Source organism: Peromyscus eremicus, chromosome 16_21 (assembly GCF_949786415.1).
Source record: "Peromyscus eremicus chromosome 16_21, PerEre_H2_v1, whole genome shotgun sequence".
NCBI lineage: Eukaryota > Metazoa > Chordata > Mammalia > Rodentia > Cricetidae > Peromyscus > Peromyscus eremicus.
The window spans coordinates 63,121,135-63,182,082 of NC_081432.1; the positions used below are offsets into that span (position 1 = coordinate 63,121,135).

The window sequence follows — 60,948 nt, forward strand, 5'->3', positions numbered from 1 at the left end:
TGGCTCAGCTGTTAAGATCACTCACTTCTCTTGCAGAGGGCCCGAGTTAAGTTCCCAGCACCGACAATGGGTGGGTGGCTCACAACTGCCTGTAACTCTAGGTCCAGGAGATTCAACACACTCTTCTTACACACATGTGCAGACCACACACATACACATAAATAAAACAAAATCTTTTTAAAGTGACAATTCATCACTTTTGTCTCAAGCTATTTATTGGTCACACAGTTCAAAGTGGGAGGGACCACACAAGAATATGATGGCATCACTGGGAGCCATCTTGGAAGATGGCAGCCACATCTCTGGATCACCTACATAGCTTTGGCCAAGAGTAAGTACTGGGAGGAGTTGTGTGGATTTGTATTTGGTTCCTATGTCTTCCACTCTGAGGAACTCTGTGAGTGGAGGGGTTGACTGACATGCCAGAGTCTCCTGGAAATTCCATCCGCTATTAGACTATAATCATGGTGAATCAAGTGAGGACATTCAGAGATTTGAGGAGTCAAGCACTGTATTTAAAGGTTGAGGTCTCAGTGTGGAGCCAGTCTAGGACCTTAAAATGAAATGAGTTTGGACCATTTCTCAGCTTGCATAGAACTGTCTTTCATAAAGTCAGAGACATGCACTCTTGAACACTCTTGTGAAAGAGGCTGTGCCTATAATGAGTCCTTGGAGGCTAACCCCATTGTGCATGGAGAGGGCAGGGCTCTCAGCTGAGTCAGTGTGCCAAGTGTAATTCAAAACTTCAATCTTTGATCTCTGGTATAATGTTTTTGGCTGTCACAATTCCTTCATCAAAACAAAAATCTTTCTCAGCCGCCACCCTGGAGTCTCCTGCTTCCCCAGCAGAATCATGTTTCTGACGCTGTTAGAAAACCAAGAAAGGAAACAGGCTGAGACTGGGCAGTAAAGTCATTTAGGATCTGGGAAGCCCAAAGACTGAGGTCAGGCAGCTACTGGACTCTGGAACTTCATGGACATTAAGAACCATATGTATTCATTCATATGTATTGTGGGAGTCTGCCAGAGTCCAGCTTCGACCTGTTGAAGGATTGTAGGGGGTGGGGGTGGGGGGAGAGAGGAATGAGGAAGTATTAGATAGAAATATAGATGGAGACGGTAAGACAGAGACACAGGATAGCTTCGGGAGGGCCCTGGATCAATACCCAGTCACCCCAAGGTTTATTCTGAAGAGCTTTTTGTACATGCCAAAGGGCGAGGCAAAAGACCTTCCCCTTTCAAGATCAAAGCACAGCACACAACCAAGTATAGATCCTTCAAAACACCTGGTCACCATGCCCCTGGCCAATTCATCCCATTATACATCCCTGCTGGGTAAAGCAAGCTCAGATTCTCTGACCTTGAGTAATTGGGGCCCCCAAATATGTACATTGGGAATGTGGCATGAACACCAAATATCTGTTCCACAGCATCACAGGCAGGGTCTGTAGTTCCCATGGAGCTTCTAAGAGACTTAGGGAAAAGCACGTGTGCAATTCAGTGATTTCATTGGGCTTCTACTGTCTTAAAAATATTTTACCAGCCATGATAGGCTAGGTTACACCAATGCCAACCTCTGAATCTTGGTGGTCCAATGGTTTATTTTTGTTCGTGTTTCATGCCCACAGTGAGCTGACTGAGGTAATCTTATTGCACGCACTCTAGGGAGCAGGCTGGTAAAACAGTTACTATTTTGAACCTGGAATGTGATGACCCCAGAAAGAACATTCTGGAAAAGTCTATACCAGAATTAAGTGCTCACTCCAAATAGAAACACATCATTTCTAGCCGTTTCCACTCATAATACATTGACTGAATTGGTTTTATGATCCAGTCCAACTACAAGGGACTAGGAAATATAATCTTCAATGCATCTGTAATATACGATTGACAGCCATATTAACAGTCATCGTTGGCATCCCAATGAAACAAACCCAGAATTCTTCTTCTCTCCTTTCTGTGCTTTCTGTGTACCTTAATTTCCCAGGTCACCACTTCATCTGCCTTAGTATCTGCAGCTGCCTCCAGCTCTCATTGGCTGATCCTGTGCCAAGCAAGCCAACAAGATCATTTCAGTGATAAGTTCTCAAGCACCAGCCTCCTGGGCAGCAAGGGGTGGGAGGTGTGAAGAGTGGGGACCCCAGGGGCGGGACTCAGGGAATGAACAGACTAGTCACATTGAGACTGTATTCAGGCAGGATTAAGGAAATCACAGTTACTCCTGGCTTTCAGTTTCCACTGCGAATTAGTATCTCCCAAGAGAAGGGAGACTTTTCTGTTTCTTCCCATCAACAGACAAAGGGGAGAGAGTGGACCGTAAGTATCATTGGAAGAGGATTTATGAGAAAGAGATTCTCATGCTTTCCATGTATATCATTCTATCTGTGGCCAGTGGCTGTGTTCTATTGTTCTAGAGAGCCGATGTTTTTGCATGGGTAAAGGTGGTTTCAGTTGAAAAATAAAATAGGGATCAGTGCTTGGTGACTGTGAATTTGGGTGTCTTTTCCATCCATTTCAGAAGTCCCCAAGGTCAGCAGCAGAACTGCTCATTGACAAATTTGGAAAACTCAGTGGTGAGTGCCAGTGGACAGCCTGGGGCTTTCTCTTAATGCCCTCTAGTCTCTCCCCTGCCCAGCGCTGCCTTCCTGTTTGACGGCAAACCTGAGCTCTTGGCTAGCAAGGTGCACATGGGCAGATGTAGTGTGAAAACTTCTACCACTGAGTCCACCCTTTCCTCACCCTCTCATCACCAAGAAGGACCTGCCATCTTGCTGGAATGCTTTGATTGGGGAGCAGACTGGCTCTCCTTCACTGTGGCCGTGCCAGGCCCATTAGGGACTCATGAGACATTGCGCAGATCCTGTCACTGGGGATCAAGAAACTTCACGTAGTTAGTGGTGTGGGCAGCTTCACCAAATCCACTCCTCCTGTAGCTGCAATTCTGCACTCCCTTTTTCTACATGGCGGTTCCTAGCCTGTGAACTCTGAATTTAGGGGGTCAAGCCCCTTCTGGATCTCCAACCTAAGCGTGGACTTAGTTTAGAGCCTTGGATTGGGAGTTGCCTGCCACTGAGGTGTCTAGTAAGAAAGACGCTTGGGTTTAATTCTGCTTTCCATTTTTTTATACATATGTCCATTAAGTACCTAAGTAGCAAGGACACACATAGACTGCTGCCTGTCCTGTATCCATTCCACAGCCCAACTATGATTGACTCTGGGTAAGACCATGTTTGTCTTGAAAAATTCTCTTTGTGGACTTCAGTCTTGCAGTTTGAATGGGGGACTGTCAATCACAGTCTATGGGGCGGGCACATGACTAGAGGTTGACGAATCAGAGCAGTAGTAATGACCAGCCCTTCAGTGGTCTCATGCCTTCCTTCTGCAAGTGGCCTTCCCTCTTGTTTAGCTGGCTCCTGGTGGAGAGAGCTTTTTATTTTTGGCAACTGGTCTATTAAGAGGTAAGTTTATAATTTGTTAGTCTCCGGCTGCCTTCTAAATACTGGTCCTTACACCCACTGATAAGCACAGCCCACACCCCTCATCAAAAAAGCCTCTTTTTGCAGCAAATGGAGGCTGTTACAAAGAACTATAACTGGTCAAAGTGCAGAGCATATGTGACTGTGGGGAGCCCATCCCCAGTGGGACATCTACAATACAACCCCTAGACCCAAGGCCCAGGGAACAGCGAGGAAGAGAGGGGCAGAAGGACCATACGAGCTGGAGGACCAGGGTGCTTGCTGCCAGACAGTGTCTTCTAGATACGGTGGGATGTTGCACCCATAAATCTGAACAATGTGGCTGCCTGCACAAGATTTGCTGAAGACTACACCAGCCAACATTCCAGTATGGGGGTGGAGAGGGGGTTTGCAAGGCCCCACCCCTCGATGAAGAGCTACAGGCAAGTCACAGCTGCTGAGGGAAGGAGAATACATTTTCTTCATGGACCAGCCCCCTGATAGCTTTCCATAGTCAACTGGTCAGCTCTATTCTCAGGCATATATGGGCAACACTAATCAGACTCAGCAGGGTGTGTGTGTGTGTGTGTGTGTGTGTGTGTGTGTGTGTGTGTGTGTATGAATTATAGAAGAGGAAATGAATTTGAGACGGGGTTTGGGGGTTACATGGGAGAAGTGGATACAATGAAAACACACTACCTATGTATGAAATTCTGAAAACAATTTTAAAAGTTAAATAAAGAGATGAACACGAAAGTACCCAGGATCCATGCCCCTTGCTAGAGAGAAATGCAGTCTTCCATTAGAGACAGAGGACTCAAAGCAATAGAGAGCTCTGCAAGAATGTTCCAGAAATACCCTGTGATCCTACTTATCCAAAGCCCCAGCTGTACTCACAGTCATCCTGAAGCCAGGAGCACTTCCTTTTTGTCTAGGATATACTTAATTGGATTTCTGTCACAAGCAAGAGAGTCCCGGCTGCTCTGGTAGGGGATTAGGGAGAATGTGTGTGCAGTTCTGGGTTCCTGGTCATCGTGCCACCTTCGACCCAAATCTCCGACTATTTGGATTAGGTGAAATGATGGCAGAAAGTCAATAGTGATCAACTCTCCCTAAATGGGTCAGGGAGTACATCCCAAAGAAGCCATGCCTGCTTCAGAACACAGAAAACGCCACGACAGAATGAGAAGCTTAACTTAAGTGGGGCTGTGTGGGTAATCTGCAGCAGGAGCCGTCCTTCCAAAACCACGCTTATGTGTTTGAACGCGATCTCGTGTGCTGTGTAGACCGCTGCCATGACTGCTGTCCCAGGCTCCACTGATCTGCCTCAGGCTGGTTTCTCTTATTTTTAGGTGGTAGATGGAAGAAATTAGACATTACAAACGGCTTCAGAGGTTCTGGAAACAGATTCTGTGCTTGCCTTACTGTCCATAAAGGGGTGAAGCCGAGAACGAATGGTGCAAGGTTTGTAATTGGCAACCTCAACCTAGGGCTCTCATCAGAGAATCTCATCAATGCTCGGCCCAAAGGGAGGGTGCCTGGACCACTTTGCTGGTTTGTGGACTAACCAACACCGCCACCTAGCGGGAAGCTTTGGAAATCACCCCCCAGCTTCCATACCCGACAGAACTGAGGCTCAGGGGCATCCTATCCTCTCCCCCTCAACTCAGTGAAGCTCTTTTTTACCTAGGTTCTTTGCGTCCAGTCTTTGTGCTGCTGTGTACATGAGCACCGTTCTCTACGTGGAAATGGGGCTCCCTATTCCACATAAAAAACAATAGATCTCATCCTTGATTCCTGAACTCCATTCACTCGCTTGAGATAAGGTAACATGTAAATACTGTTTCCCAAAGTAGCATTTTTTTCTGAATCTCCTACTGTCTACTTTCACTGGTCTTCAGCCTCCCCATGTTCTTACCCAGTAATTTTAGGAATTGTCACTCGTGCTAGATGACAGCCCAGTCCAGACTGTGATGTCTACTATTGATGTTGTAAGCATGTTAGTAACTTACTGAGCTGTGTCCTTTTGCAGTTAGTTCTTCAGGAAGATCCCAGCATCTCACCTCCCCTGTTTGATGAGGCAGCAAAATCCCCCAAATCCTAGGGCATTTTTACCTAGCCTGAAGGGCCACCATCCCTAGATAGCCTTTAATGTCCAAGCTATTGCTCAAAATCTGCCATTCGGAAGGTACCAAGCATACCTTACCACTGGCAGTTGTCATAGCTCAAACACTGATTCTGTGTCCAACGCTCGCATACTCTATACCCTACAAGGACACAAGAGGACCAAGGTCTCTGCTTTGCACTCAAGGACTGGGAAACTATTTCGTGGGGAAGCTCAGCTCTACTCCCAACTGACTCATTTATCTCTGAACCTCAGCTTCTGTTCACTGTATCTTTCCTCAAGCCTGGGGTGAGAAGAGCAATACCTCTACTAGGGTAGCCGGCATCTTCCTACAAAGCCAACTGTGATTCTTGTCTCCCTCAGTACTTCAGTGTGAAGTGTGGCCGGGATTGAAACCTGGTGGGGAAACTAGAGAGCTCCGCCTTATTAGTCTGTTTCTTGTCCTGTGTAGGAAGGGGAGATGATGATAAATTCTTGCATCTAGATTCCAGGCATCAACCCAGATGGGTTTATTTAAGGAGACACTTGAACTGTCATCTACTTGTGGTATGTTATATTCATCCTGGAACTCAATGTGCTGAGGAGGGTGGGAGCAGAGAAATGAATGAGCAGAAGATAGAAAGACAGCAAGAAGAGCACCCCAAGGTGCCATTAAAATAAGTAGAAAGTGACCACAATTCTAGTCAGTTGATGATCTTTCTCTTTCTAAAAGTACGTGTATGTGTGTCTCTATGTGGGTATGCTCACCTAAGTGCAGATGCCTGTGGAGACCAGAAGACAGCATCAGAGCCTTTGGAACTAGCATTACATACAGTTGTGAGCCACCTGATATGGGGGGGGGGGGGCGCTGAACTGGGATCGTTTGCAAGAGCAGCAGGCAAGTTTAACTCCTCCGGCCATTGGATGGTCTCTTAATGTGATTTCCTACCTACTTTCATGCAATGTAGAATGGAAGTTGTTTAAATGTAGTGATTTGGTGGCTCCATTTTATTCTTCCAGGATAATGAGTGAAGCCGAGTGTGGAGGTGTTCTTCTTCTGTGTCTACTGTTGAACTGTGGTTTTTGGTTTTTGGCTTTTTGTTTTTTTGTTTTTTTGTTTTGTTTTGTTTTGTTTTGTTTTGTTTTGTTGTTTTGTTTTTCAAGACAAGGTTTTTCTGTGTAGCTTTGGAGTCTGTCCTGGAACTCACTCTGTAGCCCAGGCTGGCCTCGAACTCACAGAGATCCACCAGCCTCTGCCTCCCAAGTGCTGGGATTAAAGGTGTGCGCCACCACCGGCCAGCAAACCTGTGTTTTTAACAGTTGCTATTGTCAGAATAAATCCCAATGATTATGGTGATTCTTTCATGTTGATGAAAGACTCCACCTTGAATTTCCCAGGATTAGGGCCTTTCTTCTCCACCCACCTCCTGGGAACAGCTATGAAGATAGAGTAGTTGGGGAGTGTCTACATGAGCAAGACTTTAGGTGGCCTGAAGGAAGGCAACAGTCTGGCTCATGCAGCAGGGGCTCGTTCTTGCTCTTTCTGTGTTGGAGAGTGTTCAGTTCTACGAAGAAAACTCTTTTAAAACATTATTATTTTTCTATGTAAAAGTAGTATGTGACTCTGTGTGCATATGCGTATGTGTGCAAGTACCTGTGGAGGCCAGAAGAGGTTATAAGACTTCCAGGGCTGGAGTTGCTGACAGTTGTGAGTTGTCTGGTGTGGGTGCTGAGAACTGAACTCCAATCCCCTGCAAGAGCAGCAAGCACTCTAACCACTGAGCAACCTCTCCAGCCCCATATTTACAAAGCTATTCTAGAATGTCAACTGCTTGCTGGAGGCAAGAAACCTACAATGGATCACAGTGCCATTTATGAATAAATACATGTGGTATTAATCTAGACACCATGCAGCATCCTATAAAGAGTGAAGAAATGAACCATTTGGGCCTCGAAAAGAAACAGGAGAAAATGGAAAAGAAGACCTCCTATTGAGGTATTTAGGACTGGTGTGAGTCTGAGGACAGTGTAGCCACTGAGAAATCACAGTAATTCTGTTTATTGCTAATTCCTTTCTTCAGAATATCTAAATCATTTCTCAGTACCTGGGCCTCCCAGATGCCAGAATCAGAATTCTGGGTGGATAAAACAGTAGCCCTGCCCTCAGTGGACTCCTCAGCCTTGAGCAGCAAATACACTTAATCACTCAGCCATTTCTCCTGGGTTCCAGGTTTCTAGGCCCAGCCCTTCCTGTCTGCTCCCTGCTTCCTGAGTGCTGACACAAAGGGACCAGGTGCCTCACTCTCCTGATGACATGTGTTTCTCATGAAGGACAGCATCCCTCCTCTTTCTCACCCTCCTCCTGCTTTTTGTATTTATTTATTTTTATTTTATGTGTATGGATGTTTTGCTTGTATGTATATCTGCACACCATGTGCCTGCATTGCCCTTGGAAGCCAGAATCCACTGGATATGGAGTCACACATGGTTGTGGGCCACTTTGTGGTTAGAAATCAAGCCTTAGTCCTTTGGAAGAGTATCCAGTGCTCCTAACCATTAAGCCAGCTCTCTAGCCACAACTGCATCTATTTTTTTTTTTTAAATTTGGTTTTTCGAGACAGGTTTTCTCTGTGTAGCCCTGGCTGTTCTAGATCTCACTCTGTAGCCTAGGCTGGCCTTGAACTCACAGAGATCCACCTGCCTCTGCCTCCCTCATGCTGGGATTAAAGGCGTGCGCCACCACCGCCTGGCCGCATCTATTTTTAAGCCCAAATAATCTCTATTATAAGTTGCTGCTTGTCAGTGTTTGGTCGCTGTGATGAGAAAAGTAACTACCAGTGTAACAGTAATGTCAACTGTAAACATGTATCCACATCATAGTCTCTCTGTGTGAGATCTTTACCTGGGTCTTCCCTAGCATTTACCCTGTGCCCTAACAGGCACCCCATAGGTCTCCAAACTTCAGGCCAGCTGGGTTCTAAGTGGAACGGGCATTATGGATTTCAAACACAGGCAGATTTTCTTTAGTAGCCAATTATATATTCTCAGCAAGTACACTCATAAAATAAAGGCAATTTGCGCTCAATCAAAACAGCCACAACACAGAAAGTTACCTAAGTACACAGCCTCGCCTGGTAAGACTGCAAAGCCACACACACCTGATGTGGGATCGTCTGTCTCAAGCCTCTCCCCTCCCCACCATGGGATCCTGTCCAGTTTCTTCAGGCTGCTCTGAGCATCTCCTATTCCTACCATCAGGACCACAACGAAGTCACTAAACCCACTTTCCAAATATTCTCAGGGGATGAAAATGGGGCCAGGTGTCTTCCTCAAACCCTCAGAAGAACAGAATGGACAAACACATGGTTCAGGAGGGAAGCAAAGTCATGGAGCAATAATAGCCAAGAATCTCAGTCTTTGGGTTTAAAGAGCCCATGAAATATTAAGCAGAGAGAATTTCTAAAATGACACACACTCAGATACATACCAGTGACATTTCTATATCTGTGGGATAAAGAAAATTTTCAAAAGCTTTCAGAGATGAAAAATGTGTTCTTTTTCTACAAAGGACCAAGAATCAAAAGGACAGAAGACCTCATCAGCGATTCCCAAGGCTAAATGCCAGCGGAGTGAGCCCTCAGAAATCTCAGCAAAGTGCCTGGGGTAGAAGTCTAGGTACAAAATGTCGGCTCAAGGGGCGGGGGAACAAACATCAAGGCATCATGCAAGTCTAGAGCTGTGTGAACATTTGAGTGGGATCGTATTAAGAGAAACTTATTGGTGTGAATGCAGGAGCTAGGACCAGGGAGGCTGGGCATGCTGTCCCGGGTGGTGACCCCTTGAGACCCTGTGAAGGATGGAGGGAAGGCAGACGAGCCAGGTGGGAGCCTCAACTGCTGGGCACTTTTAGAAGACTTGCAAGAGGTTTGCAGGGTGGTCTCGGGTCCATGTGGAATCCTGGTCTCTCCGCTCAGCCTCTGGAGGAGGAGCCTTAGCAAGAATTCACAGATGCATCGCAGAGGCAAAGGGTCAATAGTACAGGTGCAGGTGGAGATTTGAGGACCTCGTTCCTACCTGAGCCACAGGAGTGCACTGATGTGCAAGCACGCTGAGCTTGAGCCTGCTAACCCCAGGTATGAAGAGCAAAGGTTGTGTGTTGGAAAAAGAAACCCAAAAAGGATAAGGCTGGACCCATGAGAAAACAGAGGATCTCAGCACATCCCAGAACCAGCAAAGATAGCTAAAATAGTATGAAAGAGAAGCCCACGTGATTCAAGGCCTGGGCAGACAAGAAAGCTGACACTTTTTGTCATTAAAAGTTGTAGAGCTGACTCACTGCTTAAGAGCACATACTTCTCTTGCAGAGGACCAGAGTTCAATTCCCAGCACCTACTTTAGATAGCTCATGAGCCTGAGGAAACTCCAGCCAGGGGATTTGCCTCTTTCTTCGGGCCTCTAGCTCACTGCACTTACTGGGAGGGAGGGGTCAACCATACCATGTGGGATTGACTATGAGTAAAAGCCAAAAAAAATCAAGATCCTATGACTATACCAATTCGATTTCTGTTTGAGAAGCACACTCTGCCGAAACACACAGACGCAGTTTCAGTGTGTGCAACAAACAGAAGTGAGAGAAGCCTCGGCAGAGTGAAAGAGTAAACAGGATGGAGGGAGGAGGGAGCTTCAGAGAGGTGTAGACCATGATTGTCCCCAGCGTTCCAAGAGCGTCCAACGTGAGCCGACAGGGTTGCCATTTTTTTATTCAGTATGGCAGATAATCAACCAGCAGAAGGCTGGGGGATGGCTCTGAGGGTAAAGCATTTGCCATGCAAGTGTGAAAAACAGAGTTCACATACCCAGAACCCACAGAAGAGCTGGGGAGACGTGGAGCCTCCTGTAATACCAGCACTCAGCAGACAGAGACAGAAGACACACACCCCGCCCCCAGGTAAGCCAGAAGACACACCTAGTCAGCTCCAGACCTCCACATGCATGCACACCTGCATGACAGATAATACCTACATACATGTGAGCACAAATGCTGTGGGTGTTCTGTTGAGAAAACGGAAGAAGATGCCCTTAACTTGCTGAAACATGAAACAAGAACCTGCTCGTTACTCTTACAAAAAATGATTGACACCCCTCTCAACCTGGGTGGAGATGTTCCAGACTGGAACAGAGATGGCAGGTGCTCTGGATAGTGACGTCACCTGGGCTGAACATCAGCACGATGATGTCCCCAGAATAACAGACATCAGCATTTATGATGAAGTATCTGCTGTGTTTAGTTTGTTCTTGAGGGCTGCGTGTGTTTCTGGTGTCCTGGAGGTAGCGACTGGACCGTGCATAGGCACACTGGGATCAGAGGGTATATTTTCATCTTGTGCTGGCAGCAAAACCCTAGAGATAATTGCAAACAAAAAAAAAATTCGGGCCTCCTTGAGAACACAAGCTAGAAATATTTTTAAGCTTCTGCTTCCTCTGCACCTGTTGATTTTTGCCAGGTCAGTTTATTTTCTCTGACACGGAATGTTCCCTAATGTTCCATACAATATTGTCTTTGACCCCCCCTCCAAACTACTTAGGAATATTGTTTTTAAATTTCCAAATGTGTTTATGTTCTCTGTTGGCTCCGCTTTTTAACTTAATTGGCCTGCAGTCAGACACTCTGTGTAGTATTGACTACTTCTTTTTAAATAGCATTTATGGATTTTATTCCCCCGCTTAACATATGCCCCATTTCTACAAGTGTTCTGTGTGGCTGAAGAAAGCCTATATTTTAAATTTGGGAGTAGAAGGTTCAATATGTATTCGGTATATTATGGTTATAATAATGTTTTCCAAAGACATGGATTTTTATTTACTTGATCTATAAAAATTAAGATTAAAAAACCCCATGTGTTGCAAATTTGAGATTTTTCTTGTATTTAACCTTTTCTTCCTTCATGTATATGTATATGTGTAGCCCTGGCTGTCCTTGAACTCACTATGTATACCAGGCTGATCTTGAACTCACAGAGATCCATCTACCCCTGCCTCCTGAGTACTGGGATTAAAAGCGTGCACCATCACACCCAGCTCTCCTTGCTGTATTTTGAGGTTATTTTACTTCTGTAATCTTTAGGGAACATTACAGCCTTCTCGTGAGCTGAAATGTCACTCTTCTTCTGCAAAGCCGTTGGTGGAGGGAGCCTGTCTCACTCTGGCAGCAGCCGGAGCTTGGCTTCAGGTAGGATCCGTTAGTTCATCTCATTCTCTCTCTCTGCGACCTTCCTGTCATCGGTGTTTGAAGTAGACAGAACAGCACAGGGAATCCGCTGAGCACACTCCAGTTAGGCAATCTGATCCCCTAAATTATTTAGCTGCTTGATGTTATTAATTATGATTATTGAATATTTATATTTATTTCTGTAATCTTTCTTTGTGCCATTAAATTTCATCAATCATAAGACACACATTTTCATATCTTTGAAATTAGGATGCTTCTTATAATTCCTGTAATTACCAGCCTTTTTCTTTATTGGTTACATAAAAAAAATCAGGCATATTCTACAGTCAATGTCATCTTAGGGTCTGTGAAATATAATATTTGTTTTCCCTTTATGTTTATTTCTTCTATCCCATTCCTTTCTCATATTTATTAATCCAAGTTTTTTTAAAAAACTGTTTTCATTCTATACGTGTTTGGAAGCTACAAATTCTATCTGTGTCACTGTGGTAATGACTTTTTAACGGCAGCAAGCATGCCAACATTAAAATTTTAAAGTTAATTAGTATCTCATTTGAAGTCTTCAGAAAGTCACCCTAAAACAAGAGGGTGGGCACAGGCATTTTTGAAGGGACATCAAGAAACATGGAAGTGGGAGGCCAAGGAGAGACAGAGCCATAAGGAGCAGTGAGGAGCCAGGTATTGCAAGGACACCTGGGGCAGCTACTCTCCGAAGTGTTCTGAGCCTGACTCCCTCGTGGGTTGAAAGCTGCCCCTGGTGTTAACACATCCAAACCTCCAGACTGCACATGCTCAAGTTTTCAAGGAATGGGAATAAAACACAGGGGGTTATATAAGACGAATTGCTAAACGGTCTTGTTAAAAAAAAAAAAAAAAAAAAAAAAAAAAAAAAAACCCGGAGCCAGATACTGGAATGAAAACTGAGAGATCAGAGGAATAAGACAAGCCACAGCCAACCTCACCTCACTAACTCCTCAGCCTCCAGAGAGAGCTACTTCTTGTCCTCTCACGTCTATATACCTTTCTGTGCCCTGCCCTCTTACTTCCTCTCTCCACCCAGCTACATCACTTCCTTTTTCTGCCCAACTCAATCACTTCCTGTCTGTCTGTACAGACTTCTGGACCTCTATGGTTAACTAGTGCTGGGATTAAAGGCGTGTGCCACCATGCCTGGCTCTGCTCCCAGGGTGGCCTTGAACTCACAGAGATCTGGATGAATCTCTGCCTCCTGAATGCTAGGATTAAAGGCATGTACTACCACTGCCTGACCTCTATGTTTAATACAGTGGCTGGCTTATTCCTCTGATCCCCAGATAAGCTTTATTAGGGTGCACAAGTAAAATATCACCACGGGCTTAGAAGAGACATGTCTGAGAGAGGCAGGCCACTCAGTGACAGCTGCCTATCACAGCTGCAAGTGACCTTGCACACACAGAGAGGATGTAAGGGGACATCAACAGTGTTGGCTACAATCAGTATTCTTAATCTCCAGCTCATTACTGGAAACCTTGAACTTGTCATTCAAACCATGCATCCTGTATCCATTATACATTTACCAGTGCACACTTTATTTCCACTTTTTGAAGTTTTATTTTAAAGATTTTATTTAGTTTATTATTTTTAGTGTGTGTGTGTGTGTGTGTGTGTGTATGGTGAGGGGTGATAGGACAGTGGGTGTGTGCATGTATGTGTACATACCATTGAAGACCAGAAGAGGGTTTTGGGTCCCATGGAGTAGGAGTTAGAGGTCATTGTCAGCTGCCCCCTGTGGGTGATGTGGACTTCAGTTCTCTGCAAGAGCAGCAAGCAAGTGTTGTTAACTATTAGCCATCTCTCCAGCCATTTCTGTTTTGTTTTTAAGTGACCAGTGATTGTTAGATTTAATTGGTACATTATAATATTTCCCTCCAACCTTTCTTCTTTTCTTTTAGAGATTTATTTAAATAAAAATTAAAGATCTTTTACACAACAGGCATGGTGGCCCACGACATTAATCCCACCACTCAGGAGGCAGAGGCAGGTGGATCTCTGTGATCTGAGGACAATCTGGTCTACATAAAAAGTCAGGACTCTACAGTAAGACCCTGCCTCAAATAAAAAGAAGTCTGTGGCTAGACAGATGGCTCAGCAGTCGAGAACAGGGGACAAAGTTCGGTTCCTAGTACCTACGTCAGCCAGCTCACAACCACCTACACCTCCAGCTCAGGGCGATACAATGCCCTCTTCTGGTCTTCTAGCATTCTGCATACATGCGGTACATATATGAACACTCAGGTATATGTGTACACACACAAATAAAATAAATCTTTTCATTCAAGGTCTTCTAAATATTTGTCATTTATTTTGATAATCTGACACTTTTCGGATTAATATTTTCTCTGTTTGCTGCTCTTCAGATTGATTTATCTGAATATACCTAGTTTTATTTCTGACATTCAGGGATGTTGTGAACCTAAAGCTAACGAACAAAAACAAAGCCAGAAGAACAGATTCTGCCAATGTCATTAAGTGGAGTATGTTCAGATGGGCCTTGAAGTTTGTAGACGACTGGAAAGCAGGCAGGAGATTGTGTAGTTCAGACACTCAAGTAGTCAAGGAGCCCACACAAAAGCACTACATGGGCAAATATTCCTAGCTAGGGGCAGCAAGCCCACACGAAGGGTGTGGACTTTGGGAGTCTGTGATGGATTGGATCTGGAATGAACTAAGAGACATATGGGCTTCTGGCCGGGTCTGTGGAAACGTCTCCTCGCAGACTCTTCCCCAACGTGTACAGCACCTGCCCTAAACAGGTAAAATATAAAGAAATCCAGGACGAAGCAAAGCCGCCTTCCCCTGCACAGCCTCTCTTCTCTCTGGAAAGCGAGTTTGTCCTGCTGCAGCATCTGATGCTGACACGGAACCCAGCTTGTCTGGCTTCCCACCTCCCAGTTGCCCTCCAGGAACCCTCCAGGCCCCAGGGCCAGATCGAGGATGCTGACGCACCTGACCTTGTGCACCAGGCAGCTGTTGGGTTCTCAGCCTCTTTGGTGTGCAGACAGCCAGTGGGGGACTACCCAGCCCCTGTCATGTAAGCCACTCTAATAGACCCCTGTGTGATACGTATTCATTGCCTGAGTTCTGTTCCTCTAGAAAACTCTGACTGACACAAGGTCTCGGCATGACAGAAACTCTGTGTTACAGGAAGAGCCACTGTAGACATGGGTGGTTCCAGGCCTGAGGTCCCTCTACCAAATGTCTCTGTCTCTGGGCTGGTTAGATTTGAATCAACTTAACAGAAGCTCAGGCCATCTGGGAAGAGGGAACCTCAATTCAGAAAATGTGCCACCCCCAGGCCTCTGTCCTGGATGGTATACGAAAGCAGACCAAGCAAGCCATGTGGAGCACGCCAAAGTGCTACTCCTCCATGGCCTCTGCTTCAGCTCCTGCCTCCAGCTTCCTGCCTTGAGCTCCTGTTCTGACTTCCATCAATGATGGGCTGTAAGCTGTAAGTTGCTTTTGTTCATGGTGTTATCACAGCAATAGAAAGCAAACTAAGACAGTCCCATAAGCAGCAGCACCTAGGAACTGAACTTTGCTCTGGATGACAGAAACTTAAAACCACTATGAAGCTTAGTCTGCTAAGTATTTCTTAAGCCCAGAATAACAGGAGTTATAAAGTACATCAAACCCTTGGCATTAATTAGCTGGTGTTCATTCAAGGTAATCTCTACAAGTTGAGTATTTTAAATGCTTGCAAAATATAATTGAATTTGGCATATTCAAGCAAATGACAAATTGGTCTATGATTCCAAATTAAATGTTGGCTTGATTTGATGTTAAATGGTATAAGAGAGAGCCACTTAATTTATAATCAATGTTAAAATGGTTAAGGGAACTTGTATTGTGGAGTTGTTTGATCATACAAGAAAGACAAGTTTCTGGAGTTGCAAGTTTATTGCATTTAGTTATTCTACCTTTATAAAGAAAAATCAAATCTACTAAATTTACAAATGTTTTTAAAGCATCTAAATGAAATTAGTCTGTTCAATCAAATTTACTTAGCATTAATGAATATCAAATTCCCTTAAGCCACTAGTCTAATTTGTATTAAAGTTTTCCTGAAGATAATTATTTTATGTAAAGTGTACCAGGACTAAAATATTAAGTAGAATTAATAAGATGAATTTAGGGGTTTAAGGACAAATTTTAATTTATAACTGATAAATAAAATGCTGGAAAGCAAACCCAAATCAATTACAACGTTCTTCTCTCTGCATCAAGGGCTGGGGACATGGTTCAGGCAGTAGGACACTTTTCTTCCAAGGGTAAGGACCTGGGTTTATCTCCAGAACCCATGTGAAAAGCTGGGCATGATGGTGCATGCTTATGCTTGCAGTCCCAGTGCTGGGGCGGCTGAGATGAGATTCCTGGGACTCACTGGCCAGCCTGTCTGACTAAATTGGAGACCTCCAGGTAAAACTGAGAGACCCCGTCTCAAAAACCAATGTAGAGAGTGTCCAACAATGACACAGAGGTTGACCTCTGGTCTCCACACACAAACAACCACACACACACACACACACACACACACACACACACCTTACCTCAAAACTGATTCTTAAAAACGTATCCTTTCTCAGTGTCTTCCCTACTCATCCCCTCCACTTCTGAATATCTCACTGGGCATACATTTCACAATTTAATTCTTTCATGCTTCACCTCTCATTTCCCTTCCCCAGAACGTAGCACTGAGAAACACCATGTAAGGTTGTCATCTCTAATTCTCAGATGTGTCTTCGCCTGGGTCTGTTAATCCACCCACTGGGGTCTTTCTTTCTTAATTGTAACATCTCTATTTCTCATCCGCACCGTACTTTGCTGCAGCTCTTCAAACTGCCTTGCTTCTTCTCCAGATCCCCCGCTCCCTGCAAAGGCCTGATTTGGGTGAGCAGGCACACTGTGTGTGTGCAGCTGGAGACCTGGCCCTTGGGTCCCATGTGCCATGCCTGTCTCCACCAAGCTGTGCCTCTGCTTTTGGACATGGGGTTCAGCCTCCTGAGTGGTGTAGCTAGAGTTTTTCTCTCCAGGTCCCGCCAAGCCCCGGCAGTCCTGGAGCCCACTTATAAAATAAACATACAGACGCTTATATTATTTAAACTGCTCGGCCATTAGCTCAGACCTACCATTGTCTAGCTCTCACTCTTATACTCAGCCCATTTCTATTAATCTATATGTCACCACGTGTTCCGTGGCTTTACCTGCTGCCTTTACATGATGCTCCCTGGACGGCAGGCTGTGTCTCCTCCTCTCCGCCTTCCTGTTCTCTCAATTCTCCTCTCTGCTAGTCCCACCTATACTTCCTGCCTGGCCACTGGACAATCAGTGTTTTATTTATCAATCAATCATCCACAGCAGAGTGCCATCACAGGGTGAGTGGTGCCACATTGCAGGAGCCCCTGGAGAGAAATGTGAGCAATATGGAACTCGAGGGAGCTGAGAAGATAAATGCCACTTTCTTTCTCCCTCCTAACCAGTGGTGCTGTTTCTTTCCACAGTTTTCAGAAGAACTCTCCAGCTGTGTCCAACTCACATGTGCTCCAGGAAGCTATGAATGTGACCTAACACAAAATTGTGAACTTACGACATGAGATTTTTGTGTGTGTGTGCAGTTTTGTTTGTTTTTTCCTTGTTTGTTTTGGTAACTGGATTGCATGGTTGCCTACCGTGGGCTTTACAGATGACTATATTGCACCATCCAGAGATTAGACAAGACTGTAGCAAACACGCCTGCCAAATATCCAGGTGTGGTTTCCTCAGCGTCTCCTTAGCAATAGAGATGAGGACATTACGATACCACAGCACACAGTCTCAATTCTTACCCAGCCCCAGTTGGTCTTACTCTATTCAGAAATGACCAACAGCGATTTGAAGACAAGGTAGCTAACATGGGCTTCCTTGCTCTTGTCTCAGGCTCTGCTTTTTACAGACGCTCAGCTAAGGGCCCTTAAAACTGAGAATGGACTCTGTGAGAATTAGTCTCCTCTTGTTGTATTTTAAAAAGATTTCATTTGTGTCATTAATATAGGTACCAGTCAAAGCCTATACAAATATTTAATTGTCTTAAATTGTTTAAAATTTAATCTGGCTCTTCGTGATGCCAACTCTTACTCATGGTGAATCATTTCCTTGTGTGTGCTGTGGTTTTTGTTTGTGATTTTCTCTTCTGTAGGGTTGTGTGAATCAAACGAAGAAAGGTATGAAAGCGTGCTACTGCTCAACTGGCCTTCAAGCTTTATGAAGCCCAGCAGCTCAGCCAGGGAATGATGCCACCCACAGTGGGCAGGTCTTCAACACTTCCTTTAACATACTCAAGATAACTCCTCCCAGACACACCCAGAGGCCCATCTTAAGGGATTCTATATCCTGTCAAGTGCACAGTTAACCCTACCCGTCACAGTATGTATTAATGTGTATACATCAAATGAGGGTACTAATATCTCCATCTCCTCCTCATCATTTTGTGTTTGGACACTTCAAGCATCTCTCATCTAGTTGTTCATAAAATGTTTAGCAGGACATCATCAGCTACAGCCACTCCACTGTGCTGAGGGACAATAGTACTCATTACTTTATCCAACTTTCTTTGTCACCTACTTTCCAAACTCTGTGGGCTCTCTCTTCACCTTTTATTGAAGCCATTTTTATTTATTATTTATTTTATGCGTGTGAGTGTTTGCTTGCATGTGTGTATGTGTGCCAAGTATATATAGTACCTGTGGAGGCCAGAAGAGGGTGTCAGATCCCCATGGAACTGGGGGTTACAGGAGGTTGTGAGCCACCATGTGGGTGATGAGAACCAAATCCTGGTCCTCTACAAGAGCAGCCAGTGCTCTGAACCCCCGAGCAATTGCTCTACCCCTCATTAACGTTTTTAATTTGCAGTTTTAAGTTTACTAATGATTTTGGACATCTTTTTTGTGGGATCCTTTGCTATTCATACATCTTCTTTGACAAAATGTCTGTTTGAATCCTTTTAAAGAGGATTGTTTCTCTTACTGAGTTGTAAGAATTCTGGTTATCGTGTTTTACACAAGGCATCTCAATCTGTGGTTTCTGATTTCACTTTTCTTAACAGTGTCTTTTGAAGAACAGAACATTTAAATTTTGTGTATTCCAGTTTTTCAGGTTGTTTTTTTTTTCTATCTTATGTTTTCCATGAACTCTATCCCCAAACCAAGATTTTCTCCTGTGTTTCCTTAAAGACCTTGTATGAGACTTAGAAATTTACAAGTAGGTGGGTAGTCTGTTTCAATTTAATTTTTTGTGCTCGGCCCAAGGCATTGTGCCAATGTCCAATTGCTTCATTACCATGTGTTGAAATGGCTGTCCTCTCTCTACCGAACTCAACATGTATTGAAAATCAATGGATTGTGTAAGTGTGGGTTTATTTTCTGTTCTGTTTCATTGATCCATGTCTCTATCTCTTTGTCACTTCTTGTGGTCTTGATTGCTGAGCTGTAAAGCAAATCAGGAAGGCAAGTACTGTATGTCTTCAACTTTTTGTTTCAAATTATCCTCGAGGCTTTGCTTTTTCTTATATATCTTATAATTGATTTTTCTGGTTCAATACGAAAGCTGCTTGGATTTGGGTTTTGGGGGATTATGGTGAATTTATAGATCAGTCTGGGAAGAATTGACACCTTAGCAGCACTGAGTCCCCTGAGCTTGTCATTCATTTAGGCCCTTGATTCCTCTCAGCAGTGTGTGATGGCTGTGAGCACAAACCTTCCACAGAGTCTATTGGATTTATCTTGAAATATTTCACAGGATTTTGGTGGCATTATATGTGGCGTTTCTTTTCAAATTTATAATTGTTCATTACCAGTTCCTGGAAATAGAAGCAACTTTTGTATATTCACCTAGTATCTTGTGTGGTACACTAATAAAATTTGCCTGAAGATCAGAGAGACAAAGGAACAAGCCACTGCCATGTCTCAACTCGCCAACTCCACGAATCCTCTGACTGAATGTCTTCAGCTGAAAGGCTTCAGCTAAAAAGAGGCACTTCTGCCGAAAAGCCTTTAGTTCCTGTCTCCTCATGCCTTGTATACCTTTCTCTGCCCTGCCATATCACTTCCTTCTTAGTACTGTGATTAAAGGCATGTGTGCTTCCCAAGCAAAGGCATGAGATCTCAAATGCTGGGATTAAAGGCATGTGATTGCCACGTACTGGGATTAAAGGTGTGTGCCACCACTGCCTGGCTCTGTTTTTCTCCTAGATTGAGTCAATCTCATGTAGTCCAGGGTGGCTTTGAACTCACAGAGATCCAGATGGATCTCTGCCTCCTGAGTGCTAGGATTAAAGGTGTGTGCCGCCACTGCCTGACCTCTATGTTTAATCTAGTGGCTTGTTCTGTTCTCTGATCTTCAGGCAAATTTTATTAGGGTACACAACATATTTGCAACGGGGGGGGGGGATCACAATAGTTTTTTTATTTTCTATTCTTCTGGACTTTCCATGTAAACAACCATGAGGCCTGTAAATAGTTCTTATTTCTTCCTTCCAATTCATATGCCTTTTATCCTCATATGTGAGCAAGATGGATAAACAGTATATCTAAGTCTAAAATGACTACTTCCATAAATACACAATAAAATCTGAATAAAAAGAGAACATTTTGTCATCATTTAATAGGTGGCATTTCCTTTCTCAGTGATATCCAAAATTATGGTGTATTTTACCATACATAGTGTTAGGAAAAGAAGAAATCTTGCTTTTCCTAGCTTATGCTTGTGAACACTATGCCAGGGGTTATATAGAGTGGTGGTCCTGATACCAGGTTATATATACCTAGGGACTCTATAGTTCATACTGTCATCACCAACTCCCTTTAAGACTGATTTTCATTTTAAGACTGAACCGGGTCTACTGTTTAAGATCCCTGAAGGCTAAAAACGGTTGGTAAGCCAGTGACATTTAGTGGCTTTTGATCATGATAAATATAAATAGGAATCTCTACAAACTGGAAAGGGCTGGAATTTTACTTTATTTACAAGCTAACACGGTCACCTGATAAATTTTCCTGGAGACACAGGATGCCGGGGCAAGAGACAAAGCACAGCATTGTTTGTAAGATGGCAGGCTAGCCGGTGTTGGTTCCTCTTGGCTACAAAGTGCCACGGTTCTGGAGCAGGGGCAGTGGCTGCAGGGGAGCCTGGAGTGGGAAGATTGCTTGAGCAAGAAGACTCACCTTGGCAATCAGCCTATGGAGACCCTGTCTCAAAACAACAACAACAACAACAACAACAAAATGACCTGCCCAGGGACAATGCAAGGCTGGCCCAGATGGAAGCTGGACAGGTTCCAGTGATAGACAATTATAAATTTAGAAAGCACTGTGTATAATAACACCCAAAGCCTGAGAAGTATTGAGACATAAATCAAACAGAGCATATGGAAGGATATTTCTCAAAATGACAACATTTTGGGCTGAAGAGATGGCTAAGGGGTTATGAGTACTGGCTGTTCTTCCAGATGGTCTAGGTTCAGTTCCCAGCACCCGTATCCTGACTCACAAATATCACAGTCCTAGCACATCTGACACCCTCTTTTAGCCTCCAGGGGCATCAGACAAGCAAGCAGTACATAGACATACATGCAGGCAAAACACACACATGCACAAAAATATTTAAATTAATTTTAAAAACCTTAAAAATGATAAAACATTGCTGAGAGATCTAATTGTGGTGATATATTGTGTACTCTAATAAATTTGCATGGGGATCAGAGGACAGAGCTAGCCACTAGATTAGACACCGAGGTCAGGCAGTGGTGGCACATACCTTTAATCCCAGCACTTGAGATCTCATGCCTTTGCTTGGGAAGCACATATGCATTTAATCCCAGGAAGTAATATGGCAGGGCAGAGAAAGGTATATAAGGCATGAGGAAACAGGAACTCACTCTCTTTAGGCTGAGGATTTCGTAGAGGTATGAACTAGGGGCTGGCTGTTCTGCTTCTCTGATCCTCAGACAAGTTTATTAAGGTACCCAATATATCATCACACCTAATAGAAGACCTTAAACTATGTTCAGTGACTAGAAGACTCAACACAGATTTGTGTTATACCTGAGAAATCCCAAACTTAGAATCCTGAATCTTTTGAAGGGATTATGAGAAAAATGGCTGACCCCATAGAAATGTATTTTATTACTATTTATACTGTTATTACTATTATCATTATTCAGGACATCTATCTGCCCTCTGCTTCAAATAGAAATGTATTTCTACCCCCTAATGGCGTTTCTGGTACAACATCCATGAAAAGAGAGTGCACAGGATGCTTAGTACTGCTGCTCCAAAGACGAGAGCCATGAGAACCATGGCTGCTGTATGACACATTCCCCCTCCTATCATGATAGACGCCATCTTGGAATTGCTCAGGCAGCCATGCTAACAAGAACAAATCAATACCATGGTATCCAGGCTTATGGTGATGATAATGGGACTATTTACACTCCACAGTAGACTGAGGAAAGGAAAGTCTGGAGGCCCTCACCTGAGATTCTGGCTGCTGCCCTCTCTCCACTGCAAGTGGTCATGGGAGATGCTGGAGTTTATAGGAAGTGAAGGCTGGGGAAAAGCTGGACTCGACGATGTAGCTTCCAGGATGTTGTCACCCAGAACATGTTGGGACTTTGCAGTAATGTGTGTGTTCGGGGTCATCTATACTTCTGTAACCCCTCACCTGTCCTCTATAGGAAAGTGTGAAGTAAACTAATTGATTTCACCATGATTGACTTTAATGGGATCATACTTGAATCTGTTCTGCATGCCCATCTGGAGTGACTGGACATTTAGTTGTGTCTCCCTAGGAAAAGTTAACATAACAATGAATAGCAGTGACTGTGACAGTCCTAGTGGTCATCTGGAAGAAGTTATTCTAAGTAGAGCCTGGTTTCTGTGTCCAGGGGTCTCTGTCGGTGGCAGCCTGCCCGTGTGCTCAATAAACCTGTTTCTAAGACCACTTCCAAGCCTCCTGTGCAGACAGGGATGGCCATGTGACACAGATAGCCAATGAAACACAGATGCAAGTGATTTCATCATCTGCAGGCCCATCTGTGAATAAATGTAAATGATAGATAAACTGATAACATTTTAGTAGCTTGAGTATGAATTTGGCCCATTGCAGTAGCCAGAATTTTACGTTCTAACCAATACGCCAGCTTGACTGCTACCCTACCCCAAACTTAAACATCTCTCTCTTGTACATGAGGCCTAAGTGGAAAACTTGCTTAACTGTTTTATTGTGTTATTAATGTCTAATGGAGAGTTATAAAAAACTAAATAAGAAGTGATTATTTTATTGTAATGTAGGTCTTGAGAAGATGAACAGGAAATATAGATGGTTGCATTTATTAGCGCTCTCTGTCTCTCTGTCTCTGTCTTTGTCTCTCTCTGTCTCTCTGTCTCTGTCTCTGTCTCTCTCTCTCTGTCTCTCTTTCTCTCTCTCTCTCCTCTCTCTCTCTCCCTCTCCCTCTCCCTCTGTGTGTGTGTGTGTGTGTGTGTTTCATGGTGTGATCAGGAAATGTGTTTTCTGATGAGCATGCAGGAGACAGCTCTGTAGTGGCTTCAAGCCTCGTTGCTTTTGCCTTTGTAATGCACAAACCCCTACCAAGCATATCCCTTGAGCTCAGAGTAAGTCTGATTAAAAACTTAGTGGTTAGAACACTTGCATTCTTAGCATCTTCCCACTCTAGTCTGTTCCAAGAACCAAAGTAGGCTGTCTCTGACAGAAAAAGATAAAATAAACAATCAAACAATTTTTGCAGAGTCTTTAAATGATAGAAAACCTTAAAGTGATCTCAGACTTATTAGTACTCAATGTCAAAACAAAGGGAAGTCCAAGCAGCTTTTAAATGCAATAGGCCGGCTAGACTGACATTTATGGGAAATGACAGGCAAGGCACACATTGGTGACATGGCTCGGGTTTCTTTCTTTCTTTCTTTTAATATGGGGGTAGGCGGGAAAGATAGCTCAGCTGTTAAGACCATTTACTGCCCTCTTCAGTTCCCAACAAGTATGGTGGGGAGCTCACAACCACATGTAAACCCAACTCTAGGAGCATTTGATGACCCCAACCTTCATGGGCAACTGCACACACACACACACACACACACACACACACACACACACACACACAATTAATACTTTAGATTTGTTGTATTATTTTAAAATACACATGTGGGTGCAGGTGCCATGGAGGCCAGAGGAGGATGTGAAATCCCCTGGACCCATAGTTATAGATAGATATGAACTATCTGATGTTGGTGCTGGGAACCAATAGAACTCGGGTCCTCTGTAAGAGCAGCAAGCACTCGGAACCACTGAGCCATCTCTCCAGCCCATGTCTCAGATTTCTGATGCTGGTGTGAGATTTTTGTGTATTAGATTAGCAAACCCATCATAAACTGTCAGACATGTGACACAGTGTCTCTCTTCAGACAACAGAGCCCAGGGAGACTCCTGGCATTACTGATGTGGCCCTGGGTTAAAGACAGCGTCTTTCCCTTCTGCTCTCTTACTTGCTTTCTCTAGCTCGCTGCCTTTGCTTGCTGTCTCTTGTGTATGCACCCAAGCTCTCCTGCGCCTCGTGCACCTTCTCTGAGTTCATCTAAGCCCTCAGTCTTGGAACCTGCTCCATCTAATCCATCAGCTCCCCTCCAAACTCACATCTTCTCCCATCCATCACCCCAAGCTCTCTATTATCCTCCACTTGAATCTTGCCCAGCTGGCCTTTCAGGATGCATATCTGGCAAGCCTCCAACTTCAAATCAATCCAACCACTCACTCTCCCCACTCCTGCCACCAGCCTGTGCAGGCTGCTGGGAACCATCGTGGAACAAGGACCCTGGGACCATTACGTGTTTCTCTACTTCGTGTACATCATGATGCTCACTTCAGTTACCTTAACAAGTCTGAATAGTTTGCTCCTCTCATATGAAGTATGGTAGACAATTCTTGGTTGATTTCCCAACATCCATTCTTCCCTCTCAAAAAGCATCTCGATTTTTCTTTCTGAAAGTTTCCTTCCCCCTTCCTTTAAAGTTCATTAATTTTTTATTTGTGTGAGCCTGTGGAGGTTGGAAGAGGGCATCAGATCCCCTGGAACTGGAGTCACAGGGAGTTGTGAGCCATTGTATGTGGGTGATGGGAGCTGAACTCTGGTCCTCTGAAAGAGCAGTACCTGAGCCATCTCTCCAGCCCTCCTTTTTTTTTTTTTTTTTTTTTGTGATGCTCTTTGGGGAGTTCTTAGGCTTACTCTCCATGGCTTGCTCTGACAGCTTTCTTATGAAACCCAAGATCACCTACCCAGGGTTGGCACCATCCATAGTGGGCAGGGCCCTCCTGTATCAATCAGTAATCAAGACAATTCCCCACAGACATGGCCATGAATCAGTCTGATCTGGGGAATTCCTCAGTTGAGAAACTGTCTTTCCAGGTGACTCTTGGCTGTGTATAGTTAATAACATCACCTAACTAGGATGCATACCTATATGAAAATCACCCCATGCCTGTCCTCAGCCTGCCTCCTCCCTTCCTTCTCTCTATTTCATCCTCTGCCAAGTGTCTTCAGAGGAAAAGGTTCTGTCATGAAGACTTAGCTGAGGGCATGCTTAGGTGACCATGGTCTAAGCCAGGGTGCCGTCCAGCAGATAAACATAAGAAAATGCTCAAAATATGGCATTAGCTGCCATCAAAGCCACTGAAGTTGGTGAGGCCTTTCAGCAATGCCAAGTGAGAATGTGGGAGAGATGAGGTGGAGCTCTGTGGGCATGCACTCTTCAAGGGCAAGGTGAGGATGACACTCCCTTTGAACAAGCTCATGGCAGACGTGGTAGGTGGGAAATGGGGGAGGGGGCTGTCCCAGGAGCCCATGTGTTCCAAGGAGAGATGGGGTGTGATGGAACAATCTCTCAGGAAGTATTGGGTGGTTCATAGTGACAGGTTCAGAAACAAGGTGGACAAGGATATCGGAGTAGGAAAGAGGCAAGGCGAGTGTAGATAATTCCCTTTCCATTCACTGTCTTTAGTTTGTATTTCTCCAGCAGCTGACTCAGACAAGCACGTGAAAACTGTTGCCTTTTTTTTCTGGGGTGGGGGTGCAATAATGACCAATGAGGGCACAAGGGAGACAGGGAGAATGGGAAGGAAAGCTAGCTCTCTTGGGCAAGACTGTGGTGCACTCCTAAGGCTAAGCTTTCCTGGACCTCTGAGGAACTCTGGGAACCATCTGTCTTCCAACTCCATTCCTTGTTGTGGAGTTCCCCTGAAGACAAATGCCCTGCCAAGATATTTGCCAATCAACTTCTTGGGGCAAAACTCTCAACAGGCAAGAAGACCACAGCTCACTATGCTATGGTTCTGCCAATGGCAGCTGTCTTGAACTCATGAAGACCTGCAGAGTGCGGGCAGGGCACCAGGTACAGATGCCTGGTATGCCAACCCCACCCATGACTCCTTTGCTCCTTCAGCAAAGTTGTCAAATCAGAGTTGAAGTTGGGGAAGGTCGAGGCCTTTTGAAATGTACCTAGGGTAAGCATAAGCAAGTGAGAGAGTCTGAGCTGGCTGAAGTCCACGAGACCTTGTAGGGTTAAGGAGACTGGACACGGCGGGCTGAGTGGCAGATAAGAGCTTGGCTTGGCTTCTCTTCCTGCAGTGTAAGCCTGGATCAAGAGTGGGAACTGGGAGGAGTGTGGAAGTGCCCACAGCCTCTGCCCTTGGACCCATGGCTGCACAAGCTAGGGAAAAACAAGAGCAGTCTCGTTCTAGTTCACACTTCCTTTCTCTTTTTGCTGATTAAGCCCTGTGAGCCATTTCAAACAGTGAGCTCAATTCCTTGGCTCTTCTTGTATGACCTGTACCATCATTGTTCCTCCCCACTTATTAATCATGTACCGTGTGCTGGAGGGGGAATTGCCCTACAAGTCAGCAGTGAACTTTAGACCTACCTGGGAAATACCAGGCTACAGGACAGCCAATGTAGGCATTTGGGGTTTTGGCTTATTGTCCATACTTTAGGTTTGCAACATGTTCTAGGGCACACATAGTTAAGAAAATGATTTGTGAAGTAGATTAAAATATTGATTATGGGTCTGGAAAGATAGTTCAGTGGTTAAGAGCACTTGCTGTTCTTCTAGAGGACCTGAGTTTGGTTCCCAGCACTCATGTAGGGTGGCTCACAACCACTTGTAATTCTAGCTCCAGGAGATTTGACACCCCCTTCTGTTGGCACTTGTACACACACACACACACACACACACACACACACAAATCTTTTTTTAGAGAGTCTTTCTTAGCTATTACGTAAGATTGCTAAGTGCTGCAGGAAAGTGAGAGGAGAGGGTGAGGGACCCTGGAAGAGAATTTATGAAAGGAACTTTTTGCAAGGGTGTGGTCAGGGCAAGGACATGGTGTTTCAGGCCTGGAGTCTGTCATGCCCTGGGTTCAAGTCTCAGCTTTGCCACTTGATATCTATGTGACCGTTGACCAGTTCCTTAGCCTCTTCTGATTTATCCTAGATTTCTCTTTTCTGTTTTTCTTAAATCATAACTACCACCCTGTGGGACAGTAAAGATAAACAGCTAAGTGGCTTTCCCTTAGACATGCAGGGTGAAGCCAGAGAAGTTAAGCAATGGCCCTCAGCTCAGCTATGAATGTGTGGCAAGTGTGGGCTGGCAATCAGATCCCCTCGTGCGGAGTCAGGGTTCCTCTCAGTTCCTCTCTGGCATCCTTCACGCTGGCACACTCCTCCCTGCCTGCCCCAGAGGGGAACTTGGCACAGAGTGTTCTCAGCCTCGCCAGTTCCCACAGGAGCAGCAAGAGCTCCATGAAGGAGTCCCAGAAATGCCAGCATCTTGCCTCCATCTCCGCCCAATAATTGTTCCAACCACATTTAACCAATGTGTGCCTTCCACCAGTGGGATCCAAGCAGAAGCCTGAAAGCAAACTGGAGGATACATGGGGTTGACCTCTTAGTGAGGGAGCAGAGAAAATTCGGGTGGGATAAATGTCAAGTAAAGGTGAGCCAGAGAACAGAACACCCAAAGTCCCCCGAGACAGGTATCAATGAGTGTCTCCTTGTGATGTAAGAGGCAATGTCTTTAAAAGAAATAATGGTGACTATTCATAGGAATCCCACATTGCATTCATCTTCCAGTGTGAAGACATAAAACATGAGATTCTCGGCATCAACCCTTCATGAACCTGGGGCAGGAGTTGTAGAACTCAGTCCTCTGAGCAGAACAGCTGTCATCTTCATTAGATCAGGGGTGCTTGCTTGCAAGAGTCCCCACCAGGAGGTGGAGCCTGTAGACGGTCCCTCAGGAGGAGGGAGGAGGCGAGGGGCCAAAGGACCCTCACTTAGGCCCCAGCTTTTCCTCCAGGGTATTTGTATGTCATTCTTCCCTAACCACGTGTGGCTCCAGGATGTCTAGAGGAGGTGCTAGAGTACAGTTTTGGAACCGTTAGAGGAGGAGGGCTCCTTCCACACAGCTGTGGGGAAGCCACCATTTATGCCAGGGCTGCTGCTTGGAGGCCCGCCTTGCTCTGTGGAGAACCCCTCACTACACCATGTAAGCAAAGTGAGTGCAATAAACTCTTTGTTTGCCAGGTTGAATTTTGGTGGACTCTTATTTGGCTTGTCATTAGGAGGACAAACCTTAGGAGGAGAGGGTAGACTTACCTGAGTCTCCCCAAGGAAGGAATTTTCACAACACCAAGATTGGTACACACACCTAAGACCTCCATGGCTGGTTCAGCATGAGATGAACATAGTCCCCCTAGGACACTGGGTCGCCTCATGCAGTCCATGGAAGTGCGTGGGAAAGTGTTCCTGTGGCAGGTGATTTTCTGAGCACCAGTATGAGTTTCCCTTCTCTGTGGGGACACTCAGTGTCTCCTCTGAGAAGGTGTGGCTACAGGACTTGCTTTTAGTGGCAGGGTGTGGCCCTTTCAAAAAGCATCCCACTGAGGCATCTGCCTCTGAATTCTAGGGACTTGTTCCTACATCGAGTCCATCATGTCAATGACTTTTCCCTGGATTAGATGTTCTCTTGAAGGCTTTCCAAGCCTCATCCCTGCAAACAAATGGGTTTTATTTTCTCACCTCCACTCCCAGTTCTCCTGAAAAAACATGCATGCACAGCTAGCCTTAGCACGTCGGCCATTCTCCGTGGATCCCCAGCCCCTTTGCAGATAGTCTTTTGACAGACATGCCCCACCAAATCTAATGCACTGCAAGCTGACTTTTTTTCATGATACTACCCAAAGTTCAGATGGTACAAAATACTTAAGAGAAGACGGATCCAGCTACAAGGCTAAAAAGCATCCTTGCTTTTCCAATAACCAGCCTGTGTTTGTAAAAGTCAGTTATGTTCAGTAATTCTGTCCTGTCCCAGGAATCTGTCAGTTCTTCCAGATTATAGGTCATGTTCCCACTTCCAAACACACAGCTCACTGATGCTCTATACTGGCTATTGCTTCTTCTGATTTCATAGCAGTAGAGTTTTGAGTACACTGGATTATCAGGTTTGAGAATAGCACACTCTCTTTTTTCCCTTTGAGATGGGGTTCACCATGTAGCCCATACTGGCTAGGCGATGACTATGACCATGACTCACAATAATCCTGCTGTTAGCCTTCTGTGTGTTGGGATAACAGATGTACATCACCACGCCTGACCCAGCATAACTATTCTTATTGTATACCATTACTGAGTGAATGAACCTCCAAGATCTTAGACTAATTCTCGCTGCATCCTAACCCTTCTCACACAGTGAATCTCAGTTACACAATCAGTTATAGGAGTCAGGTTATACTGGATTTGAAAGCGCCTATCAGCACATAGCTTTGGAAAAACCACCAAGCCTCTCGGAGAGTCTCTCCTTAATCACAAAATGGGCTCTCTCTCCACACTAGGGCCATGGTATTGGCAGTTAGCCCAGAGTTCTGTGTGTAGGGGAGCTCCACTCTTTTGTGTCTTCCCCTCATATATCCTTTTTTGAATGGAGAAGCCCAGATTATTGATCTATAGGGGGCACAATTAGAGAAGTGTGTTTGAAAAGGGAGCTGAGCTAGTTGTTCTACAAGCAGGGCCTAGAGGAGGGTAAAGTGAAAGAAATGAGAGAAATTGATGTTTTTAAATAAAATATTGATATTTCACTGGTGGGTTTTTCCACAGATTTTAATATTTTACACTGAAATATCACATGATTTAAGAATATGTCATAATGAAACCCACTATGTTGTATGCTAACTTAAAAAATAAATTAAAGGGCTACAAAGATGGTTAGGTGGTTAAGAGGCCTGGCTGCTCTTCCAGAGGCCCAACACCCAGAGGGTAGCCCACCACATAACATTAGAAAAAAAATTTTTTTCTTTCCCTTTTCCAGGCCCAGTGATGAATGCCTGTAATCTCAGCACTCGGGAAGCAGAGGCAGGAGGCTATCTATAAATTTGAGGCCACCCTGGTCTACAAAGCAATTTCTGGGCCAGCCAGGGCTACAGAGTGAGTTCCTGTGTAGGGTCTCAACACAACAACAAAAACTGCTTAAGAAATTTTATTAGGAATATTTAAAAAAATAAATATAACTTGCATAAAAGTTTTTATGCCACCCCTTTACATTTTGCATCTAAAGAGTGCTTAAGTTCAAGATGAGGAAGGAAAAGAGCCTAGCTCTCTCAGGCATGACACTTCTGCACAAGAACATGCCTCCGGCCTTGAAAGGGGCGGAGCGAGTGGACTACAACTTCCAGGGGGCCACGCGGAGCGGCGCTCTCGCTGATTGGCTGTTTGATCACCGCCCTCCGCTCCTCCCCTCCGATGTGACCCCGTGTCAGGTCCCGGGCTACAGTGCTCCGGAGGCCCACTCCAGGCCAGGCACTTCCCTTTGCTAGCTTCATGGCGTCGCGGTCTGCCTTCCGGATGCTGCGGCGGCTCCTGAAGTCCAGCACCCGGGGCTGCAGCTCGGGGGCTCCGGTGACGCAGCCCCGCCCCGGGGAGCCCTCGCGACCTGCCAGGGAGGTGAGCCCACCCCGCCCGCCTGCACTCACCTAACTGGAGGGCGATCCAAGCGTGCCACCCTGAAGGTGGAGAAAGCACCCTGTCCTGTCCTGGAGGCCTCTGCTGGGGACGACCCAGGGCACTCGCTGATGGGTTGCTTGAGTTCACTCCTACCCAGCGGGAGGGACTCCTCAGAGTTTCCCTTGAACTCCCTTACCCGGGCTGTGCCACTTTCTAACAGGTCTCTGCGCTGCAGGAAATAGGGGCCACCTGGGAGTGAGACTTAGGTTCCAATGAGCTGTTTTAGCCTTCCCTGACACCCAACCTTTTAAACATTTTTCCCTCACCTCCTGAGTGGAGGGAGCCAGTACATAGTCAAATGTGGCCAGGACACCTGCTTCTTAGTGTGACAGGGACTAAAAAAAAAAAAAAAAAAAAAGAAAGAAAAATGTTATCCAGGTGCTGCCCACAGTCAGTTGTCACTTTATAGTGGCAGGGCTCTGTGATCTATCCTGTTTCTCTTGGGAGGGCTCGGCCTCTTTTTAGTCAGGAACAGAGCAATACTAAGCTCCAGGGTAGGAGTTCCTGCCTGTCTTCCTAGTGTGGGGCAGGGTCCTTCAGGCCCCCATTGTACCACTCTGTTCCTGCATGGTTAGGGAAACATTTGCAGGGGGGCCCGTTCCTTTTCCTGTAGCTCCTTCTCCATGTCTTCCAGGACAGGGCTTGATGTCCTGGGACTCTTGAGTTTCATAATATTTGACGCTCCTGCTCCTGTCTTGCTCAAGACACAGGTGGACTTCTGCCAGAGCGCTCACTTCCTAAGACCTGCCTCTCTGGAATCCTCAGATAAAGCAGGCTTATTGTTACAGGGATCTTCAAACCCTTGAACTTTGTGCTTGATTGAGTGAAAAGCTAGGGAAGCCGAGGCCACTGTGAGAGCTTTAAAAAACGATACTAGCAAAAAGAATTTTCTTCTTCCTCATAATTATTTTGTACTTTTTGTGAGAGGGCCTGTGCAACGTGACTAACTGATGGCCTTTCGTACTCAGGTAACTCAGGTTGCCGTGAGGCAGAGCAGCAGGAACTTAAACCCCAAGAAGACCTGTGCTAGCCCTCTCCCCCCAGATGCTGTACCAGGTCTTTTATATGGTGAGGGCATGAGTGATATAGCAGAAAGGCACAGGCTGCAGAGCAGAATCCTGGGGTTTGAATGAGTCCCACACCTTATTAGCCATGTGACTCTCTTCTCTCAGAGAGTCAGGGCTTGTGTTTTGTAGGGTAGGGGTGTTAATGTCTTCATCATAGGGTGTCATAGAGCTTAAGTGTTCATGTGTGTTAATCTGTACACTCAGAGCCTGGTGAACGCAGGTCCCGTTGTGTTGATGTGTGGTGATTATTGATTCATTCAGCCTGTGGCAGATGTTGTAGTAAGGCCTGTTAGGCCCCTCCTACCTGGACAAGCATCATTCTGTCAACGGTGCCGTCAGACATTGCATTCTGAATATCTTAGTTGCCACCGTGTTCCACCAGTTGGAAGTCCCTGGATGCTAGGGCTCCCTCAGCCTTTCTAGGGATTTCCACAGCTTCCCACAGGGCATGCAGCAAGCCACGTCAGCAAATGGTTTTGGCTGCTTGAAGCACATTAAAGGTGTTAGGTGGAACAGTGAGACGTAAGGAGACCTATGATCTTTTGCTGGTCTCTAATTTTATCTGACTTCTAATCTGAACTCTCACTTTTCTTTGCTTTCTGTAAATCCAGAGGCTTGGACCAGCTCACCTCGTCCAGGAGCATAGGGCATAGGACTCTGAAAGAGAATCTTAGAGGTGAGGTGAAATTATGTATTCACCTCCTTAACAGAACTGCCAGTGGGCAGGAGCAGAGGTGTGATCATCCAGGACCCCCATCCTGCCCTCCTTTCTTGGAGGGACCCTCTGCCTGCCCTCTCCAGGGCTGGTGGTCTGAGGTAGAGAGCCATGGTGGATGCTCACTGGGCATCCTGTGTATCATGGTGTGGGTATAAAAGAGAAGTGAGTCTTACATGGGAGCTGGTCGTGGGAGAGTGGAGAGGGGGCCTTGGGTCAGTCTAAAGACAGGCAGGCAGCTTTCACAGATGCCGGGGGAAGACTGAGGAGGGCCAGACATCTTCTCTAAAGGATTTAGCTCAATTCAGGTATACCCTTTCTTTCTCTGGAACTCTCTTCTGACTTCCTGGAGGCTGAGGTCTGAGCCTGCTCTCTGTGGTGGGGTTAAAGGACAGGGTGACTGGGTAAGGCAAAGTTGCCTAGATGTTCAGAGTTCTAGAGAAGACCAGAAGCGGCAAGTGGGTGTTGAAGACAGAAAGTAGGTGTAGGAGAAAGCAGAGGGGTGGTGCTGGGAGGGGGGGAGGACAGTGTGGGGGGAGGAGCAGGGAGGACCATGCTGGGGGGGAGGACAGTGCTGGAGGGGCAGGGAGGACAGTGCTGGGGGAGGAGCAGGGAGGACTGTGCTGGGGGGGAGGACAGTGCTGGGGGGGCAGGGAGGACAGTGCTGGGGGGGCAGGGAGGACAGTGCTGGGGGAGGAGCAGGGAGGACAGTGCTGGGGAGGCAGGAAGGACAGTGCTGGGGGAGGAGCAGGGAGGACCATGGTGGGGGAGGAACAGAGAGAACAGTACTGGAAGGTCTTTCCTCTTCACTTCCAACCTGCCCAGATCCTTAAAATCCATGTCTTAGGGGAGTAGACATGCTGGAGCCAGAGATGGGAAGACCCCTCACTCTCAGGTCATGGGGGAGAGGGCCATATAATCAAGCTGGGGCAGCTTTTATTCAATAAAATGTGTGTGTGTGTGTGTGTGTGTGTGTGTGTGTGTGTGGTGTATGTTCACGTGCATGTGCCCATGTTTTTGGAAGCCAGAAGGCAGTCTCAGGTGTCTTTCCTCAGCTGTCGTCTACTTTGATTTTGAGACAAGGTCTTTTATTGGGAGCCATAGCTTGCCAATTCGGGTAGGCTGGCTAGCCAGTGAGCATCACAGCTCTCTCCTTAACTTTTTAGACATGGTTCTGGGGATTGACGCAGGTCCTTATGCTTGTAAAGCAGGCACTTCCCACTTCAACTAATCTAGTCTAGACCATCTCTCCTTTGCCTGGAGGGGCTTGTCTCCCGGGCCTGTCTCCCGGGCCTGTCTTCCAGGCCTGTCTCCCGGGCCTGAATCCCGGGCCTGTCTCCCGGGCCTGTCTCCCGGGCCTGTCTCCCGGGCCTGTCTCCCGGGCCTGAATCCCGGGCCTGTCTCCGGGGCCTGTCTCCCGGGCCTGTCTCCCGGGCAGGTCTAGGTCAGGCCACGTTGACAGTGTTAACAGTCAGATGGCAGTGACTTGTTGACAGTGCCTGTAAGGGACCCTTCAGTTGAGTTAGATGGGATTGTCTTCTCTGTGCGGAAGAGAAGGCTAAGCAGGCATGTCCGACTGTCACTGCAGTCATGTCAGAGCCTGTGCCCAGCTGGAGTAAGCCAGGCTTGGCCACCATCCTCAAGAAGCCACGTGAGTCAAATTAATAGTGATAAGCAGAAAAGAATAGTTTTATTCAGTGTGGCCATACTGGGAAGAGGGACAGAGAGACTCAGTGGACACCTCCCCCTACAGATCCATCTCTGGGCTTCTGACATGAGGTTTAGTTGTAAATAGAAGTCAGGAGGTGTGCATAGTTGAGCGGCCCTGGTCAAAGTGTGGCTCTGTCCATCACTGACTCATTGTCTCATCCAGTCTCCCTGAGAAGTGGTCTGGCAGGACACAGTGAGGTCTCTGTAAGAAGACAAGGCCCCCCTCTGGCTGGCATCTTTTCTTCCTCTCAGCATGAGATTCTGGGGGGATTCCAATTCTCTGGGATACCTTGTTTGTACAGTCCAGACAGTGAGGGACACAGCATCTCTCTAGAATGTCCTCAGTTCTTCCAGCATGCCCATTACACAACCTACAAGCCACCTCTGCCCCAAAATAGCTTGGGGTGTGGCCCAACACAAAGCCATAACTTAAAACGTTATCTTTTTTATTTTTTTTTTAAAACATAGTTGTGTGGTTCTTTGTAGTTGACAACATTGGGTTGCAACATCCAAAGACAAATAAACTTCGTAGATGACAACATTGTGTTGCAACAACATCCAAAGGCAGGGGCATGCCTGGAACTTGAGAGGATCCAGGTGCTCGGCCAGTAGCTAGAACCACGTTTGTAATTCAGGTTTACCTGCTCCAAAATCTGTGCTCAGAACCAGGGTTGCTACTCCTGGATTAAAAGTTTCCTCAGCCCTGGCTGCGTAGTGCAGAGTGCAGACACCAGAGGAAGTCACTCTTGGGGGCAGGACTCTCCAGCTGTCTTAGAAGCTCTGTGGTAAATCTGATGGGCTGCCTGCATTAAGAGCCTTGTACAGGGCGAGACCCCTCTGGAGGTGACTCTGTAGCTGGGTTTGCTTCTGTCATTTTCCTCGTAAGATTAGAGGCAGGCCGACATGTTACACAGCAGTTTGACATACTGTGGTCAACATTGGACCCCTTGGATGGGAGAGGGTCATACCCCCTACCCCAGGAAACTGAGGGAAGTGGGGTGGGGTCACGAGGTGTGGGAGGGGAAGAACCCGGGGATGGAGCTTGCTGTATCCAAATGATAAATTTGCTTGGCCAGCTAGGAGGGAAGGGTGTGTGTTGGCAGGTTGGGCTAATGGCCAGCCCCTTAATTACTCATGGCCAGGCTTGCTCTCAGGTTTCTGCTGAGTCACGTTCCTTGGTCCTCTCACTCCCTATTCCTGGATTTATTTGGCTCCTCCCCAGCCTTTGCACAACCACGTGTTAAGTTGAAGGGAGGAACACCTCAGCCACTGAGAACTGGAACCTGGAATGATTCCCTGTAGCTGGTGGTGAATAGGAAGGTGCCGCCATTCTTCCCCAAACCTGGCTCCTAGGTAGCTCATCTCCTGGAGCTTGCAGCCATCTCTTCCCCCAGGCCTCACACAATGACTGACTAATCCTTCCTTTTGGCACTGGGTAAGGAATGCAAAGTATAGGGACTGTGTAAAGAAGACCCTAGACTTGCCAGCACTCAGCCTCCAGCTTGAAAGCACCCGGCTCGGGCCAACTCCTGTACAGTCTCAGCGGTGGGCCCATCCTTCAGTCTGTCAGGGAGAGGAACAGTCCTGGTTACTGTGGATAACTGGAGGGCTGGAGGTACCGTGCAAGCTAAGGGAGAGGCAACCTATCTCTGGGCTGCCTCAGTTCTCCACAGCTGAGCCAGAGCTGTGGCCCAGGGCCACAGAGCCAACAGCAAGGCCCATAGCTTCATCATGTCCCTGTCCTTGCAGGGGCTGCCCATGAGGCTGCAGTTCCTCCAGGAGCATGCCGCTCCCTTCTCTGCCTTCCTCACGGACAGCTTTGGCCGGCAGCACAGTTACCTGCGGATCTCTCTCACAGAGAAGTGCAACCTCCGATGTGAGTCACCTCCTGGGCCAGCTCTGGGCCACTGTCCCTCTGCCGAGGTGACATCTGCAGTCACTTCTGTCCGAAAAGCTCCCTCAGCCCTCCCCTTCCGCTCTGCACCTCCCACTCACCTCACCTCATTGGCAGCTGGTCAGCCTCTTGGCGGCTACACAGGGTTGAAGTCAAGTTTGCTTTCGGATCCTGGAAGCTAGGTTCTCCTCGAGATTAGATTTGGAAACAGAGTTGTGATCGGGTTTAGGAATAAGGGTAGACCTGGGGCTGTCCTCCCTCCTCAGAGCTCTGTCCTCCTGTTTCCCTTCAGAGACCAAAGTCCAGGACATGGCCTGGGGTGTGTGTGTAGCAGGGGTGGGGGTGGGTAGTGGACATTTCAGAAGAGTGATAAATAGAGCCATGGCCGTGAGATGCCCCAGTCCTGTGCTGGACCAGCTACAGCCACACCAGCACACAGAACCCGTCCTGCACCCCTGGGGCTGCTCTCGGGGTGTGTCCACGGCTGCAGACTTCCAGTGTGGCTCTTCCTCCTTTCTTTCCTCTCAGCCTGTTCTTCTCCCTCTTAGCCCCACTTCCCTGCTTCCTCCCTCTCCTCTTGCCTCTCCTCCTGCCTCTCCTCCCGCCCCTTCTCCTGCCCCTACCGTGTTTCTCAATAAGTATTGAGTAAGTAAATGCACACGTATTTGGTAATCAAGCAAATGTGAGCTATTTGTTCTCACTGTCTCTTTAGTCTCGAGAGTCCAAATGTGCGTTCATTGTGCATATTAGACTTTATGGCTCCAGCAGGCATTTCCAACCCTCTGATTTTGTTAGATGTTGATGTCTACAGAGATCACACTGAGAAGCTGGTAGCTGGGTTCCAAAGAAACACACATACACACACACACACACACACACACACACACACACACACACACTCACACAATTGTAAGGGGCCAGGAGGTGGCTCAGTGAGTAAGTGCTCGTCATGCAAGTATGAGACCCTGAGTTCAATTTTCAGAACCCATGTTAAAAAAAAAAAGGCAGGGCATGGAAGGCAGGGCATGGAGGTGCTCTCATAATCCCAGTGTTGGGAAGACAGGGTTAGGTGGACCCCTTCACTGGCCACCCAGCCTAGCTCAGTCAGCAAGCTCCCAATAAAAGTAAGACCCTGTCTCAAAAAACTAAGATGGAGAGTGGCTGAGGAGGATACTTCAGGTTGACCTTTGACCTCTACATGCACACATGCACTTGCACATACATCTGAACACACATACATACAATTGCAAAAAGATCTCACAATGTTTTGAGCTTGTGATTTTGTGTTGGGCCATGCTGACAGCTGTCTAGGGCTGCATACAGCCCATCAACAGGGATGGACATGTCTGTGAGTCTAGCAGATGTGGTCTGACTCGTGATAAAGGCGGCCTGCAGAAAGTGATGGCAGGGCACCATACCCCTGCCTCCACAGCTCACCTGTTCACCCCATTCTACTCCTCCATCTCGACAAAGAGCCCCTAGGTTTTCCAGCCTGATGCAAATCTGCACATAGATGGATCTGGGGACACTGTAGTAACAGGGGGCAGTGGCTTTCACCAAGCCAGATCATTCCTTCATCTCATGGCCTGCGCAGAAGAGGTGACTTTACCACAGCTAGATAGAGTGAGAATGGACCATGATAACGGACGCAGGCCCATGGCCCTGGCCTTTGTAGGCCTTTCTAGGGCAGTCTGCCCAGCTGCCTTCAGAGTGAAGGAGCCAGCATCTCAGGCATTCCCCTGCTCTCAAGGCCCTGCTTTGGGCCTCGTTTATCATCTTTAACCTATACTCAGCTCCCTGGCGGAGGGATAGGGAGGCCAGATTACAGGGAGAGGAGAAATACCAAGTGAGTGTGTACCATTCAGATGGGATTCAGGACTACAGTTAGCCTGTTGAGGAGCAGGGGCATCTCCACCTGCCTGCCACACCTGTCCCCACCTCTCCATCCCCTTCCTTTTCTCAGGCCGGTATTGCATGCCTGAGGAGGGTGTATCCCTGACCCCCAAGGCTGACCTATTGACCACAGAGGAGATCCTGACCCTTGCTCGGCTCTTTGTGAAAGAAGGTGTGGATAAGATCCGTCTCACAGGTGGAGAGCCCCTCATCCGGCCAGATGTGGTGGATATCGTGGGTGAGTGCCTTCATCTCTTGTCTCATTCAACTAATGCTTATTTGACAGCTGTCACTCATGTAGACATTTGTAAACGGAGGCTTTTCTGTCCCACTCGGTCCCGCAGCTGCTTTTAAAATAATCACTCACAGGCTTAAGATTAATTATGAACCCTTTGGCCTATTGTTCAGGCTTATTATTAACTAGCTCTTACAACTTAAATTAACCCATTTATATTCATCTATGTTTTGCCACATGGCTTTGTGACATTACCTGTTCTCTAGTACATCTTGTTGCTCCGGCAGCTCGCTGGCATCTCCCTGACTCCTCTTTGTATCTCTGCTTATATTTCCTGCCTGGCTCTATCCTGTCTTGCTATTGGCCAAAGCAGCTTCTTTATTAACCAATGATAATAAAAACATATTCACAGCATACAGAGGGGTTATCCCACAGCATTTCCCCCTTTCTGTCTAATCAAAAAGGAAGGTTTTAACTTTAACATAGTAAAATTACATATAACAAAATAGTTATCAAATAAGAATTATAGTTACTCTATCTAGTCTATTTGTATTTGACAAAATTAGAGAAAATATTTAATTATCTATCCTATCTTGGTGAATTAAAAGTTTTATATCTAATTTACCTTTTTATCATAACTAAGGAAACTACAACTATCTACTCTTCAGCTCCATCAAATACCCAAGAAGGAAATAATATTACCTGAGTAAGCAGGAAGTGCTAGCAAGCGACTTCCAAAAAATGTGAGAAATGACAGAAACAGCTGGCTGCCTGTACAGTCACCCAAGGTTCCTCTGTAACATCGGGGCATCCATCTTTGGCCTATAGGCCTAGTGTATCTGACAAACTTTCCTGTGAAGCAGGGAATTTTGAGGGACTGTCCTACCTTGTCTTGGCAAAGCTCTGCAGTCACCTTTCTTGTGTCCTGCTGGTCCAGTTTGGACAGTAACTGTCAGCAGTTGAAGCAAGGACACGTTCTTTGTCCATATGGTCAGCTTTTGCCATGAAGAAAATAAACTCCATGTAGGATTTCTTTGATGCCCATCATTTTCTCTGGAGTACATTGGTGCTGCCAGAAGCAGATGTGTCTCACTGTCATGAAAAGTCGAAGTTTTTAAAACATTTTAAATATCATATTCTGTAGGTCTTTGAAATGTTTGAAGAATACCAATCTATCTGAAATATATCTTTGTATATCTAGAAAACCTAACTAACATGACTATAAGTTTGACTATTTTAGATGACTAACTGTATTTTTGTAAATCTATATTTTTTAATTATATATTACATTTTCAGTTGAACTATATAAACACAATATCTTAAACAAGAATAGAACTATACATACAGTATAACAAAATTAACTTTAAATTTATATCAATAAACTAAAATCCTTACAAATGTAATATATTTTGAGGTTAACAATTGTTTTTTGGATAAAAGTAGATTCAATAATCTCCCCTTTTCTCTCAAATTTTCCATATCATATCTCCCTTTCTTCTTTTAGAAGGAGATTGACTATGATCAATATCAATTTATCATCAACCCCCCCTTAAATGAAAACAAACATTTACAAACAATTTTTGAGAATTTGGACGTAGTTCTCTAGACTACTTCCTGCTGATTGGTGGGTGCTGGTGATCTTGAGGGACCTTGAGAAAATGTAGAATTATGGTTAAATCTTGGCTGTAGTAGTCTGTGATGCTGCATCATCTTAGCCAGTTGCCTTGAAGCTGTACTGGATGTCGGATCATCTGGGCCATTGCTCCCATTGGAGACCTCTCGGGGTCTTCCTTGATGGAACCATATTAACCTGGAAGGAATCCATAGCTTCCCATCTTCTGTGGAAACAAAAGCAGAACCTCTTTTCCAATGTAACATATCCTTAGACATAAATTTTGAAGTCAAGATACCTTTAAAATATATGTGTTGGTTTAACTTAGCGGCCCCCACAATCAAATGTCTCTCAGCAGTTAGCTCATTAACAGTCAAAATCCAAAGAAAACACAATAATATACATATTTCAGGCTCTTTGTGTATTTTCCATCTTTATATGGCTTATTATAATATTTATTACTCTTCCTTTTTCAAGAACCTCATTTTATTATCTTTAAATTATTTTTTTAATCTATAACTGTCTCTATTCTTTTTCCTCTCTCTCCTAAGCCTATGCATACTTTTTAAATACATTGTGACCCTTTTAGAGGTCTTTTTTAATCCGAATCTGCCCTTATTGTGTATCTGTAATCCGTTTCTGACCATTGCTTTAAACTGCTAAGCAGGCGTGGCTAGGACCAAAGGTGTGGCTTTGGCTGCTGGCTCCGCCCCACTCGGTTTTCCAGCATGGCAGAGGTACCAATGAGAGCTCACCCCCCAACTCTGAGAAGCATTATTAAGAAGCATGCCTGCGTTCCCAAGCCTGTGGCTGTGCTCTACAGGCAGTGGCTGGGAGAAGCCTCTTTATACCACAGCTCATGATAGACTGCAGGAGTCTGCCATGTTGCAGCTGAAGCCCACTGCAGCCAGGGGACTGCAGTCCTTAGTGAGAGACATGAACTGTGAAGCTGCTCTTGGCTCCATTTTTGTGTGTCTAGAACCTTTTTAAGCTTTGTTAGGTCTTACGTGGAAATTCCAGCCCCACATTGGGTGCCATATGTAAACGGAGGCTTTTCTGTCCTACCTGGTCCAGCAGCTGCTTTTAAAATAATCACTCACAGGCTTAAGATTAATTACAAACCCTTTGGCCTATTGCTCAGGCTTATTATTAACTAGCTCTTACAACTTAAATTAACCTATTTCTATTCATCTACATTTTGCCATGTGGCTTTGTGGTGTTACCTGTTCTCTAGTACATCTTGTTGCTCTGGCGGCTTGCTGGCATCTCCCTGACTCCTCCCTTCTTCTCCTGTATCTCTGCTTGGATTTCCTGCCTGGTTCTATCCTGCCTTGCTATAAGCCAAAGCAGCTTCTTTATTAACCAATGGTAATAAATTCACAGCATACAGAGGGTTACCCCACACAGACATTGGATCCTGCCACACCCTTTAAGACAGCTGCTGTTTATTCTTTTGATGAGGAATGATGGCTATGGAGAGGTTCCTCTTGCCCAAGGTCTCAGCTCCTAGATGCCAAATCACCGAGTCTGTGTCTTGTTATGACATTGAGTTCAGAGTTCTCACCAGGAGGCCCCTGTGACCAGGCTCCTGTTAGCCACTACTCTGCCCCTTCCCTCCTCTCTGGCCACACAGCTGCCTTCTCAGCATGTCTCTTCCTTTTGCCAGGAGCTTGTCATTTGCCCTCTGTCAGGTGCCTGCTCGAATTTTCTCAACTCAGCAGGACCTTGACTGTTCTGCTTCCGCAAATGTATGCCCCTTCCAGCCACGCTTTCTCTCAAACCCTGGCAAGCTGCAGGCTGTGAGCTAATTAGGCACTGCCTCCTGGTTTTTGTTTTTAAGTTTGGATTTTATTCTGTGTGTTTGTGTGTTTGTGTTTGTGTGTGTGTGTGTGTGCTCACACGTGCGTGCACGCACACGCGCACACGCACACACACACACAAGAATGCAGTGCCCAAGGAGGCCAGAAGGAGGGCATCAGATCCTCTGGAGCTACCTGATAAGGAGTGCTGGGAACTGAACTCTAGTTCTCTGGAAGGGCAGTGCGTGCCCTAAGGCACTGAGCCAGCTGTCCCTCCAAACCCAACAGGTAACATTTGGTGTTGAGGGTCTTTCCTGTGTGTTAAGAAGGCCATATGGCTGTCTCTTCATGTTTCCTTGTCAGCACTGACTTTGAGGAGTCCGATGTCACTTCATTTGGTTCTGCTTCTGTAGGTAATTGATCTTTTTCTCTGGAAGTTCTTAGTGTTCCTTTTTATCTGGTTTCCTTGAATTTTAAAAAGCAGTGTCTATACCTCAAACAGGCTCTTCCTTTGTGTCCTGTTGGCATTCAGTGTAGTTTCCCTGTATAATAAAACACTTGTCAGAAGGTTGGGCAAACTTTTGCCCATTATTTGTTTAATATTTTGTTCTTTCCATCATCTCTTTTCTCTTTATAGTGTTTGGTATCTGGGTGTTACCCTGTCTCATTGCTTCCATGTTTTTCAATTTAATATATACATGTATGTTAAGAATGTCATACAATTGTCTCTTTAAGGCAAGCATTGTTTTTGAGAAGTCTAATGTAACTTCAAGATACATACACACACATACATATAGATATGTGCATTATATATGTACATGTGCACATACGTTTATATAATTGTGTGTGTGTGTGTAATTTTCTTTTTTTAGATAAGGTCTCATTAACCCAGGCTGGCCTTAAATTCCCTTTGTAACCAAGGGTGACTGAACTTCTGCCTCTTCTGCCTCGCTTCTCAAGTGCATGCAAATGACCCAGTGTAAACGGTGATTTGATTTCAGATTTTCTTACTCCTTCTCTTTCCTTGGGAGTGCAGCCTGGTTTTCTCCCGACTCACTGATGTCTCCTGCTGTTTCCACCCACATTACTCTTTATCTGCCGTTCCCTTTATGTCGAGATTGTCTTTACCTTTAATCATTTTCAGCATTTCTCTGGAAAGATTAAAGATGCTGCCTTTGTAATAAAGCTCAGCCAGTTTACGTTGGAGTGTGGGAAAACTGGAGTTAGTTTATTGCTGTGTAGTGCTCTATAAAGAATAAATAAGTTCATTTTTGAAATGAAATGTGCCGTACTCTGAAAAATCCCGTCTTTGTTTTCCTGACTTAGAAGCTTGGGCCGTTTCTGCCTGTGACACCACTTTCAGTGTCGGAAGGAGGCCGGAGAAATGAAGCCTCTTGGCCTTTTCTGAATCCTGTTTCAAAATGTTAGGACTTTTATTATTTTTATCTTGATATTTATCACTGTGCCGGCTAGCTTTTGTCACCTTGATACAAGCCAGGGTCATCTGGGAGGAGGGAGTGTCAGTTGAGGATCGCCTCTGCCAGACTGGCCTGTAGACAAGTCTGTAGTTTGATTACTGGATGATGGTGGAGGACCCAGCCCGTTCTAGGTGGGCCACCTGGGCTGTTGGCCCTGGGTTCTATAAGAAAGCAGGTGGAGTGTGCCCTGGGGAGCAACGCAGTAAGCAGCCTGCCTCCATGGCCTCTGCATCAGTTCCTGCCTCCAGGTTCCTGTCCTGTTTGAGTCCCTGCCCTGACTTCCCTCAGTGATGGACTGTGAGCAGAAAGTGTGAGCCAAGCAAACCCTCTCCTCCTCCAGTTGCTTTTGGACAAGGTCTTTATCACAGTAGGAAGCCCGCTAGGGCGGTCATGCTTGTCTCCTGTTGGCTGATTTTGGCAGGTTTTTGTTTTGTTGTATTTTTTTAATTAGGACTTTAGAGGAGTAGATTTGTGTGTAAGGGGTGGTGGTGTGTATCTGCATGGTATCTACACTAGTGGGCGGAGGCCTGAGGAAGATCTCTTTGTCCTGCTGTATTACCCTCTACTTTATTCCCTTGAGACAGAGTCTCCAGCTGAGCCTGGAGCTAGGCTGGCAGCCAGCATGCCCCCACCATCCTGGCTCGTCCCCCACGGTGCTAGGGTTATTATACTCATTGGGATTACAGGTGTTAATGGCCACACATGGCTTTAGTATTAGGGTTTTTAACTCAGTTTGTTTGTTTGTTGTTAATCTTTTTGTTTGGATGGGAGGGGAGGACAGGAGAGGAAGGGTGAGGGAGAGAGGGAAATAGGGCCTCCAGTGAGGTTTCCTGATGTCTATTATGTGTAGGGTGTGGAGAGAGCGTTTCCTGTAATCCATCTGGTTGTGAAAGCTCACGCAGAGCAGAGTGGCGGGTCCCCCCAGAACATGACAAGTGTCTCATTCATGCCTCTCACCACTGGCCTGTCTTCAAGCCTCTGCCTTGACTCCCTCGGGGAGAAATAGGGTTCGAGGGAAGGCATTATCTGGTCAATCCACCAGGCCTGGGGTCCTGGAGGAGAGGTTGAGGAGTGGACCCACCTGTGGTCCTCATCTGTGGTCAGTACCCACCTGTGGTCCTCATCTGTTCCCAGCAGGGCATGGCAGCTTCCCAGACCTCCCCAGTGGGCTCCCAGATGAGCTCACCAAGTCCTTCAGAAAGGGCCAGGTGATGATCCATAATGGGGATGATCGTGCCAAGGAGTGGCCGAGGGCCAGACAGAGCACCTTACCTGCCTTGCTGTCCTTCCGCTCTGCAGATTCTATGCCAGTCACCTTCATCCCGGCCATGCTGTGTCCTAAAGTTGTTAGAATGTATGGATTTGGCAGAGGGAGCCCACAACCTGTCTCTCGTTCAAACAGCAACTGTTGCTCTTTTAGTGAAGGACATCTGCACATTTCAGAGGGCAAGGCAGAGAGAACTCTGCTGTTGGCCCCTGGAAGGGCTGGTTACATCTGCGCATGGTGTGTGCGGCGTGACTGCCCCTCTCCTCTGCACCCGTTGCTTATTTAGAGCTGCTCTGTCCCTCAAGAGGGCATTAGTTACTTTTCCTGCCCGTTACCAGTGCCTAACAAAAAGCCACTTGAGGGCAGGGGAGGGTGAGGCCCGGGCCCATGGTGGCAGAAGCTTGCTGTGACCTGTCGGTCAGGAAGCAGAGACTGGACAAGCTGGGGCCAGCTGTAATCCTGTGTCTGTGGGCCAGGCCCACATCCCAGAGGTCCCAGGACTTTGCTGAACAGTGCCACCAGCTGGAGCCCAGTGTTCAAGCAAATGAGCCTGGGGACACTTCACACTCAAGCCGCACCCCCTTTGACGTACACACCCTTTCCCTACTCCCAGAGTGTTAGCTGACAGCGTTGTTTTGGGTTATGTAACATGTCATGTCTAGAGAAACTTGGTTCAACCACTTCTGTGCTGTTGGCTAACTGGATTGTTTCCACAGTCAAATGTGTGGCTCTCCAATAAACCTCAGGTTAAATTCCGAGAAGCGAAATTTCGGGTCAAGGGCTTTGTAAACCCCCGTGCATGGCTTCTCTTCAGAAAGGCTGTGGAATTTCATTCTTACACCATGAACATGCTGTTGTGTGATAGGCTTTCCTTGGAGAGACACGACAGATACACACACACACACACACACACACACACGCACACGCACACGCACACGCACACGCACACACACACACACACACACACACCCCTGTCACCCCCAAAAGTGGAACCCACAAGAGACCAAAGTAACAATATCTGTCTTGGTAAAACAGCAGGATTTTTGGGGTTACTAGCAGGAGTAGAAATGGGGGGTTCCTTCCAGGAGCAACGCAAGGCAGCCGTGTCATCAAAAGCCACCCCAACACGAGTGACAGCTCGGGAGAGCTGTGACCTGGGAGCTCTCTGCACAGACTCCTCACTGCAGCTGGGCTGTGCCGTCTCCTTCCCCAGAAATTTGCCCCTTTCTACCCTGCCGAAGAGGGGCCCCCGGAACCGCTCCCCCGCCCCCCTTTCCTTCTCCCAGACTGGTGGCCTTTGGTTTGTCTCCCGAGGCTCATGAGCCTCTCTCTCCCTGCAGAAAATGTCCCAGTTTGGAGGTAACTACCTACTCTTACTGGTTTTTCTAAGCAGGTGGTTAGTTTGGTGATCCACCCTTTTCTCAGTTCTGCTGGGCCCCAGCACTGGACTCTTAGTCTCTGCTCCCATGTGAAGCTGATGGAAGGCCCTGGTCCAAGGGCCGGAAGGAGCTTGTCCTCGTCGTCGTCGTCGTCGTCGTCGTCGTCGTCGTCGTCGTCGTCGTGGTTGGTAGAGAAGGAAATCAAGTGAAGGTCAAGGGCGTGGGCGCTGTCTGCCCACCGTGCTGGGCAGTTCTGTGTCAACCTGGCACCAGCTAAAGTCATCCCAGAGGAGGGAACCTCAGTTAAGAGAATGCCTTCATAAATTTGGTAAATTTGGTCTAGAGGCAAGCCTGTAGGGCATTTTCTTAGTTAGTGATTTGTGGGCGAGGACCCAGCCCATGGTGGATGGTGCCACTCTTAGGCTGGTGGCCCTGGGTTCTATAAGAAAGCAGGCCGAGCAAGCCATGAGGAGCAAGCCAATGGGCAGCACCCTCCATGGCCTCTGCATCAGGTTGCTTCTGCCCTCTTTGTTTTTGGTGACAAACTGTTACATTGAACTGGGAGTGAAATAAACCATTTCCTCCCCAAATTGCTTTTGGTCATGGTATTTCATCACAGCAATAGAAACCCTAACTAAGATACCCACATTGTAAAAGAAAACGTGTTCATTATAGAAAAATAATAGTTTTTTTTTTTTTTAAATTCTGTAATCTAGTCTTTGATTAAAAGTAACTATCCTGAGCATTCTGACTCTGTATTACTAACTTTGTGTTATGCAGTGAAATACCCCGGGCAACTAATTTCATACAGAGAAAGGGCTCTTTTTTTTTTTTTTTTTTTTTTGGTTTTTCGAGGCAGGGTTTCTCTGTGTAGCTTTGCGCCTTTCCTGGATCTTGCTCTGTAGACCAGGCTGGCCTCGAACTCACAGAGATCTGCCTGGCTCTGCCTCCCGAGTGCTGGGATTAAAGGCGTGTGCCACCAGCGCCCGGTGAGAAAGGGTCTTCGAATGACAGTTTTGGAGATTCAAACTCGGGTCAGGTAGGCCCCCTGGATTCTGACCTGGTGAAGGCTGGAGTATGTACCACTGAGCAGGAACAGAGAGGATGCTCAGAGCCTCTGGTCCTTCCTTAGCCACTCCTCCCTGTGCCACAACCTAAGGGCCTCTCTGGGACCAATCCTTTACCACACAGGACCTTAGGGACATTGAACATCCAGACTGCAGCTCACCGTGCATCTTTTTCTAGACATTGCTGGATCTGACTGACCACGTAGGGTGTTTTCAGCCCGCTGTTTTCTTTCCTTGTTCTCTTGTGTAGTTTTTTAGGATTCCTTTTGCTCTGGGGCTGGGGAGATGGCTTAAAGTGCTCACTGGACAGCATGAGGACCCATGTCAACAGCCAGGTGTGGTGGTATGCTCTAACACCAGTGCTGGGTGGGGGCAGGGGCAGGAGGATTGTGGGGCGCACTGGCCAGCCTGTCCCACCAAGTCAGTGAGCTGCAGGTTCAGTGGGAGACCCTGTTTGAAAGAACCACGAGGAGAGGGGTTGAGGATGACACCTGTCATTGACTGTGCTTTGTGAATTGAAGAAATGGCCTTAACTTCTTGAAGCTTGTCTACTGAATGGGGAACAATCCCTGTTCCACAGCTTCAGTGAGCTAATCTGTAGGATGCTCTTAGCAGAGCTCCCAGCCCAGGGCCAGCTCCCAGCCCAGGGTGAGCACCCAGGTCAGGGCCAGCTCCCAGCCCAGGGTGAGCACCCAGGTCAGGGTCAACACTTAGCTTAGGGCCAGCACCCAGCTCAGGGCCAGCATCTAGTACAGGGCAAGTACCCAGTGTGTCTTAGTTAGGGCTTCTATGGCTGTGAATAGACTCCATGACCACAGCAACTCTTATAAAGGAAAACATTTAATTGGGGCTGGCTTACAGTTTCAGAGGTTCAGTCCATTATCGTCACAGCGGGAAGCAAGGCAGCATGCAGGCAGACATGGTGCTAGAGAAGGAGCTGAGAGGTCTACATCTTGACTCAAAGGCAACAGGAAGTGGACTGAGACACTGGGCAGTATCTTTAGCATGGGAGACTTCAAAGCCCGCCCCCACAGTGACACACTTCCTCCAACAAGGCCACACCTACTCCAACAAAGCCACACCTCCTGACAGTGCGCTCCCTCTGTGGGCCAGCTTCTTTCACCATCACACAGCACTTCAGCCGTTGTTATCTTTATTCTGCTTTATTTGTACGAGTGTTTTTGCCTGTGTGTACGTGTGTGTGTCACATGTGTGCCTGGTGCCTTGTGAGACCAGAAGAAGCCTTCAGCTCCTGTAACTAGAGTTACAGCTGGTTGTAAGCTACAGCATGAGTGCTGGGAATTGAACGTGGCTTTTCTGCAAGAAAAAGAAGTGGTCTCAGTAGTTGAGCCATCTCTCCAGCCTCTCACCTGGTTTTTATTTCCACACTTGTTATCAAGCCCAGTGGAAGCCCCTTTGCACTCTCTCCATTTAGAACAAGAGTTTTGCCTTCCTGCCTTTTCCCAGGGAGAACAGTCTAATGCTTTTCTCTTTTCTTTCCAGCACGACTTCATCGGCTGGAAGGGCTGAGAACCATTGGTGTCACCACTAATGGCATCAACCTAGCCCGGCTGCTGCCCCAGCTCCAGCAGGCAGGGCTCAGTGCTGTTAACATCAGCCTGGACACTCTGGTTCCTGCCAAGTTTGAGTTCATCGTCCGCAGAAAAGGTGATCATAGGCAGGCTGAAGTGTGGGTCTCCCCAGGGCCCTGCCACACTCGGTGTGTGTGTGTGTGGCGGGGTGGTCGCTTCCTCCTGGTGTCTGTATTATGGTTGTACTGTTGGTTAGGCTCAGTAAGGGATTAATACCCAGGCCAGGTTGTTTGCCTGGAGACACATGGGCCAGCTGGGGTGGATGTGGTTGCCCTGAAGTGTCAGGCCCAGGGTTTCACCCCTGTGCCCATCTAGACTTCAAACCTCTCTTCCTCACACCCTGCTGCAGATGTCTCCCATGTGGTGGCTTCTCTTGACCATGGGCATTCTGCCCTTTGATTTTGGGGGTGTGGGTGGTCCATAACCGAGGACTCTGGAGGTCAGAGGGGTGCTGGGAAGGCAGCTCTCCACACCCTTCGTTTGGAGCAGAGCCAACACCAGCCATGCTCTTGTCCTCCTTCCCTGCCCGGGTGTGCAGCCTCCTGCTCGCCGCCTTCCAGAAGTTGACAAAGCTCTGGCTGAAGCTCCTCCCTCTGGAGAGGGCCGCATCATCCACGTTGACAAAATTCAAAGTGTAGTTATACAGTTTTAATGTGCTTCTTTATTTATACTTTATTTTTGTGTGTGGGTGTGTGCAGTGTGTGTTTATATACTTGTGGGTGTGTGCAGTGTGTGTTTATGTACTTGTGGGTGTGTGCAGTGTGTATGTTTATGTACTTGTGGGTGTGTGCAGTGTGTGTTTATGTACTTGTGGGTGTGTGCAGTGTGTGTTTATGTACTTGTGGGTGTGTGCAGTGTGTATGTTTATGTACTTGTGGGTGTGTGCAGTGTGTGTTTATGTACTTGTGGGTGTGTGCAGTGTGTGTTTATGTACTTGTGGGTGTGTGCAGTGTGTGTTTATGTACTTGTGGGTGTGTGCAGTGTGTATGTTTATGTACTTGTGGGTGTGTGCAGTGTGTGTTTATGTACTTGTGGGTGTGTGCAGTGTGTGTTTATGTACTTGTGGGTGTGTGCAGTGTGTGTTTATGTACTTGTGGGTGTGTGCAGTGTGTGTTTATGTACTTGTGGGTGTGTGCAGTGTGTGTGTTTATGTACTTGTGGGTGTGTGCAGTATGTGTTTATGTACTTGTGGGTGTGTGCAGTGTGTGTGTTTATGTACTTGTGGGTGTGTACAGTGTGTGTTTATGTACTTGTGGGTGTGTACAGTGTGTGTTTATGTACTTGTGGGTGTGTGCAGTGTGTGTTTATGTACTTGTGGGTGTGTGCAGTGTGTGTTTATATACTTGTGGGTGTGTGCAGTGTGTGTTTGTGTACTTGTGGGTGTGTGCAGTGTGTGTTTATGTACTTGTGGGTGTGTGCAGTGTGTGTTTATGTACCTGTAGGTGTGTGCAGTGTGTGTTTATGTACTTGTGGGTGTGTGCAGTGTGTGTTTGTGTACTTGTGGGTGTGTGCAGTGTGTGTTTATGTACCTGTAGGTGTGTGCAGTGTGTGTTTATGTACTTGTGGGTGTGTGCAGTGTGTGTTTGTGTACTTGTGGGTGTGTGCAGTGTGTGTTTGTGTACTTGTGGGTGTGTGCAGTGTGTGTTTATGTACTTGTGGGTGTGTGCAGTGTGTGTTTATGTACTTGTGGGTGTGTACAGTGTGTGTTTGTGTACTTGTGGGTGTGTACAGTGTGTGTTTATGTACTTGTGGGTGTGTGCAGTGTGTGTTTGTGTACTTGTGGGTGTGTGCAGTGTGTGTTTGTGTACTTGTGGGTGTGTGCAGTGTGTGTTTATGTACTTGTGGGTGTGTGCAGTGTGTGTTTATGTACTTGTGGGTGTGTGCAGTGTGTATGTTTATGTACTTGTGGGTGTGTGCAGTGTGTGTGTTTATATACTTGTGGGTGTGTGCAGTGTGTGTTTATGTACTTGTGGGTGTGTGCAGTGTGTGTTTATATACTTGTGGGTGTGTGCAGGTGGAGGCAAATGGACAACCTCAGCTGTTATCCTCTTGGTTGTTCATCATGAACTTTTGAGACAAACTCTCTGCTGGGATCTGGAATACACTTCTTTAGACTAGTCTGGCTGGCTGGCCAGTGAGCCCAGGGACTTTACTTCTCCACCTTGCAGCTTCTGGTTTATCAGGACTCCTCTGCAACACTCAGGATTACAAGCCTGCCACCATGTCTAGGTTTTTACATGTCCTGGGCCGGAACTCAGAGTCTCATGCTTGTGCAAGACACAGTGTCCAGCCCCTGAAGACTGCTGGACCAAAACAAAACCACACAGAACAGCCTTTGCTGATCTCATGGTATCTACTGACGTGCCGTGGGGAGGGAGAAAACTCGGAGCAGGAGAGGACCTCTGGGCTCGAGGAAGAGATGGTTCTGCTGGCCTGGTGGCAGGGAGGATTTGGATCTAGGGGACTTCCTGTGAGGAAGCTGTGACCAGAGAGCAGAAGGCTGGGAGGTGGAAGTGGAAAGGATGCTTCCAGCTGGGCACCATCTCCCTTGTCCTCTTCCCTAGCACAAGCACCTCCCTCAGGGACACAGCCAACAGCAAGGTGCCGTCCCAGCCCACCCCCCACTATGCTCTGGCATTCACCTGCCTCTGAAGGGAACGGTTGTTGAGGACACACCAGTGAGAGAGGGGCCTACATCATGTAAGGTCGGGTATAAAGACTGCAGCAGGGCCTCAGTTTCCCCATCTAGACTGTGCAAAGACTCAGCTAGATCATAGGTCAGCTAACTGTGGCCCACAGGCCACATGGCTTGTTTTTGTACAGCCTTGGAGCCAGGAATGGGTTTTACAGATAACATTTGTAATCATTAATCATTGAGAACATGACCTGTGAACTCCAATTAAACAATAGTGTATCCCTGAGAAAATAGACATTCCTCCATTCCATGTTATAAAAAACCACGTGAAACTGGCGAGGTAGTCAGTAAAGTAGCTCTGATTCCAAGGGGCCCAGTGCCCTCTGCTGACCTCCATGGGCACCAGGGACACATGTGATGTACAGACATACATGCAGGCTACACACACATGTGCATAAAACTAAGTAAAAAAAGACAACCGAGGAACGACATCCCAGGATGCTTTGGCCTCCACTTATGCATATACCCCACAAATACATGAACATGCACACGTACCTAAGTACCTGCAAAAAAGAAATGTAAATAAAAATAAAAGCCATATTGCTATACTTTGAAATTAGTAAAAACACGCTTTGTGTCTTATACCCACATAGAATCTGGGTGCTGCCTCTTGGCTGTCGTCACCTAAAATGTTTGCTGTCTGGCCCGTGAGAGAAAACTCCTGCTGATCCTCAAGCCAGGTGGTCTTTCGGGTTTCTCTGTTCCACACAGGTCTGGTGGTTCCCTGGAGAAAGGGGGGGGGGGGGTCCCTGAATCCTTGCTTCTCCCTCTCTGCAGGCTTCCACAAAGTCATGGAGGGTGTCCACAAAGCCATTGAGCTGGGTTACAAGCCTGTGAAGGTGAGGATCTGTCACCCCTGCTGACTTCTGCCTTCCTTCCTGACCCCACTGGGCCAGGGGACCATAGGTCCATGACACCTGGCCCCTTGACAGCCCTCAGCCTGGCCAGTGGACATGTACCTCCCACTGCTTCTTGCCAAGTTACATCTAGCCCCCACTTCTCCTCCCTCCCTCACTGGGTATAGAGAAAAGCAGTGGCCCCCATGGAATACCCCAGCTGTGAAGTAATGGGTGGCGAGAGGTCCTGAGCAGTGCGACACCCCAAAGGTCATCCTCACGAAAGCATGCTAGAGACAGCTCTCACGGCCCAGTTGTTCTTGGTCAGGTGAACTGTGTGGTGATGCGAGGCCTGAATGAAGATGAGCTTCTGGACTTTGTGGCCCTGACAGAGCGTCTTCCCCTGGATGTGCGCTTCATTGAGTACATGCCATTTGACGGTGAGCGACGAGGGTCTGGCGGGGAGGGAAGGGGTGCATGGGCCTTGGGGCTGCACCAGGTACTGCCAATACCTGGGGTGGTGGGAGGATGGTGTGGGGTGCTCTGGGGTCACGTGTGGATGTGATCTGATCCTTGGGCAGGGTCCCCTTCATCTCTGGTTCAAAAGCTCCCCCTGCCACCTGCAACCAAATACAGGCAACAAGTGGAACTTCAGGAAGATGGTTAGCTACAAGGAGATGCTGGACACCATCCAACAGCAGTGGCCAGAGCTGGAGAAGCTGCCGGAGGAGGACTCCAGCACAGCCAAGGTTAGGGAGCAGGGGGGTGGTGCCAGAGGAGGACTTCAGCACAGCCAAGGTTAGGGAGCAGGGGGGTGGTGCCGGAGGAGGACTCCAGCACAGCCAAGGTTAGGGAGCAGGAGGGTGGTGCCGGAGGAGGACTCCAGCACAGCCAAGGTTAGGGAGCAGGGGGGTGGTGCCGGAGGAGGACTCCAGCACAGCCAAGGTTAGGGAGCAGGGGGGTGGTGCCGGAGGAGGACTCCAGCACAGCCAAGGTTAGGGAGCAGGGGGGTGGTGCCGGAGGAGGACTCCAGCTCAGCCAAGGTTAGGGAGCAGGGGGGTGGTGCTGGGGGTGGCCCTGCCTCCGTCCAGTGGCTGGGTGCTGCCGTAAATTCAGAGTGCGCCAGGGAATGGTGTGATACTTAAGAGAGCAGCCTAAACCTAGATGGTAAGACTAAGTAACGTCAGAGGTCTTACTCTGCAGGCAAGAGGGGCAGCACTGTCCTCTCCTCCATGGCCCTCTAGCCTGTCGTCCACAGACACCTGTATCCATAGCAACTCTTCTCCAGAGCAAGCCAGGCAAAGGCGGGGGCTCGTGGGTCACCCACCACAGTCAGAGAGCTGCAGAATGGGGTCTTGACATCAGCAAGGGGGATCTTGGGAGCAAGGGATAGCCCGCCCTGTCCCTTCAGCTGCCCTCCTCTCCCAGGCCTTTAAGATCCCTGGCTTCCAAGGTCAGATCAGCTTCATCACGTCCATGTCAGAGCATTTCTGTGGGACCTGCAACCGGCTGCGCATCACAGCTGACGGGAACCTCAAGGTGAGCATCCTGCCCTCCCGCTCACGACTCCTGTCCTGCTCGCTCACATCCACCTGAGCTCCTGAGCAGAGCGGGAGATCAGTGCTCAGTGGGGGAACCTGGGGTGACCAGTGTGAATCTGTGTTCTTGTTGGCAGTCACCTGCATCTTCAAACTTCACTGGGTCCTCAGAGCAGCTTCTGGTTTATCAGGAATCCTCTCCAGCACTCAGCACTGCCCGAGGGAGGCCAAAGCTTTGTTATCCCTGTGTCAGCTGGTCAGCCTTTTCCACGCAGCCGGGACTCCCTCTGAAACCAGCACCCATTACTTGGCTAGCTGTCACGCTCCATGTTTGAGCTTGAGGCTGTGAAAGGCTCATTCCCTTCAGGCCATAAGAACTCATTGGCACACTCAAAAAGGTGGTGGGCAGACGCACAGTGGCCCTTTATCCCGGGCACACTGCTGGCGGTGAGGATGGTGGGCCTTGAAGAATGGCTGCGATCTGGACTCATACTCCCGAAATCAGGTCTGGAGAGTCCACACTGTGAGAGCTGTGACTCAGACTGTAGGGAGCAAGGGGAAGTTTCTGAGCAAGAGGGAGGCCTGATCCCCATCTTTGTTGGATTTGAACGTAAACTCATTAAGTGGATATTGAGCAATGATTAAGATATATAAATATGTGAGGGTAAAGGTGTGAGATCGTGCTGTGGAGACGGCTCAGTGATACGAGGGTGACGGTGTGGTCGTGCTGAGGAGACGCTCAGTGGATGTGTGGGGTGACGGTGTGGTCCTGCTGAGGAGACGCTCAGTGGATGTGTGGGGTGACAGTGTGGTCGTGCTGAGGAGACACTCAGTGGATGTGTGGGGTGACGGTGTGGTCGTGCTGAGGAGAAGCTCAGTGATGTGTGGGGTGACGGTGTAAGGTCGTGCTGAGGAGACACTCAGTGGATGTGTGGGGTGACGATGTGGTCGTGTTGAGGAGATGCTCAGTGATGTGTGGGGTGACGGTGTGGTCCTGCTGAGGAGATGGCTCAGCAAAAAGGTACTTGCTATACAATCATGGAGACCCAAGTTTGGATCTCCAGCTCCCATGTAAAGAGTCAAGCATGACCACACTCTTTTAATCCCAGTGCCAGGGAAATGGAGAAAAGAGACTCTGGAGCTCAGTGGCCAGCTGGTCTAGCTAAGGTGCTGAAATCTAGGTCAATGAGAGACCATGTCTCAAAAACTAAGGTGGAGGTTGGTTGAGGAAGATACCTAATGTTGACCTTTGGCCTCCATGCATGTGCACACACATGCACACAGACACAAAGAGGCACATACACACATATGCATACACATATGTGCACATGGACACACACACACACACACACACACCCCTATATACTGGAAACATAGACACATATATACAATAGAAAAAAAATATGGGACAAAAAAATCAAGGAGATTGGTGGTGTGTGTAGAGGAGGAGGGGGAATGTGTGGGGTGGCTGCTGGGCCTGGAATTTTAGGATTGGGGTTGCAGCTGCAGGTTTGGGGTCAGCCATTTGAATTCAGAAAGAAGTATACACTGGGTTGTTGAAAATGCGGCCTTTTCCTGGTGCCAGAAATTCCTGGCAATGGAGGTGGCATCTGTCCATCAAGGTTTTATGGGAAATGTACGGAAGGTGTCTAAAGAGAGTGGGATGGCTCCTTAGAGTGAGAGGTAGGGTTCAAGGAACTAACTAGGGACATGGAGGCATTCTGAGGAGCAACAGCCAACAGCTGGCTCATGGAGGTGGGAGATGGAGGAAGTGATGTCACTGAGGGCCAGTGAGGCCGCAGCCTTGAGGGGAGAGGGTTGGAACTTTAGCCGTGGAGGGCAGCAGCTGCTGCCAGAGAGGAGGGAAGAAGGAGGAGAAGGCAGGGCTTCCCCCTCCTCTCTCCTGATCTCCAGGCAGAAGCCAGCCCAGAAGCCCACAAGCAGAAGTCTATGGAGGAATTAACTAGCGTCAGTGAAGGGCGGAGAGGGTTCTGGGCCCAGTGCTGTAGGAAGGGGGAATGCCTATCACAGTGAAGAAGCTGGACCTTCTGTCAGTCTCCGGAGCCCGGCCCTTTCCTGGCTTTTCAGATGCTCTTCTGTGTCTGCACACACAGCTGACACATAGGTTCTGTGGCAGTGTGGTGTGTTGGTCTCTGCACCACCTTATCCATTCTCATCTTAGGACCAGCTTCTCACATAGCTAGGGGACGTTGAGCTAAGACTGAGTGGCCACAGATGTCATCTCCAGCCACCTGTCACCTCAGAACAGTCAAATGGAGGAGGGTTCCTGTCAGTTCCTGGCCATCCTGAGCGACACACCCTAGCTAAGAACCGAGTTTCTGTCTCGCAAACAGACGAAAGCCCCAAAGCTGTCATCTCCAGCCACATTCAGCTGCTCAGCTACCGAGCAGGGACCGAGGACTAAAAGGGGTAATGGGTGGCAGTGTCCACACGGGAAGGAACCAGGAAAGGCTGATGGGAAACGAGGTGTATGTACCACCTCCAGGGTACTCGGCCCCCATTCATTGGGGTCCAATCTCATGGTGATAGAGGTGTCTCCATCAGATATTTCAGAAAGTAACAGCAGCTCTGGATTCTTAGGTTCCCTCTTCATGTCTGTTTAATTCTCAGTATACGCTGTTCTCTCTGAAAGGAGTATGGCTAAGCCCCACACAGAAGTCTGACTTTGCCTTTGCTTGTCTAGCCTTTCTGGCCCCTCCATCCAGTCCCTTCGGCCCCTCGTGGCCCTCGGTCCTGCCTCAAGTGTGAGCCTGCTGTGGGAGACATAAGCATTGATGCTCAGCTCAGTGGGGCTGGTGACTTACAAGTTGTTCTCTCGTCTGCAACAGGTCTGCCTCTTCGGGAACTCCGAGGTGTCCCTGCGGGACCACCTGCGGGCCGGGGCCTCTGAGGAGGAGCTTCTGAGAATCATTGGGGCAGCGGTGGGTAGGAAGAAGCGGCAGCATGCAGGTAAGGGCTGGGCGGGGGTGGGCGGAGCTGAGTGGGAGTGGGCGGAGCTGAGTGGGAGTGGGCGGAGCTGAGTGGGAGTGGGCGGGGCTGGGCGGGGTTAGTGTGAAGGAGAGGGTGGAGGATAAAGCAAGCCTGGGCCAAGGTGCCCAGTTCAGTGTCCTTCTGGCCATACCTATTGGAACTTTGGACTTGGGGCATGGTGGCTGTTCTTTGAGGAAATTGACATGTCTATCACAGTGAAGAAGCTGTACAGTGAGGCTACACAGGGGGACCCCAAAATTCTCCAGGACTTTTATCAGGCTAAGAGATACCACTGGCCCCCTGGATTCCCGCGCGTTCCTTGTCTTTGGGACTGAGGGAGGCAGTACCAGGTCCCTGGGCATTCCCAGAGTGTTCTCGGGGCTCCACCTTGGGGGGCCTTGCAGTGATGTGTGAGGCTTTTGTCAGAAGGCCTGTGGCTGTGCACAGGCCTTTGGCCCCATCCATCCGTGTTTCGGTGAAATCTCTCTTCTCTCTCCTCCCCTGCTTTCCTCTGCTCATCCTTCCCTCACACCAGGCATGTTCAATATTGCCCAGATGAAGAACCGGCCCATGATCCTCATCGGTGGGTGACCTATCAGTACGTAACTACTCACCCTGTGGGGTCCTGTGGGGTGGGTGGGGTCCCCTCTGTGAGACAACCCCTGCTCTGCCCCTAATATTCTTCCCTTATTTTTAAATGTCTCCTTTCATCTTTTCTTAACCCTTCCACATCTGCTATCTCTTCCCTGCCACGGCAAACCTTCTGTCTCCAGACTATGGAGTGGTCCTTCTCCCTCTCTCAAAATCAGGGCAGGGGCTTCTACAGACCTGATACTCACGGAGTTAGCTCTCCTTGAAGAGTAGAGCTCCTGGTTAAAATAGAGAGCTTCTCCTCAGCTGTGGGATCCCCCAGCAGGACGTAGATGTCCCTTCTCTGCCACGTGGAGCCACCTGTACATATGTGTGGCCCATCAGTTGTCTTGGGCAGGCATAAGTTGAGGCAGCTCTCTGAACACCAGGATTTGACCTTTTCCTGTTCCTTAACTCCAGGGACTGTGCACAGGAGAATCTCAAGTGTATGGTGCTTCTTCAAGTGAAAATACCACTTTATAAAGCTCCAGGTAGTCTAGGAGGGCCTGCTGCTCTGTTCAGTGTCCAGGTGGCAGCAGATGAAGCCTGGACCCCCTAGGACACACCCCGATCCAGGCCTTTGGAATTAGCACATTGGAACTGAAAAAGCACTAAGAAACTTGAAGGAAAGTTCCTTCCTTCAGAGTTTGGAGCAGAATGGACACAGAGGTCCAGAGCAAAGCAGATTCCATGGGCCAGAGATAGCCCAGTGACCACCTCAGCACACCGGCCACCCAGAGCAGGAGAGGCAGATGATAAAGAGGCATTTCACTGGGGAAGGGACCTTAGTCACCTCTCCCCCACCTATCCCCACAGCACTGGGGGTCTTGGCCTAGGCGTATACATCTTCACAGCAAAGAATGGGGATGTCTTGATGGCCTTCCCTCCAGCAGACAAGGGTGGGACTCAGGGTGTGATGGAAAGAGAGAAGCTAAGGACGCCTTTAGCTTCATGAGGACTCTCTTATGTGAAATGTATGGAGTGACTAGACTGGCCTGGTTTTCACAAAACAAGAGTTGCCTCTGTCAGGGTCTCTCTGACCTCCAGGAGCCTATGAACCACTCAGGGACCCTACCGCTGAGGTCCCTGAGTTGGTAGGACCATGGCGAAAGTACCCACTCCTTGTGAGTTCTCAGCAGCTGCTGGTGTCAGGTGCTGACGCTGGTCTTTGTTCTTCGAGGAACAGCAGCCCTAAGGTGTTCTGGACATGGAACCAATCTGTCAATTGATGGCCTTATGGGGACTTGAAGTTGTTTAAGTAGATGAACTGTTTACTAGTGTCTTACCCCTCAGAATGACATTGCTGTTCCTTCTCCACTGGAAGTATCAAGGTAAAAATACCTGTGATTGGTAGTTCAGGGTGAGATCCAGCTAGTTTTAGCAAAATGAATGGACATCAGAAGGCTGTTTGATCCAGGCATCATTCTTCAGGCCCAAGGTATGTCATAGAAAAACTTTGGGGACCAAGTTCCGGAGCACAGGGGACCTGGAAGTGACCTCGCACCACCACTACCTGAGGAGAACAAATGGAAACTGGGCCCCCTCTGTTTACTTCCTTCTCTGTCTGCTTAACAGCTCTGGCTCTCCGGACCAGGCTGGCCTTGAACTCACAGAGATCCGCCTGCCTCTGCGGGGATTAAGGCTTGCCCTGGCTCCACTTTTGTTCTCCCTTCTCCCCGGTGTGAATGAGAACTCCTGGTGGGACAGCGAGGGGTCAGGAGACAGGTGGAGTCAGGACTCATTTGGAGACTCAGTCTCTTCTTTCCTTTCTGCCTTTCAGGGTTGCCTTGGATGCTTCGAGATTCCCCACCAGCTAGTTGGAACACTCTCTCCCGGGATCCCCTCCATGTTCGAAATCTGAGTGTCAGACAGACTCTCTCTGACCAGATGGCAACTTTGTGGAAAAGACTCCGTGTCCCCATGGCCCTTCCTCTGTCTCAACAGTGCCTGGGGTCCGGCTCCCCTCAGAGACACTACAGCTGCGACCCAGACTCTGACACTCACTCAAAGTGCCTTAGCATAGGGTCCCAGGACCCTGCTGTCCCCTCAGGACCAGGGCTGACTTCAACTCAGCTAACTCATGTGGATTCAGAAGGACGGGCAGCTATGGTAGATGTGGGCGGGAAGCCAGACACAGAGCGGGTGGCTGTGGCCTCTGCCGTGGTCCTTCTTGGACCTGTGGCCTTCAGGCTTGTCCAGCAGAACCAGCTGAAGAAGGGCGATGCTCTGGCAGTGGCCCAGCTGGCTGGGGTCCAGGCAGCCAAGCTGACTAGTCAGCTGATCCCCCTGTGCCACCACGTGGCCCTGAGCCATGTGCAGGTACAGCTGGAGCTGGACAGCACGCGCCACGCTGTGCTGATCCAGGCATCCTGCCGGGCCCGAGGCCCCACTGGGGTAGAGATGGAGGCACTGACCTCGGCTGCCATGGCTGCCCTTACCCTGTATGACATGTGCAAGGCAGTCAGTAGGGACATCGTGGTGGCAGAGGTAAAGCTCATCAGTAAGACTGGAGGTCAGCGGGGGGACTTCCATCGGGCTTAAGAGTGCCTCACCCACCCCAATCATGTCTCCCAAGGGGATGCAATTTGGGTGGAGGAAAAGATGTCACATTCCTCTTAATCTAGTCACTATGACCTAGGATCACCCTGTCTCTTTACCATTGATATTTATTATAACCCGTGAGGTGTCCTCAACATGAAGACACCTCTGGCCTTGACACCTTCCAGGACTCCAGCAGTGGAAGGTTCCATACGGGATACCCCCCACGTCCTGTCATATTACTTGGCTTGTTTCAGATGGACAGCTTCAGGCAGCCCTTCTCACTTAGGGTTCTCTCTTCTCTTCCCTGGGGAGATAATAAGGGTTCATTAAGCAGAGGAACCCACTTTGAGGAAGGAAAAACACAGCTCCCTAAAGAATGTATCACGGGGTCCCCACTCCCTGGCCTCCGGCCCTGCTCCAACAGGATGCACACTTATGGACTACAACCCAAGGACTCGTGCCAACCTTTACGCACACCCGGGTCTGCTTACTGCAGTCTGCCCACACCTCTCTACTCTGGCACACATCAGGGAAAGAAGAGCTGAAGGTGACCTTCACCCTCACAGCGCACAAATAAAGCCATGATGCCAGCTTTGGAGATGAGGCATGAGGACTCTTGTCTGTGAAAAGAGCACAAGCTGCTAAGTTTTACCCATCAGCCCCATCCCAAGACACTCCCTGCAGGGGGTGGGTGGGAAGAGGAACCCTAGGAAGGAAGGCCAAGGGGCTTATTCTCTGGACTCCCCCAGGGAGACCGTGAGAAATGCAGGTGTGGCCTGAGGCAGTGTGACAGATGGGAGGACGGGGCTCAGCTGCATGGCCAACTCTTGGAGAGTAGGCTTGTGAATTAGATAGAGGCTCCTAGTTTATGTACCCCAAACAATGGCCTAGCATGCGGGGTTATCAAAGCTAGGTAGCTTCTTAGGTCTGTCTGCAGTGGTGCCCCTGGCCTGGCATTCCCTCTGCCTTGTACAGAGGTGTGGTGACAAATGTTTAACAAATGTTCCCGACTCAAGCGTCCACGGAACCTCAATTGGCTTGGAACATTCCAGAAAATGTAAATTGGCACTCACAAAACTGGTAGGGACTAGG

The 60,948-nt window shown here is 47.7% G+C and overlaps 1 protein-coding gene across 2 annotated transcripts; it reads left to right on the top strand.

Moving 5' to 3' along the window:
- Positions 1 to 30,666: 30,666 nt before the first annotated feature.
- Mocs1 (molybdenum cofactor synthesis 1) lies at positions 30,667 to 60,454 on the top strand. Of its 2 annotated transcripts, XM_059282185.1 has the most exons (11): positions 30,667 to 30,857; positions 36,159 to 36,285; positions 38,267 to 38,434; positions 48,537 to 48,701; positions 52,098 to 52,159; positions 52,485 to 52,596; positions 52,793 to 52,905; positions 53,585 to 53,695; positions 56,544 to 56,664; positions 57,221 to 57,268; positions 59,096 to 60,454. In XM_059282185.1, the coding sequence occupies exons 1-11, from the start codon at positions 30,735 to 30,737 to the stop codon at positions 59,854 to 59,856; spliced, it is 1,911 nt and encodes a 636-aa protein (XP_059138168.1). In that variant the 5' UTR covers positions 30,667 to 30,734; the 3' UTR covers positions 59,857 to 60,454. The 2 variants fall into 2 exon arrangements, with proteins under 2 accessions (XP_059138168.1, XP_059138169.1); XM_059282186.1 differs by lacking the exon at positions 57,221 to 57,268.
- The last annotated feature ends 494 nt before the right edge of the window (positions 60,455 to 60,948 follow it).

What these genes read in the sequence shown, in the direction of transcription:
- Mocs1 (XM_059282185.1), top strand. Translation starts at nt 30,735, where the DNA reads ATGGCGTCGCGGTCTGCCTTCCGGATGCTGCGGCGGCTCCTGAAGTCC. An exon ending in GTTCATCGTCCGCAGAAAAG is followed by an intron (nt 48,702 to 52,097) that starts GTGATCATAGGC and finishes CCCTCTCTGCAG; the next exon opens with GCTTCCACAAAGTCATGGAG. An exon ending in CAGCTGACGGGAACCTCAAG is followed by an intron (nt 53,696 to 56,543) that starts GTGAGCATCCTG and finishes CGTCTGCAACAG; the next exon opens with GTCTGCCTCTTCGGGAACTC.